Source organism: Delphinus delphis, chromosome 20 (genome assembly GCF_949987515.2).
Source record: "Delphinus delphis chromosome 20, mDelDel1.2, whole genome shotgun sequence".
NCBI classification, from domain to species: domain Eukaryota; kingdom Metazoa; phylum Chordata; class Mammalia; order Artiodactyla; family Delphinidae; genus Delphinus; species Delphinus delphis.
The window spans coordinates 6630887-6696477 of NC_082702.1; the positions used below are offsets into that span (position 1 = coordinate 6630887).

At 59.0% G+C, this 65591-nt stretch overlaps 3 protein-coding genes across 8 annotated transcripts; all 3 read left to right on the forward strand.

The window, feature by feature from the left end:
• The first annotated feature begins 2541 nt into the window (after positions 1 to 2541).
• LRRC4B (leucine rich repeat containing 4B) lies at positions 2542 to 41469 on the forward strand. 2 transcript variants are annotated; one of them, XM_059999730.1, is made up of 3 exons: positions 2542 to 2898; positions 18612 to 18943; positions 39483 to 41469. In XM_059999730.1, the coding sequence occupies exons 2-3, from the start codon at positions 18647 to 18649 to the stop codon at positions 41322 to 41324; spliced, it is 2139 nt and encodes a 712-aa protein (XP_059855713.1). In that variant the 5' UTR covers positions 2542 to 2898; positions 18612 to 18646; the 3' UTR covers positions 41325 to 41469. The 2 variants fall into 2 exon arrangements, with proteins under 2 accessions (XP_059855713.1, XP_059855712.1); XM_059999729.1 differs by lacking the exon at positions 2542 to 2898 and adding an exon at positions 16272 to 16463.
• Positions 41470 to 44967: 3498 nt separating this feature from the next.
• ASPDH (aspartate dehydrogenase domain containing) lies at positions 44968 to 47320 on the forward strand. 3 transcript variants are annotated; one of them, XM_059999792.1, is made up of 7 exons: positions 44968 to 45094; positions 45455 to 45599; positions 45858 to 45942; positions 46035 to 46184; positions 46267 to 46487; positions 46557 to 46711; positions 47125 to 47320. In XM_059999792.1, exons 1-7 carry the CDS (start codon positions 45040 to 45042, stop codon positions 47166 to 47168), a joined length of 855 nt encoding a protein of 284 aa, XP_059855775.1. In that variant the 5' UTR covers positions 44968 to 45039; the 3' UTR covers positions 47169 to 47320. The 3 variants fall into 3 exon arrangements, with proteins under 3 accessions (XP_059855775.1, XP_059855776.1, XP_059855774.1); XM_059999793.1 differs by lacking the exon at positions 46035 to 46184; XM_059999791.1 differs by lacking the exon at positions 44968 to 45094 and having other exon boundaries at positions 45166 to 45599.
• Positions 47321 to 47628: 308 nt separating this feature from the next.
• JOSD2 (Josephin domain containing 2) lies at positions 47629 to 51646 on the forward strand. Of its 3 annotated transcripts, none has more exons than XM_059999816.1 (5): positions 47629 to 47784; positions 48395 to 48554; positions 50038 to 50163; positions 51066 to 51260; positions 51363 to 51646. In XM_059999816.1, the coding sequence occupies exons 2-5, from the start codon at positions 48409 to 48411 to the stop codon at positions 51460 to 51462; spliced, it is 567 nt and encodes a 188-aa protein (XP_059855799.1). In that variant the 5' UTR covers positions 47629 to 47784; positions 48395 to 48408; the 3' UTR covers positions 51463 to 51646. The 3 variants fall into 3 exon arrangements, with proteins under 3 accessions (XP_059855799.1, XP_059855801.1, XP_059855800.1); XM_059999817.2 differs by having other exon boundaries at positions 47686 to 47784; positions 48392 to 48554; XM_059999818.1 differs by lacking the exon at positions 50038 to 50163.
• The last annotated feature ends 13945 nt before the right edge of the window (positions 51647 to 65591 follow it).

The following is a 65591-nucleotide window of genomic DNA, read 5'->3' on the forward strand; positions in this document are numbered from 1 at the left end:
GGGCAAAGTTTAGGGGACAGATGGTCACGTGGGGCTTGGTTTTGTGTTTGCGCTAATCCGGGTGTCTTCCTCCCCCTTTCTACTCTCCCTGTGTCTTGCCCTGCCTCTGCCACACCTGTCTCATTTCCTCTGTCAAACAGGCCAAGCCTGTTGCCTTCCCCCCGGGCCTCTGCTGTCCATACTTCTTCTGCCTGGGGGCTCTTCCCTGCACACCCAGGCAGCTGCCTCCTTCTCTCATTTAGATCTCTGCTCAAAAGCCACTTGCTGTGGGAGGCCTCCACCTCCCTGCCCGCCCCTGTCTGCGTTGTGCTCTTTTGTTTCTCTGAAATAGGTTCAGACCAGACCAGGAAGCCTCAGGAGTTGGTAAGATGTGGAAATTCTTCTCTGCTTCCCTGCTCTGGCCTCTCCGCAGCAAGCCTCTGGAAACTAAGGGGTTAACGCTGGGCACTGCAGGGGCCTCCAGGATCCTGCTCTGCCTGGGCCCAGCAGTGCTCACATCCCTGAAAGTCCAGCTGAGGCTGGTTGTAAGGAATCAGCTCATGAAGCACTGGGCATGGCATCCGAGTCTGATCCAGGCAAGCGCGTATGACATGCTGGCCGCTATTACTATTACCGTTTTACCAGCATTGCCACGGACCTTGGGCCTGCGCTATGCTGTGCTCTGGGGTGCACGTATTCACACCTCCAATCTCCTAAACCAGATTTCTGTAGCGCCAAGGTGGGGACCCAGCGCTCCACAACCCACCTGTTGCTCCCAGGCCCTGGTCGCTCTCTTCTTCCTCAGTGTCCCCTCTCTGTAGTTCTTACGTCTCTGCATGAACCAGCCCCCACCCACAGCTGCTTCTTAGGCACCCAAATGTGACCCACTTTCCCTCCCAGCCCCTCTTTCCCCAGACTGGCTTCCACTTCGCCCCATTTCTGCCCGTGGGGATGAAGGGGACACACTTGCCCCTCCCAGGGCTCTCAGAAGAAGGGCAGATTGGCACTTTACCTTTTCTCTCTCCTCCATATGCAAAGTTAGTAGCTGGACTTTTTGGGGGAACAAAGAAGAGGTGAGATTCCTGCCTGGGAGGAAATTCAGTGCACTGGAAATGGGCTGCCTCTTTTCAGCCCCCTTCTGAGTTTCTTTGCCCCCGAATTCCCCATGCCCCCCATCCCTGGTGGCTGAGCCTTTAGCGGTAGCAGACAGGGGAGTTGATGGGGCAGAGGGAGAGCAAGGTGACCTCTCCGAGACCCCTGCACCCAAGGTGCAATGCGGGCTTCACAGCTCTCTATGTATCCCAGCACCTGGAGGAGGTGAGAGAACTCCGTGGGGGGAGGCTGTAGACCCCGTCCTCTGCCCTCTCCCGCCCGCCTCCACCTGACAGGGCCGGGCCAGGGGCTCCTCGCCAGGGCCCAGCCTCTTCTCTAGCTCCTTCAAGACACCCCATCCAGAGCCTGGACTCTGCATTTGAATTCTGCTCTGGTTCCCCTGAGAGCTCAGCATCCTTATCTGGGAAATGGGTGCAAGGATCCTTCTGTCCGGCTGCTGAAAGGCGGGGCGGGGGTGGTGGTGATGAAGTGGGCACACAGTGAGGGTTCAAGACATTCCCTCCGTGCTCTCCCTCAGGCTCCTGCAGCCCACCTGTGCTCCACAGCTCTAGCTCCCAGGCTCCTTTCTCCCCTGGCCTGGATCTCCCCTCTCCCCCCACCCCCCTCTTGGTCTCCCTCCCTTCAGTCCTCTCATCTCTGTCCAGCTTTGTTTCTCCCCATCAGGCCAGCGCCTCCGCCCTGCTTCCTCCCTCTCCCCACATTCCCCCAAAGCCTCCCCGCCTTTCCTCCCGCCCTCTCCTACCTCTCCCCTCCCTCCTCCCTTCCCCCACTTCCCCGCTCCTGGGCCTTCTGCAGCCCCCTAAACATCTCTCTCCTTCCAGACCCTCTTTCCTGTCCTCTGCCTACTGCCTCCCTCTCCCCAGCTCGGCTTCCCCTCCATCCACCAGCTCTGGCCCTGCCTTCCCCTTCCCTCCGCATTCACCCCGCAAATATTTACCAAAGGTGTACTAGGAGTTTCTCCCCCCCGGCCTCCCATCCTGTCCGGGACGAGCTCGCCTCCCTCTCCCCTTCTTTCCACCCTTCCCCGCTCCTCCCTCGGTGCCTCCCTCTCCCGCTTCCCGCTCGGCCCTCCCCCCCGCTCTTTCCTTCCCTCTTTTCTCTTTCTCTCACTTTCTTCCCCTTCTTTCTCCCACCGCTTCACCCCTCCCCCACCCTCCCCCTCTCGTCCCTCCCCCTTTCCCTCCCTTCCCCATCCTCTCCCTTTGCCTCCCTCCCCTTCTTCCTCTCCTTCTCTCCTCTCCCCCCTCCGTTCCCTCCCGGGCAGCCTCCCCCCTCCCGGCGCCCTCCCTCCCCTCCCTCCCGCTCCCCCTCCATCATCAGTATTCCGCTCCCGTCTCTGCCGCTCTCGGCGGCTCTCGGTCGCTGCCGCACCGTCCGAGGCGGGGGCCGGGGCCGGGGCCGGGGCCTGGGGGGGTGGGGTGGGGGGAGAGCGGCGCCGGCGGCCCGACGAGGGAGGAAGGAAGGAAGGAAGGCTGGAAGGAAGGAAGCGAGGAAAGAAAGAAGGAAAGAAAGGAAGGCAAGAAGGAAGGCGGGCCGGCGGACGAGGGCGCCGGGCCGGGCGGCAGGCGGGCGGGCGAGCGAGGAGGCAGCGCGGCCCCCGAACCCCACCGCTGCCGCTGCGGAAGCCCCCTCCCCATCCAGGACCGGGGAGGGGGGAGAACGCGAGAGACCCGGGCCCGGACGCAGCCCCGCCCCCCGCGCCTCCCCGCAGCGGGCCTCGCACCCCAAATCCCTGTGCCTCATTGGGGGGGTCCTCCCCCCGCGGGCCGGGCATGCTGCCCCCCGGAAGGAGCCCCTTTCCTCGCTGTGAGTAGCCGCCGAAGGGCCCGGGCGGGGGCGGGAGGAGGAACCGCGGGGGGGGGGAGCATTCTCTAATTAGGGGACCGTGGTCTTAGGCCTCCTCGGGGCTGGGGGGCCGGCGGCAGAGGACAGTGGGCGGGGCCTGATGGAGAGCAGCAGGCGGTGGGGGAGGTAGTCGGGTGGGGGTCCTCCGGGCCAGGCTAGTTCTGTGTTGGGGGCGGGGGTCGCCGCTGCCTAGGGACGGGGTGGGGGGGGGAATGTGCGTCCGGCGGTCGTTGTGTATCCAGCTGTAGGGCTGAGGATGTAGGCTTGCGGGGCGGGGGGGGGAGGGGAGGTGGCTCGCTGGGTGTAGGTCTGGGCCCCTCTTTCTGGGGCGGGAGTTCGGGTTCTTCCCCCCCCCATTGCCCCTCCCACCTTCCACACCGCCGCTGCTTGGGGTGGGGGGGCACGCCAGTGATGGGGAGGGGGGGAGAGGCGGGCACGGGGTTTCCTTGGTGACCGCGCCTGGCAGGAGCGGTTGCCCTGGCAACCGGGGAGAACCGGGGAGTTTGGGAAGTGAGAATGGGAAAAACGGAGGGGGTGACTGGGGAACGAGACAACCCTCTCCCCAATCTTCAGCCCCTCTCCCTCTGGGGTCCCCCAACCCCCTACTGATGGGCAACCAAACCCCTTCCCCTCCCTCTTCCCAAGACCCCCTTCCTTGACCCCATTCTGCTTCGGGGCCTTCTATCCTTGGCACGTGTCTCTCTGGGACCACTACCTGCCTCCCACCGTCCTTAGCCCTCTCCTCTTGGGGACCTCCCCTCCCCCATTTGCTGCCCTCCCAAGCCTTCCCACCCTCATACCTACTCTTCTAGGACCTTCTAACTGCACCTCGTCTTCCCCTCAGGATCCCCTCATCCCCCATCTCTCCCCCTCTCCCCCCAGACATCCCCCCTTGACCCCCTCTCCAGGAGATCGCAACTTTGGCCTCTTTTTCCTCTAGCCCCCAGTCGCTACCTTGATTCCTCTCAGGACCCCTTATCACTTCCCCTCTCTGCTTAGGACCTTCACCTGGGCAGGGGCCGGGGGAGCTTCTCGCTAGCACCCCAGCCTCTTTCGCTACATCCTGCTCTGTCCGGGACCCCCTTCTGTGACCTCTCTTCACTTAGAGCCCCCCATCCCTGTCTCCTCACCTCATGGGATCCCCCACTCCCAGACCCCCCAGTCCTAGGGGCCTCCTGTCTGGAACCTCTCCTTCTCTTTCCCTCGGCTTTTTCCAACTCCCCATCAGTCCTGGGGAGCCCGTGACCCAGGCTCTGTCCAGGGTTCCGCCCACATTTCCAAGTCCCCACCTCCATGGGCTCTTCCTTCTCTCCGGCCAGGGGCCCAGCCAGTCTCTCTCCTGGACTCTGGGTCCTGATGCCCATGGTGCCCCCTCACCCACCCGGCCCGTCCTGTCTCTCTGCCACTCCCATCCTCCTCCCCCTCTCTCCCCGCCCCCACCCCTGCCGCTCCTCCGGAGCTCCGGCCCCTTCTCCCCGCCCTGCTCCTCGCAGCCTCAGGCCTTGCTTTCTGGAAGAGACTTTCTCAGGGTGAGGAAATCCCCTGGGGAGAGCCCAGATGGGAAAGGGGAGGGGGGAAGGGAGCCACAGGGCTGCCCCTCAGCCCCCTCCCCACGCCCTCCCCAGCTGGAAGCTGCAGTCGAGCCTCCGCAGCGCACCATTGCTATGCACCTCACATCCCAAGTCCCGGCCGCGCAGCCGCCAGACAGGAACTCGGGCTCCAGCGGCAGCTGGGGATAGCCAGAGTCGCTTCCCTCCCGGTCCAGGCAGCAGGCAGCATCCTCTCCCCGCTAGAACCTCCCCCCACCCCGCAGTGGCCAGGATCAATCCCTCCCTCTTCCTGTCTCCTTGCTGCTTCTAACGTGCACCTCCTTTCCCTCCCCACCTTCCTCCCGCTCTTCCCTGGGTCTCCTCTAACCCTGGCACTTGAGTGTTCAAACACACACTCAGAAAGGAGGGACAGAGAGCGAAGCAGCCAAGAGGTAAGAGGGAGACATCCAGACAAGGCAGGGAAGGGTGGGAGAGGGGGGACCCCACTCCCAAACAGACACACAGTTAGGGCGCACCACCAGGGAGCCAGACCTGCACGGAGTTACTCAATTCCAAAAGAAAGGAAAGTAGGGGAGGGAGGGGAACACACACCATCCTCACACACAGAGCAAGGGACCAGGCAAGGCAGAGACACAGGGAGCCGCAGACTCTGGAGCGTACGGGGAGAGACCCAGGGCGCAGGTGGGAAGGAGCCCGAGGGCACTCCAGCACCCGAGAGGTGCAGGGGGCGACCAGAGGCACATCGCCCAACTTGCCAGAGAGAGTCAGCCATCACTGGAGGGCAGGAGGCAGCGTCTGAGGAAGACACAGACGCATGTGCAGGCAGAGGTGCACACGTGCGTGGCGCACACGCACAAACACACACAGTCATTCACTCGCAGCCAGAGACCCAGATGTGGAATCAGAGAGACCCAGTTACAAACTTGGCTTCAGAACCCGGAGTCAGAGAGAAAGACCTGGACACACAGAGACACACGCAGTCCCTCATACACAGAGACACGGAGGGAGAGACAAAGGCAGCACCTCCTGGAGAGACGCCCTGTCAGGGAGGCCCTCACTCCTGGTCACCCTGTGACCTCACACTCACAGAGACTCAAAGAGGTGTCATGGGGACATCGAGAGGCACGGAGGAGGCCCCAGAGCTCTGGAGATGCAGCCCCGCGTGTCGCTGGTACATTCTCACATCCCAGCGCGAGGGGTCTCCGTGTGTGCTGGAGGGACCCCGGCAGCCGCCCTGCATCCCTCCCAGAGTCAGTCAGAGGGCTCCGGCAGAATTAAGACGTCAGGTATCAGAGGGCCTTTGACACGTCTCAGGAAAATGGAGCCAGGGCCCAGCACGCACGCATGCACCGGCGGCACCGAGGCCAGGTGGAGAGAGGCAGGTCTCCAGGCGAGGTGCTGTGGGGCATGGCCAGAGTGGGGGGGCGGGAGGGGAAGCGCTGAGTCCTCAGCCGCTTCCAGCACCCCGGCTCCTCTCCTCCCCCCACCCATGGCTCACCTGTCTCCTCTGATAGGACAGTGCACCCTCTCATTATCACACCCTCCGCATCCTTCTTCCCTTCCCCGACCTCTCCGGCTGGGCATCTGTCCTAAGGTGTCACCTGGACCTCGTGTCTCTATCTCTGCACCTCCATCTCCCACCTCTCTCCCCTCGGCTAACCCTTCACCCCGCCCCCCAGCCCAGTGCCTTCCGGTCTTCCCTCCTCTGTCTTCCCTTGCTTTCTTTTCCACTTCTTTCCAGCCGCACTCGCTCCCTGCACTTTCTTCTCCGTTTCTCTGTTGTCGCTCTCCCTCACCTCCAGCCATCTGTTTCTAGCCGCCCCTCTGTCTTCCTTCCTCTTCCTTTTCCCCTGCACTCGCCCTCCCCACAGCCCTGAGCACTTACTTACACTGGTGTCCTGTGGACGGCGAGCGTTATTTCCCCCTACTGCTTTCAAAGTGTTTAATGTGTTGCCAACTTTTTGAAAAAACTTAGCAATTTCACATGAAAACTCATTCACATCACAAGAAAAAAATGTGTAACTTCGCGTGGTGATTCGTAAGTAGACTTCTTGTGGTGATCGTTTTGCACACATTGAATTATTGTGTGATACACCTAAAGCTAATATAATGTTATATTCAATTCTATCTCAAAACTCCAGCTTCTCAGCTGCTTTTGCATAATTCTCCCCCTGGGGTAGCAGTGCCCTGTGCTCAGGTGCCCCAAGGGCCAACCCTCCCTACTCTGTTCTCACCTGCTTCATCCATCTTCCTTACCTTCCCAGCACTGGAGTCAGCTGAGTCTTCCACCTCTGCTATTTTCTCTTCTGTTCCTCTCCAAGTGGTTCTTCCCACCTCTCCCACCCCATCCCCCGTCACTCTCTCCACACTCCTACCATTGATTTTCTTCCAGAATCGGAGCCCCTTTGCCAGGGGCTCTCTCTGCCTGCCCTTCCTGCCCCATCATTCTTCGGGGCAGTTTTGCCCCAGCTCTGGGCCTCCCTGGAGCCAGGGCCTGCCTCCCTGCCACACCAAGGGCGGGAAGACTCTTAAGACCGCCAGGCTGCAGAGCACACACAAGGTCTGTTGCAGCCCATCCTTGGTTGGCTGACAGCCAGGGTGGGCCCCAGACCCCACCCTTGTCCCCCGTGGGTCAGATTGCAGCCCACAGGCAGGGGAGGGTTTCCCTGTGTGTTGAAGGGAGGGCAGGTACACAGTTGAAAGTTCACCTGGTCCCAGTGCAGGTCTCAGAGGACAAGAGGCTATGTTCCGGGGGACGAGGGGCTTCACCTGGTCTCATCTCCGGGTCAGGGTGCAGATGACAGGGGTCCCCTTTGTGCCATGACAGTGCTCAACCCCACCATCAGTTCCTCCACCATCACCCTTGTCGGGGTGTAGGGAGAATGTCTGTGTTTCCTCTCTGGCAGAGTGTAGGAAGTCTCATCCCTGAGTTTAGGAACCCTCCATCTTTGCTGGGGAGAAACCCCCTTTCCCTTCCCTTCCCAGTCCCTGAGAGTGGGGTGACTCTGCCGGAGAGGGGGTGGCAGGAGAGTAAAAAGCGTGCCAAGATGCCCCCTTGTTGCCTGGAAACCTACATGCAACTGTTGTCATGGCAGGTGGAGGGGAGGGGCTGCTTCTGAGGCCTGGGAGATGGGCTGGTAGGGCCCCTGCAGGCAGAGGTCCATCCCAGGGGGCGGCTGGGTCCTCAAGAGGGCTGCAGAGAGTGAGGACGCTGGGTCCTGGTGGGGGTGTTGAGAAGCCTGTGTATGACCCAGATGGCTAGCAGAGAGGGAGTGAGGTAGGGCTGGGGCAGCGACCCAGGCCACTCCCTTCCTGTCTCAGCTGTGTCCCCCTGAACCCCTCAGCCCACACTCCTGTCAGAGTGTTGAGCTTAGGCCCCAGAGCTCTTGTTCAAGTGCTGTGACAAAGGTCAGAAAACAGCGGCAGCCCCAGCTCTCCCAGAGGGGCAGCCCCAGGCGGTAAACGCGGAGATTTGCCGTCCACTTGCCTGGAACCCTCAAACCCAGGGCCGGAGATAATGATGACAAGAGCTGACATTCATTAGCGCTTACCCTGGGCCAGGCTCTGTGCTGGTGATTCCACGTGGATTTGTTCTGTTCTCTCCTCACAGGAGTCCTGGGAGGGAGGCACGATCATCATCCTTATTTGACAAAAGGGGGAACTGATGCGGGAGAGATGAGGTCCCTTACCCGAGATCACCAAGGTAGAAGTGGCAGAGCTGGGACTGCAAACCTGGGCACTGGCCACTCTGCAGATTGCCTCCCCGAGCTGAGATCACTGCTTTCCAAAGGGGGAAACAGAGAGGGCAGCATGCTGGCCCATCAGGCCCTCCGAGTGGAAATTAGGATCATTAATAATAACAATAATCAGATTGTTAAGAATAACAGATTCAGAAGATTAGAGTTTAAAAGAGATATCGGAGTTCTGGTAACTCACAGGCTCCTGGCCTCTCGATCTTGTTTATGCCCAGAGGGGAGAGGACATACCCAGGCCCATTCTCACGGCGGACTTTCCTTACCAGGGTGGGGGTGTCCAGTCCAGGTCCAGCTGGATCTGGGGGGAACAAAGATCCTTCAGGTGATTCTGTGGGTCCCCCCCCAGTGATAAATGGGTGTTTCTGATCCAGCCAGAAACACTGGATTAACATAAGGGGGGGTGGGGGTGGAGTAAAAAGGAGGAAAAGATTTGTTCTTCTGACCCAGTGAGAATAAGTGATAACTGATATTAATGATTTATTACTGATAACACTGTCATTGAGGTGCCCAGCACTGGACAGGTAATGACACCAAGCTAGGTGTCATTACCTTCACAGACAGAGCCTGGGGGGGTTGGAGGGGGACACAGTGAGAAAGCGGCGGGTCAGAGTGTAAACCCAGGCCTCCCTGACACCCTTGCTCTTTCCACCTGTCCATCCTTCCTAAAGTGACAGTGTGACACTATCCAGGAGGAGGAGAATAGACACAGTCATAGAAGAGTTGTATCGACCTTTCCATGAGCCAGACACTGTGCTCAGCAGCGCCGCAGATACGGGGACCACTGACTCCCCACCACCCGAGGAGGCCGATTAGCTCTTTTCCTCATTTTACAGATGAGCAAGCTGAGGCCACGAGAGGCGATGTCCCCCTTCCAAGGCCCCATGTCTGATACGAGTGACGATCGCGGTTCTAACCCCGGTCTGCAGCCCCTCCCAGCACACCTCTAGACGGGGTGGGGGAGGGGAGGGCTCCTTACTCATCTGGAAATGGACCGTGGGAGCGGATTGCACACCTAGGGGACCCTTGACCCCTTGCTCCAGGACCAGCATCCCTGGGAAATGTGGGATCTTGGCCTGGTCCTGGATCCACCAGATCAGAACCTGCACTTTCACAAAGCCCCCAGCTCGCCTGGCTGCGCGCCGATGTCTAAGGAACACTGATCCCATCCAAGGAGTTTTCAGCTCTTGGTTACTTTTAGTAGAACCCCCCCCCCTTTTTTAAAGAGTAGTAGTTCTGCACGCCCTGAGATGGAAAACAGATGGCAGCATTGCCCTTCCAGGGGACAGGGAGGGGAGCAGGGGGGCGGGAGGCCACAGTCAGGCTGGCTCACACTAGGGCCCTCCCCACCTGCAAACTCACCCCCATGCACCCCTGCGAAGCCTTGGCAATAACCGCTGTTTGGAAAACCTCCAGGACCAGGCTAGGTCCTAGCTCTCTTCCTGGGCGGATTCAGTTCAGCGGCGGTGTGAGGCCGCCCCACCTCCCAGAGTCACACAGTACAGGGGCCCTGGGTGTTCAGCTTCCTTCCATCTCTTGGTTCCTGCCCGGGTCCGGGCGGTCATGGGTACAACGAGGACTCAGGACCTCACCACGCCTCAGTATGCCCTTCCGTGAAGTGGAACTGCTGTAGTTCCTCCCCTGCGGGCCCAAGGCTGCCTCAGCAGAGGCCTGGCACAGAGCAGGCTTCATACGACAAAGGCAGAGCCAGCCTGGCTTGCGTGCCCTACTCTCAGTTGAGTTTGTTTCTCTCACTTTGATCTCCTTCCAAGTCCTTCCAGAATCCTGGGAGAGCCCTGCGAGGTTGTTGGGCAGAGCCTCCGAGCAGAGGAGCCCAAGCTCTGGGGACTCAGGACTGGTTCCAAGCGGGACGGAGGCTGAACCGGGAGGCACTGGGATGGTCATACCACGCTGTCCGATACAGGAACCACTACGGCCACAGCCATGTGTGGCCATCGACATTTAGATTAATTTAAAGAGGGACTTCCCTGGCGGTCCAGTGGTTAAGACTCTGAGCTTCCACCGCAGGGGCTACAGGTTCGATCCCTGGTCGGGGAACTTAAGAATCTGCGTGCTGCAGGGCACAGCCAAAAAAAAAAAAAATTCTCGATTAATTTAAAGTAAATCAGCAATTCAGCTCCTCACTCACACCACGTGGCAAGTGCTTGATGGCCACATATGCCGGCGGCCACCATACCCGACGGCGCGGATAGCACTTCAGTGGGGGACGGCGACCCGCTCAAACACTGAACCGGTTCCACACCGGCTGGCAAACAGCTGCTGTTCTCCCCCCACCCCCTGCCTCCCCAGCCCGGTGTCATATGCTACCTGTTATCAATTCCCATTTCTCAGACGAAGAAACGGGGACGGCGAGCTCTGGTTCCCAGCAGAAAATCGGCAGCTGCCTGGGACCGGAGCGGGTTTGCTTCTGTCCCCGCTCACCAGGCAGACTTCGCATCCCAGCTCACGTTTGCCAGGCACTTGCTGACCAGACCATCTTCTGGGCCCCCTTTCCCCAGCCCCGGGCAGCGCTGACTGTCACTGATGTCCTGTTTTAAAGGAGGAAATGGGAGCCCAGAGAGGGGGAGGGCCTGGCCCAAGGTAACACAGCCAGCGACCGATGGCAACCAGGCTGCGGGTCCCTCCACCCCCCGTAGCATCTGGGGTGCTGGCGTGAGCGGGTTCGCCACCTACAAGCAAAGACTGGACCTCTCCAATCTCCTCTCCCCAACCTTCTTCCCTGCCCTCTCCCCTTTCTTGGCTTTAAGAATGTGACCCCCAAATCCATAAGAAGAACCTGGCCCCTCCCTCTGCCTCATCTCCAAGTTCTGCCACTTTTTGCAAATTGTCAGTATCTTTTCATTCTTTTCCTCCTCGCCACCCCTGTGGCCCCGGCCCCAGACTCATCCTCTCTCCCTGGACCTTTGGCCCAGCTCCTGCCCGGCCTCAGTCTCTCCCAAGAGTCCACTCAGAGGGAACTTTCCAACCCAGAGCTGACCCTGCCCCTCTCCTGTCACAGCCTCCCACACTCAGCTCCCAGCACCCCCGCCTCTCAGTCCGCTGTGGAGCAGGACGTCTTTGTAACCGAGCTGGACTCTGCAGACCCCCGACCCCCATCTGCCTCTCTGGCCCCCAGGCCTTTACACACAGGGGTCCCTCTGCCTGACGCGCCCTTCACCCGCATGCCTCGCGCTGTTTTGCCATCACTTCCTCCCGCAGACGTTCCAGGGCCTCCACCCTGTGCTCACCCTCTCACTCAGCCTTTGTATGTCTCCCCTCCGGACCACTAACTCCCCAAAGACAAAGGCAGGTCTCCTCTGCCCCTGCGCCCCCGGCGCCGTCAGGGAATCCAGCGGTAGGGGGCGCTCGCTCGCTCCTTCATTCTGCGGGTATCGATGAGGTTCTGTAGGAGCCGGGCGCATCCTAGGCACCTGGGATGCAGCCAGACAGACAAACTCCCTGCCTGGGGAGCTCACCTTCTAGTGGGGAGACAGACAATGTGCAGGACCAGGCGTTATCCATCATACGATGTCGGGCCAGCTGATGAGAGGGTTGTGAAGGAAAGGAAGAGAAGTGTAAGGGACGGGCTGGGGGGCGGGGGGCAAAGAAACCCTCCCGGAGCGGGCACGGAACAGAGTCCAGAATGGAGACAGAGAGAGCAACGCAGACCCAAGGAGGACCGCTCCAGGCAGAGGGAACAGCAAGGGCAAAGGCCCTGAGGTGGAAACGTGCCTGGTGTGTGGGCGGAGACTCGGGGTGGTGGAGTCACCGGTAAATATTTGTTAAATGAACATATGAAAGACCAAATAAATGACCCGTCAGTGCTTCTCGGTCGGGAGTTGGGGGAAGACAGGAGAAGACAGCCCCCCTCACCAAGCAAGTCATCTCTCCCCAGCCCACCGCTGCCTCAGGAAGCTTGGGCAAGTCCTGAGCTGAGCCCCCAACTCTGTTTCCTCCGCAGCAGCTATGAGGGGCCTGAGCCACCCTTTTCCCAGGGTGATTCTATCTCAAAAGTTAGCGGACTGTCGATTCTCGGGGCTTTGGGGTTGCTTTTATTTTAAAAGCATTCAGGACACGGACAGGCTCAGAGGGACACACGTGTGAAGTTGTTTCATCCATCCCTGAAGCCTGTGCTGCCTGTACCCTGCCCCTCTTCCCCCCACCTTAACAGCTCCCGGCCATGCCCGTATGACAGACATCCAGGGAGAGAAGTGTTCATCTCTCCCTGGCTTTGATGTCTCTCCGCCCTCCTGGCTCCAGGCTCCACTTCCGCCCCAGTCCCTCACAGTTGGGAAGTTCTTCTTTAGATCTAACCTCCATCCCTCTTGCTGCGATGGCAGTCAATTTCCTATCTTTTCTCTCACCTCCTGAACTTCCCCCAGAAAAAACTGAGTACGCCTGACTGGAATGTTCCCTGCCTCTCTTTTCTCCTCACCCCGCCTCTACTGGGCCCCTGAGTCTCCGATCTGCCATCTGCCTGAATCCTCTCAGGCACGATGCCCGAGATCTCTCAGGACTTGGGGAGGACGGCGAAGCTGGCGGGGCCTCGGCCCGTCGCCTCGAGTGCCTGGCCCTCCGTGCCTCCGCCTTCCCCTGGATCTCGGCTCGCTTTCTAGCTTCCTCTGTTCCCCCTTAACGCCTCTCTCCCTCTCCCTTGCCACCTCCCAGGGCTCGCGTTGGTCTCTGTCTCTGTTTCTCTCTCGTGCTGTGTCTCTGCCCCTTTCTGCCTTTCACACCTCTTCTCTCTGGGGCCTCTTGCATCTCTGTGTCTGCTTCGGTCCCTTGCACCAGGTGGGGGTGGAGGACCCTCACGTTGAGGCTTCTCCCAGGGCCCTGGGGTGAGCGAGGCAGTGGGGTGACCTGGCCCAGGGCTGGGCCTTGGGTTCCAATCCCAGCTGCCCCGTATCCAGGCTGTGTGGCCATCGGCCAGTACCTTCAGCCCTCAGGATCTGCTTCTCCATCTGGAAAACGGACACAGGGACAAAGCCTTCTTCCTAGGGCCGCAGGAAGAAGCCAGCATCTGGAGACGAGGGCACGGCTAAGCATGGCCCTAGGCCCATAGCGAGTGCTCAACAGAGATTCCCGTCACTATCAGGGGCGGAGCATGGCCAATGAGGGTGGCAGAAGGCAGGTCACAGTTCAACAGGCCCCCAGGAGACCTCCAAGGGAACTGTCCCTGCTATCACGACAAGCTAGAGCATCTCTGGGGCCCCTCGGCTCTGGGGAGGCTGACCAGGGAGGGGCCGCTTCCCAGCGGCGTGTTTAGCCTTGAGCAAGCGACTTTGCCTCTCTGTGCCTCAGCTTCCCTGTCTGTGAAGTGGGGGTGAGAGCGGTCCCCTGTCAGGGCCGATGGGAGAACTACAGTTAATGCGAGTCAAACTCCCAGGACTCTGCCCTGTTGGTGCCGGGTGCACGGTGGACGTTACCATCACTGGTGGCAGGGTTCTTCAAGGAGTTGGTATGAGTCAGGCATGCGCACAGCCCCTGGCTTTGAGAACATGCTCAGAAGAAGAGGGTTAGCCAGCACCCCTATTAGCTGTGCTGGAGGGGGCTGTAACTGGGGCCAGGTGTCCCCTCGGCGCAAAGCCATATCCTGGAATGTAGCCCACACAGGTGGCATCTGAGGCGTGGCTCCCCTCAGGGCCTGCATTTAGTGGGGTGCACGCAGCTGCCCTGGGGACCTACGGTGTAGTACCTGGGACCCTGCCAGCCAGATGGCGGCATGCTGTGGGTGCAGAAATTGAGCCGAAGGCAGTGTGTTTGCAGCGGCGGCGTATGGAGGTGCTGAGTCTGCCAGGCTGGCCTCCTGGGATGGGAGGGGCCTCCTGGGATGGGAGGGGCCTCCTGGGATGGGAGGGGCCTCCTGGGATGGGAGGGGACCCTGGGGTCTGGACGTCTGTGGGATGAGCCCGAGATGTGCAGCTGGGTGAGCGTGTCCTGGGCTGGGTGTGCAGAGAGGGGCATGTGGCCAAGCAGGTGCGTCTGTGTGTGACTATAGGAGAGAAGGCGGGGAAACTGGGGGGGGATCTAAATGATGGCGCTGATAACTAATGCTTCCGATGTTCACTGAGCACCTACCCTGTGCCAGGGAACCAAACTGTGCACAAAACAGACGCGGTTCCTGCCCTCGGGGAGCTTACACTCAAGTGTGTGGGCTTCTAAGAGGTCAGAGGGTAACAAATGCGATATAGACAAAGCAGAGAAGGTTCTGGTGTGGGGTAGGGGTGCTGTGAGATGCAAGGAGGCCTCACTGAAAAGACCTGAAGGAGGACAGGGACGCCTGAGGATGAGCGGTCCAGGCAGAGGGAAGAGCACGTGCAAAGGCCCTGAGGCAGGACCGTGCGCGCCATTCCAGAAACAGCGAAGAGGCCAGTGTGGCCTGAGGTGGGTGGGTGAACGGGGTTAGGAGCAGCCCATCCTGGGGAGAGGGGTCTGCTAAACCTCGGTGAAGTCTCTGCCCTCACACCCCGTGAGACAGGGTGTGAGAACTGTTTAGTGGAGGAGGGGCAGGATCTGACTTGGATGCTGTCAGGACCCCTCCAGCTGCCTGTGAGAACCGTCTGGGAGGGAGAGCGAGAGTCAAAGTGGGGAGACAACTGAGGAGGCAACTGTGATCATCTAGGGGAGATGGTGGCGGGGATGAGAAGTGGTCAGATCTGCATTTTTTTGTAAAGAGAGAGCCATTTACTGAGCCAGTCCCCGAGTGGCCCCGTGAGATAGATACTATTATTATCCCTGTTGCACAGCATTTTTCTGCAGCTCAGAAAAATGAAGTCACTGGCCTAAGGTCACACAGCAAACCAACAGCAGATCCGGGACTGAAACCCAGGCCCCCTGGCACTTGGTCGATGTGCTCTGTTATCGCTGCTTGTCTTTGGGGGCCTGTGGATGTTGGGTTTGGAGGGTGGGGGTAGCGTTAGTCAGCATCTACACCGGTGTCCGCACACAGTAGGGACGCAGAAAATATTTGTTGGATGGATGGATGGATGGATGAAAACCGATGAACAGAATGAATGGAAGACGCTGCCCTGCCCATTTTGCAGAAGTGTATCGGGAGGCGGATAGCAGGATACGGCCGAGGTCCAGGGGAGAGGGCCGCATCTGGGGATGGGTTTCTTTGTGGCACGAACAGGGGTTGGCCCTCGGCTGAAGGACTGGGGTGACGGTGACATGGGCCCAGGTTCGCTGGTGTATCAGGGGTGGAGGTTAGAGTGCCTGGTTGTGCGGTGTGGTGGGGGGCTTTGGGGGGCCCCTAGGGTCCTGGGGGAGTGCCTGCCTGCAGAGGAGCCCGCACTAGGTTGTCTGCACTCGGGCTGGGGGGCAGGTGCACGAGGCGGGGTGGGTCAGCGCTGGCCCAGCCTGGTTATGCGGCCGATGAGGCTGTGCCAGGAGGCCAGGCCCCCCCACCCCCTTCCCTGGGCAGCCCAGCCTTCAACCTTCCTCCCCGACTTCCCCGCCCTTCCCCGGCTGCCCAGAACCAATGGGTTAATTAGATAACAGAGCCTTTGATTAACGGGGGAGGGGGAGGCCTCCAGCGCTGAGAAGGGGGGCTGGAGGAGGAGGGAGGAAAGGCGCCCTCCCCGCTCAGGAGGCGAGAAAGGAGGGAGGGGTGGGGAGGGAGGGAGCTGAGGCACAGCTTGGCTCTGCACTGCCGTGTGACTAGAAATTGTAATCGCGGAGAGAGAGAGACAGACAGAGCCCGGCCGAGGGAGACGGAGACGGACAGACGGACAGACAGACAGAGAATCCGACCGAGACGGGCTCCCCGACCTACCTGCGAGAGGGTGATGGGGACGGAGACAGAGTGAGGAGGAGATGGAGAAGGAGTGGGGGGCCTGGTGGTCCCAAGGCTGGCGAGACAGTGAAGGGGGCCTGAGGGGGGGTGGGGCGCAGAGGCAGAGGGGCAGGGAGAGAGCAGGGGGCTGAGGCCGGCGGAGGTGGGGGAGAGTGGAGGTAGAGGGTAAGAGACTGGAGGAGGCGAGCAGGGAGGGCGGGAGACAGTTGCTGCAGTGGCCTAGACGGGCCTGCGGGGGGCGGGGTGGGAAGGGCGACAGGCGAGGAGGGGGGGGCGCGGGGAGACCCCAAAAGCCCCTGCGCCCCCCCCAGCACAACCTCGACGGGAAGCCCTGGAGAACTGGGGAGGCAGAGCCCCCGGCGGCTGGAGGCATGTGGAGGGGGGGACCTGGGGCGCAGGGAGAGGCCCAGCGGAAGCCGAGCCACTGGGGTGAGTGTCGCTCTGTGTGGGGGGAGACAAGGATGGAGATGGCGGAGGGCGACGAGGGAGGGGAGGGAGGCCCAGGCTCTGCAGAAGCCATCCTGGGGGAGGGGGGGCAGTGGTGCGGGCTGGCAGCAAGCGAGATGGGGACCGAGGCGGAGGTAGAGACACAGCGGCGGCGGGTCTGGACCTGCGGTGGGCGCTGCGGGCTCCCACCGCCCGAGCGGCATCCCGATCTGGGGGTTCCCCAGCCTCGAAGACTGGCCCCCTTGGGCTGCGCCGGCGCTTGGCTCCGAGGGTGTGGGCTGGCTTATCACCAGTGTCTTGAGGTGGGAACAGGACGGGGACAGAGCCTAGCGCTCCTTGTCACTCAGGGATATGCAAAGACCCCACCGCCCTCACAGACCGCATAGATGGAGGCGCTCACAGCCCCCAGCCCTCCAGGCAGGAAACTGAGTCTGGAGTGTAGACACAGTACCAACCCTCCCCCTATCCCACCCCCATCTCTCTCTCTCTGTCTCTGTGTCTCCGTCTAGCTGTTGCTCTTCCCCTCACACATGCGTTCAGACACACAGACATGCGCACATGTCTTTTTATCTGAGTTAAAATGATGTTGGAAACCGCGGGAGGGAGCGTGTGTGTGTGTGCGCGTGCGTGTGCGGGGCGGTGGGGAGGCCCGGCGGCCCTGTGTCCGCGGGTCTGGGAGTGCGAGGGCGCGCCCCTGTCACCGCTGTTGCTGTGCGTGTTTGTGCAGACGGCTCCTCTGTCCCCCTGTTCGCCCCACTCGTGGGGAACTCTTGGGTCGGCCGTGTTGGAGCAGAGCTCGCGGGCGTGGGCGCGTTTGTGTGCGCTCCAGGCGGAGACGCTGCGTGGAAGGGTTAGGGTTGGGGAGCCCGAGGGGTAAAGCCAGGACCGCAAACCCCTTCTGTCGCTACCCAGCCAGCTCCGTGCTCCTCAGCGGCCTCATCTGTCAACTGGGCATCCTAACAGCTTCCTCCTGTGGCTCCCAGGAAGCTTAAACAAGCGTGTGCAGGTCTGGCGCAGAGAAGGGGCACACTCGCAATTCCGGAGCCATTATTATTGTTGTTTTCATTGTTACTGTCATGACTAGCCCATCCCCCTCTCCGTCTCTGGTCCTGTGGAAACGCGGGTGGGAGGACCTGACCCCCACGCTGCCCACTCCCGTCCCAGAGCTCAGGCTCAGGCTCTCCGGCCCCCCAGCCCCTTCTCCAGCACCACCCTGCGTGTAGCAGCCGCTGGCACGGACCCACCAGCTGCCATCGTGGCCTCGAGCACCTGCCACCCTCGACCTCCTCCTCCCCCGTTATCGTCTCCGGTGTCCTCCCTCCGCAGCTGCCTCACCTGCCCACACCCGGCCCCTCCCCCCTTGCCTTGTCTGGCACCTTCTCCTTCAAATCCCCCGTTTGAGTCGAACTCAGATCCCTCCAGCCGCTGCCGCCGCTGCCACTGCTTCAAGGCGCATGGACCGCGGGTGATGGCAGGGAGTCTGGCTTGCTGGGAAACTTGGCCTCTACAAACACTCCCTGAAGGGAGAAGTGATGGGGGGGGGGGCGTCCAGGAGGCTGGTCCCCTCCCAGAAGTGCATGCAGGTGGAGAGGGGACTCGGGGGCAGCTGCTGGGACGGGAGCCAGATCCTCATTGCGACTTCCCGGCGTGGCTTTTCACCTCTTCTCTGTCACTTACGTCTTGTCTGTCTTGTCTCTCACTCCATCTCGACCTATTTATGTCCCTTTTTGAAATCATGCAAAGAACCAAGTTTTTTATCTGGCCGACGTCTCCACTTGCCGGCCAAGCACCCCTGGGTGAGCCCTTCCTCTCCCCCAGACTCAGTTTTCTGTTCTGCGAAATGGGCATAAAGTCTTCCCAGCACAGAGAGGGTGAGATGAGTGTAGGGTGCACAGGGCCAGCCCTCCTCTCTGCCCGCCTCGTCCTGCCCTGCTGGGCCCTCATCATCAGGGGTGGCCTCTCCCTCCACAGGGCGTCTGCAGGAGTCTTGCCCCCTTGGGTCCTGAGCCTGGGCAGGGAGGTGATGGTGGTGGCAGCAGAGGCAGAGAGCGGCCTGGATGTCGGGGAGGAGCTGGGCCACTCGGGGGGTCCCCGTCCCTCACTGAGCCTCTCCCTCTCTCTCCCTGACAGCCCCCCGGCGCCCAGGCGGAGCATGAACATTGAGGATGGCGCGCGCCCGCGGCTCCCCGTGCCCCCCACTGCCGCCCAGTAGGATGTCCTGGCCCCATGGGGCCCTGCTCTTCCTCTGGCTCTTCTCCCCACCCCTGGGGGCCGGCGGGGGCGGCGTGGCCGTGACATCTGCCGCCGCAGGGGGCTCCCCGCCGGCCACCTCCTGCCCCGCGGCCTGCTCCTGCAGCAACCAGGCCAGCCGGGTGATCTGCACAAGGAGGGAGCTGGCCGAGGTCCCGGCCAGCATCCCCGTCAACACGCGGTACCTGAACCTGCAGGAGAACGGCATCCAGGTGAGCTGGGCTGGCAGCCCGGGGGGGTGGGGGAGGGGCCCGGGGGTGGCCAGTCCCACCTCCCTGAGCTGGCAGAGCCTCCTGGGCGTCCCCACCAGCTCTTCACGCCCGCACTCTGGGCACTTATGAGATGCTGTTTGCATCCTAGTCATTGAGCCGAGGCTGTCTGGGTTTTCTCGGCACAAGGCTCCCTGTGTCTGTACCAGCACACGGGGCCCCAGGGCAGGACCATCTGCCCTCCTCCCACAGCACGGCACAGGTGAGCCCTCAGCCTGGCCCCGGAGCCACAGGTCGTGCTGGGGGCGACCCTTCCCTGAGGCCCCTGTGCCACCTGCACCACCGCACCTGCCGCGTGGCGTTGGCCACACGTGATGCATGACTCTGCCCCTCAGTTTCTTCATCCGGAAAATGGCGATGATATGATCTCTGCCCCAAGGGGCTGGTGCGAGGGCTGATGGGTGTCACACTTGTCAAGGATTTAGAATCGCTCTGGCCCCGGGCGAGCGCTCATATGCTGTGTGGTACGGGGATCACATCCCCACTCGCCGGAGTCGGTGTGAGAGCCCTGTGCTCCCCAGTACCTGGCTGGCACTCGGACGGGGCAGCTGCCATCCGATAATAATTGTCATTAAGATGGGCCGTGGGCTGCCCTGGTGGCGCCGTGGTTGAGAGTCCGCCTGCCGATGCAGGGGACGCGGGTTCGTGCCCCGGTCCGGGAGGATCCCACATGCCGCGGAGCGGCTGGACCCGTGAGCCATGGCCAATGAGCCTGCGCGTCCGGAGCCTGTGCTCCACAACGGGAGAGGCCACAGCAGTGAGAGGCCCGCGTACCGCAAAAAAAAAAAAAAAAAAAAAAAAAAAAAGATGGGCCGTAAGTGATGCTTTGGGGGCAGAGCTGTGCTATTTTGAAGCAGGGTCTCCCCCGCTCTGCTTTATTGACGCTGGGGCTGGATCACCCTCAGTGGGGTAGGGGGGCGGGCATCCTGTGCACTGTAGGATGTGGGGCAGCTTCCCCGGCCACTAGAGGCCAGTAGCATCCCGCCCCCCAGTTCCAAATGTGTCTCCAGATGTTGCCAGATATTCCCTGGAGAGGGAGGGAATTTCCCCACCCCCACCCCCGGTTGAGAAACACTGGGTTTTTTTTTTTTTTTTGAGCCTGGGCCACCACAGTGCAAGCGCTAACCGCTGGACCACCAGGGAATTCCCCTGACCTCCATGTCTTTAAAGCTGCAGCCAGCAACCCCTCCTCCTGCAGCCAGCACCCCCTTCCCCCATCCAGTTCCGTCCCCCACGGCCCTCAGCATTTAACACAATGCCCGTTTACTTCTAGACAGAGGCCTGGAGTGTGAGATCAGGGAGGGCGCGTGTGGCTGTCAGTTTTACTCACTGATGTGTCCCGAGTGCCTAGACTACGGCCTCCCACGTGTAAGACAACCAAGAGACGCTGAACGGACCAAAGCGCTAAGGGGGAGGACGGAGATGCTGGGGCGCTTGGGGCCCGGAGAGGAAGATGGTGAGGGGAGGTTTGCCTGCGGGACCCCAGGACCCAAGAGAGGCGTATTCAGGCGGAGGGATCGTCTGAGCAGCCCCTCGGGGCTGGGAGGGGGACTGGTTATCACAGAAGAGGCTGGACTTCATTTCACAGAGTCCAGGGGGGCTCTGGAGGGCTTTAGGCAGAGGGCACCATCGGCCTTGTGTGGTAGCCCCTGGGAGGATGGGTTGAGTGTATGCTGTTAGGAGGTGGCGGAGCTGTGGCGCCGGTGTCGCTTGGTCGCTGTCACATGTCAGCCAGTGCCCTGCCCTGGACCGGGGTGGGGGCACCTAGTGCAGTGCCGGCCACTGAGCAGCTGTTGGTGGGACTGAATTGTTCAATGAGCCCCCCCAAAGAGAAAACGGCCCAGTTCCTCCAAAGGGATGCTGCTGGTGGTGTGAACTCAGCGGCTCCTCGTCGCAGACGCGATCCCTGATGCTCTAACCTCCCCCCTTCCGGCTCCCATTTCCCGGTTATCCCAGCCTGGCGTGCCATCCTGTTTATTGGTGGACCGCCTCTTCCCTTCTAGAATGTAAGCCACTCAGGGGCAGGGAAGGGCTTTGCCCAGAGCTGGTCCTAGCAGCATCTGTGGACTGTCACATGAATACACAAAGGATGCGTGGAGCACCAGCAACAAGGGGGCAGGTGTATGGTGAGAATGAAGGGAGGGTGTCGCCCCCTAAAGGGAGGCATGGACAGAGCAGCTGAGACTGCAGCTTGATGTGTGCGAGGCTGACTCAAACCACACGAGCAGAAAAGGTAGCCTCTAGGTGGAGGCAGCTGGTGAGGTGGGCCTGGAGCCCAGGGACGCAGTCCTGCAGGGGCAGGGGTGTGGTGATGTGACGCAACTCCAGCTTCAGTGGTCCTTGCCCCACGGCCACCCAGGAAGGGACAGCCTTGCCCTTGGCATTGACCCCCTAAGAGGTCCCCTCTCTGCCCCCACAGAGGGGGGCTCTGGTCCCCAGGCTGTCCAGGACAGTCAGATGGGGGCCCTGATCCCTTCCTCTTCCCCAGGGTCAGACCAGGATGTGCAGTGGGGGAGGGGAAGTTTAGCTCGGAGCCCTCTTCTCTCCTGGTTCTATGGGCTGGGATAGGAGAGGCCTGCATGGGGACAGGGGATTGACCAAATGCCTTTAAAACAGTGGTTCTCTGGGAATTCCCTGGTGGTCCAGTGGTTAGGACCCGGTGCTCTCACTGCCAGGGGCCCAGGTTCAATCCCTGGTCGGGGAAGTAAGATCCCGCAAGCTCCTCGGACCCGCCAAAAACAAAAAACAAAAAAGACACGGATATCAGGGTGGCCTCACGCAGAAGGTGACATCTGAACAAATGTTTGGAGGGGGTGACGGTGGGAGCCTTGTGGGGCATTCCAGGCAGGGGGCAGCAGGTGCAAAGGCCCTGGGGTAGAGCCTGCCTGTGTAGGAGGAAAAGCCACGAGCCTGGCGTGGCTGGAGCGGAGTGAACTATGGGGAGAGGGCGGGAGGTGAGGACAGAGATGGGACAAAGGGGCCTCGGGGTCACGGTGAGGACTTGGGCTCTTCTCTGCATGAGACAGGAGCCAGGGGAGGCTTTGAGCAGAGGACAGACGGGCTCTGACTTGGGTCTCTCTCTGGCCAAGGTGTGGGGACTGTAGGGGCAAGGGCGATGGCAGAGAGGCCTGTTCGGAGGCTGGTGCAGAGTTCACGAGAAAGAGAGACTGGTGGCCCCAGGTTGGCCCAGACTGGTTGCAGTGGAGGTGTGGGGAGCAGACAGATTCTGGGTCTGTTTTTTGGTGGTGTTTTTTGTTTGTTTGGTTGGTTGGTTGGTTTTTTGGCTGCGTTGGGTCTTTGTTGCTGTGCACGGGCTTTCTCTAGTTGCGACAAGGGGTGGCTACTCTTCATTGCGGTGAGCGGGCTTCTCTTGTGGAGCACGGGCTCTAAGCATGCGGGCTTCAGTAGTTGTGGCATGCAGGCTCAGTAGTTGTGGTGCATGGGCTTAGTTGCTCTGCAGCATGTAGGATCTTCCCTGACCATGGCTCGAATCTGTTTCTCCTGCACTGGCAGGCGGATTCTTAACCACTGCAACACGAGGGAAGACCCTGGGTCTGTTTTGAAGGTGGAGACCGCAGGATTTTCCAGCAAAGTGGATATGGGAAAAGGAGAGAGGATGACTCTGTAGGTCTGAGTGGACCCCTTGGTTGGACCTGTCTGCTCGTGTGTCTCTCACCCCATCTCCCAGGCTACTGGTCTCCAAACGATGTGACCCACATCCCTGTCAGAATATACATATATGAATTTTATTACTAAAGTCACGCAAATGTTAAAGGATGGGAAGCATGTCTTGAAATCCTAACGCTTTCGTTTCTCACCCCTGGGGGTTCTTGCAGCCCCCTGCTCTGGAGACCTCCGACCCCACCCCACCCCCAGACTGCACATTCCCTGAGGCCAGGGAATGTCCAGTCTGCAAAAGTGAACGATTCAAAATGTTCAGTGGAATCTTCCTCCCTCGGTGGACACCTCGCAGATGGCGGGAGGAGTGGGGCCGCCATTAGAGGGGTTTTACCAAATAATTTTTTTTTTTTTTTTTTTTTTGCGGTACACGGGCCTCTCACTGTTGCGGCCTCTCCCGTTGCGGGGCACAGGCTCCGGACGCGCAGGCTCAGCAGCCATGGCTCACGGGCCCAGCCGCTCCGCGGCATGTGGGATCCTCCCAGACCAGGGCACGAACCCGCATCCCCTGCATCGGCAGGCGGACTCTCAACCACCGCGCCACCAGGGAAGCCCACAAATAACTTTTTAATTATCCAGATAAGAAATGAAAACCTCAACCCTGGCCCCACTGCCTAGATACACATAACTACTGTTTACATTTTGTTTTAAAGCCTTCCTGGCTCTTTTCTGTGCCTATGTAAACGTGGTTTTAAATGATTTATCATAGAATGAATACAAACTAATTTAGAAAAACTAGAAAAGATACCTAAGTAAGAACACAGGGACAAAAGCCAAGTGTAATCCGACAACCACAGGTAACTCCCATTAACATTTGGTGTCTTTTTATTCAGAAACTCTGCAGGCACACCTCTGTGTGCACGACAGGGTTGGCTCTCTAAATGGATATTTTGGTTTTTTTTTAAAAAAAAAAAAAGAAAAAATGGAATCACCCCATTTCTTACTGGCTGGCAACTGGCTTTTGGCACCTAGGAGTTCAACCATGAATATCTTTCTCCCTGATTCTGATACTTGTCTATTACGTGGATTTTCATGACTGCATTGGATTCCGATGCGTGAGCGTCCAGTTAATTAACTAGTCCCATCTTATTTCCAGTGTTTTATTTTATTTTATAAATTTGTTTATTTATTTTTGGGTCTTCGTTGCTGCTCACGGGCTTTCTCTAGTTGCGGCGAGCGGGGGCTACTCTTCGTTGCGGTGCACGGGCTTCTCATTGCGGTGGCTTCTCTTGTTGAGGAGCACAGGCTCTAGGGGTATGGGTTTCAGTAGTTGTGTCACGCGGGCTCAGTAGTTGTGGCTCACGGGCTCGAGAGCGCAGGCGCACGTTGTGGCACACGGGCTTAGCTGCTCCGTGGCATGTGGGATCTTCCCGGACCAGGGCTCGAACCCGTGTCCCCTGCATTGGCAGGCGGATTCTTAACCACTGCGCCACCCAGTGTTTTCACTGATGTAAACAACACTGCAGTGAACATCCTCAGTTCTTGTTCTTTGTACTATTCTGGATGCTGCCCTTGGGGTAAATTCCTAGAAGAGGGATTGTGGAGTCGGAGGCTGTGACCCCCCAAGGTGCACATACACGAGGCCCAGCACCAAAGCTCTGTAGAGGTGGCCTGAGTTGTGGAGATTCGAGAGTCCCCCCATGTCCACGGTCACCTGCTTGTCATCTGGCTCCTGCCCAGATGGTCATTTCCATGAGGGCAGGGACTTCGCCCTGCTCCCTGTGTCGTCCGCAGCACCTAGACCAGAGTCTGGCGCACAGTAGGTGATCAGCAGTTATTTGAGAATGGAAGGCCAGCCCCAGGGGACCTGGCAGAGACCGGGGGAGCCTCCATGAGCGGGAGCAGGGGGTGAATCCTGCAGTGCCCGCCCTGAGAACTGGGGCAGCCCTGAGGTTCCCATCACCTGTTCCCACTCACCCCTGGCCTGTGGTCCAGCGAGGGCGAGGACCACGCAGGGAGCACGGGGACTCCAAGCAGACGTGGCCACGGGGACAGGGGCTGAGCCTACAGAGATGCCTTCTAGGCAAAGCCCTGGGGACTCGCCTTCCCTCTGCCCTGTAGCCCTGTTGCCACTCAAGCCGGGCACCTGCCACCACCGGGCGGGCCCAGGGACACCTTTGTTTCCCTGTGCACTTGGGTCCACATAGACGCTGTGCCGCTGGGCTGGCCTCAGCCAGCTCCCCCCTCCTCAGGCAGGCAGGGGTCCTCCCTGGGCCCCCTTCCTCGGTCACAGGTCACAGCCTCCTCTCCTTGCCCCTACTCTGCTCCCCTCGCCTCCCCCAGAGCCAACCACCCTCATGTGTTTACTCTGGATCTTTCTGCCTGTGTGAGTTCTTGCAAAATGCTTATTGTTGCTTTGTGTGCAGGTGTTTTTAATTTATGTAAATGAAGGTGCGTTCTAGATGGCTTTCTTTGTCCGCCGTTTTCACTTGGCCTGGGTTGTGAAGAGCCGTCCACGTCGCCCTGTGTGTGCGTGTGTGTACTCGGGTGCTTTACCTGCTGCAGAATTTCCTTGATGGGCGTCCCCCCCCCCCGCCCCACCCACCCCCAGGAAGCCTCGAGCTGCTCCTACCACAAAGCCTCCTTTAGGAACCCTTGGGGGGCTGCGGCATGATAATGTGTTTGGAATGTACACCGGGGGCACTGCTGGGTCAGAAGACAGGATGTACTTAACCTCACAAAGTATGCTGACCCGCCCAGGCCTTTAGGGGGCTGCCCTGGTCCCTCCAGGGGTCTACCACGAGGTCCTGTGGTCAAGGCCTGTGGAGTCACTTGACAAGGAAATAGGCTTCCATCCTAAGAAACAGATCAACCCATCCTGAGATCCTCAGAGGTGCCCAGAGAGTCGTGTTGAATGCTGGATGGCACTACCGTCAAAACGTAGAAGCCGTCTCAGTTCCTGACGACTGGGGCACCGGTTCAGTGAATCACTGCACATCCTTAGGACAGATTCTCATGCAGCGATTCAAAATGGAGTTTCGAAGACAATTGAAGGACACAGGGGAATGCTTAGAAGGTCATGCTGAGCTTTTCAAAGGATGCAAGGAGTATGTCCAATGTGTCTCTAAAATTTAATTTAAAACAAAATTCAGGGACCGCCCAGACCCTTTCACAGTGCCTTTTTTTTTTTTCCCTTGGCCGCGCCGCCAGGCTTGTGGGATCTTAGCTCCCGGACCAGGGATTGAACCCCGGGCCCAAGGCAGTGAACGCACCAAGTCTTGACCACTGGAACGCCAAGGAATTCCCTTAATTTCTTCTTTATGTTTTCTTTATTCCCTAAATTTTCTTCGGTGAGGGCATTTAATACTTTTTGTAATCAGGAAAAATTAAACGTAAAGATAACAAGTACAAAACGGTACACAAGCCGAAGAAAAAGGCCTACACTGGGATTTGCTCACCTTCCCCTGGAGGACGGAGGCGAAACTACAGTTTGTGGAGGATTTGCCCTGACTCGTTTGTTTCCTTGATGGTGGGATTGTTCCCACTTGACGGATGTGGAAACAGAGGCGCAGGTGGCTTGTTCACCTGCTTGTCCAAGGTCCTCCAGAGGGCAGTGAGCCCGGGGGCTTGCCCCGGGCCCCAGGAGCCACTGTGGAGAAGCAAGGCCCCGCCAGCCAGGGTTCCGCTTTAGGAAAGTCGATCTGTTGCAAAGAAGAACCCACCGTAGTGCGTGACCAAGGCAAACACCAGAAATGCTTTTCAGTTACATGCTAGTTTGCGATTTTCCGGGTGGCCGATCCCACCGGCATCAGGAAATACAGGGAGTTTTTGACCAGATGGACTTTTCCCAGCCAGAGCCCTTGAAGGAAGGGAATGGTGGACCGAGGGGTGCGGCATTGTCCTCTCCTGCAGGCCCGTGGGACACTCGGGTCACCTGCGCAGGAAGGAGCAGCCAGCCTCCGGGGCCACACCCAGGCCCCCCAGGACGGGATGCCTAATTCAACCTTTCCGGCTTCCATCCCGACTCTGGTTTCCTCCTTCCTTCCCCTGGAAGCACCCCTAGAACCCCGGATCATCCCGTCGCCCCCTCTGGCGCTCAGTTTCCACACCTGTCAAATGGGACTCCAGATGCCTTGTCTGTTTCTTCCTGACTTATTTTTATTATCACGTGTAAGACACACATAAGAACACGGACGGGAATGTCCAGCTCAAAAGGTCATCAGAAAGAGAAGGGCCACGTCAGTGCCACCAGGGCAAGAAATAGAAAATAAAGACCCCTGAAGACCCCTGTGCTCTCCCCTCATTTCCTCCCCCTTCTCCCCAGAGACAACCCTCCCCAGAGTCCTCCAGGCGCCCACACTCCTGCATGTCCGGCTTCCTCGGCTCAGCACAGCTGCTGAGACGCATCCTTGGTGTTTCCTGTGCTGTGGCTTTTCCCCTTTTCCTTTTGTATCCTTGGATCCCATTCTATCTGATGCAGATACCCCAATTCCTGTACGCATTCCTATTGATGGGCATTTAGATCGTCTCCAGTCTGGGGCTCTCACTCTGCCTGGTTTTAGATTTAGTTTCTTCGAGCCGGAGGAGATGTGGGTGGAGCCCCTCCCCCATTTATTCCGTGAGAGTGGCCTGCCTGCCTCGGGCTGGGGCAGGAGGCGGGGGTTGGCACCAAGGCTGTCTCAGACTTTGTTGGCGAGCGACTCAGGAAAGGGGGATACACGCTTCCTGCCTCACACCTCACGGGGCAAGTCTGATGCCAGAGAGCTGGTCCGCTTCTTTGAACATCAGACCCTGAGGTGTCCCCTCTGGTACCTACCTTGATGAAGGAAGTGTCCTTCAGGACACAGCCCCACTCCTCCCCCCTCCAGCCTCCTGCATCCCGGGCATCACACTGGCCCTTTCCACTCCCTCCTAGCTCAGCACCTTCACACATGGTGTTTCCTCTTTCTGGAATACTCTTCCAGTTTCCCAATCACCTAGGTAACACCAGCACTTAAGATTGTAAGGAACCATTGGGGTTTGAATCACAACTCCTCAAGAACATAATGGAACTCATCGGGGCCTCAGTTTTGTCATCAGTAAAATGGGGATAACAGTCCTTCCATCTTAGGGCCACCAAGAAATTCCATGTCTTTAACCTTTGGACCAGCATGTAATGAGAACCACTGCATGCCAGGTGGTCTTGGGGGCCCTGGGGACTCAGTGGTCTCAGCAGCTCAGATGAGGGAAGAGGGGCTGGCGAGCGGTCAGCTCCTGAGAGGTCCAGCTAGTGTTGATAGTGAGACCATCATCAGGGTCGGTCACTGTCATCTTTCTTGAGTCAGAGAAATGTCTTGGCCTCAGAGGCACCTTCTCTGAGCCCCCGTTCCAGTCAGGCCCACGGGTCCCTCTGATGCCCAAATCTGTTGGTCACACTTGTGGTCGCCGCTGGCCCCAGCACTCAGCACAGAGCCTGATGGACTGTAGGTCCCCAAATACAACTGTTAAGTTAATGCATCAGAGAATGGCTTGCCGTCTTGCCGAGCCATGTGGCCTCTGAACCTCACCACAGGCCCAGATCTCACCCCCACTTCTCAGTTGAGCAGACTGAGGGCCTCAGAGGCGGAAAGTGGAAGACGATTCATGCAGACCCAGCACTGCTCCAAGCCCTTCCCACGGCGACCCTGTGAGCAGGGCCTGTTCTTATCCCCACTGTACAAGATGAGGAAACTGAGGTGCAGGAGTAAGACTCTGGTGCAAGAAGCCACAGTCAGTGGAATTGGGACTTAGCCCAGGCAGGCAGGCTGCAAGACTGGATTTCTTCAGCACCATTCCTTTGATCTGTATTTCTGTTTTTGTGCCAGTACCATACTGTTTTGATTACTATAGCTTTGTAGTATAGTCTGAAGTCAGGGAGTCTGATTCCTCCAGCTCCGATTTTCTTTCTCAGGGTCACTTTGGGTATTCAGGGTCATTTGTGTTCCATACGAATTTTTAAATTTTTTGTTCTAGTTCTGTGAAAAATGCCATTGGTAATTTGATAGGAATTGCATCGAATCTGTAGATTGCCTTGGGTTCTTCAGTGCCATTCCTGATGCTTCCTAATTCGTAGCTACTGGGCTCTCCACCCTGGCAAACTGATGACAGAACTGTAATCGAGTCCTGACTCCATCTCCGGAGTCCCTGCTCTGGCCTGACCTTGCCCATCAGGACACTCCCCCAAGCTTCCTCCCGGCCACCTGGCCACAGTCTGTTCCCCAACCCTCAGCCAGAGTCATCACGTCATTCCTGGGCTTTAAAATGGCCCATGTTCCCCCAAGGGAAGACCCTTCTTAAACTGGGTGTCCCAGCCGCACCTTACTCAGGGACGCCCCCTGCTGGGCTCAGACACCCTTCCCTCCCTTCGAAAAACACGCTGTCCCTGAATAGATAAAAGTCACTTTCTGTGCTTGCCCACACCGGGCACAGGCGTGATCCTCAAGATGCCACCATGAAGTCTCCACCTGGAAACAGGCTCCGACTGAGAGGAGGCTGAGACTCACGCGTCCCTCTCCCTACACTGCCTGTCCCTCCCGTGTCTGACCGGCCCTGGCTGGTCCATCACCCAATTCACATACCTGATTCATTTATTAAGCACCTACTGTGTGCCAGGCACTGCTGTAAGCACAGTGAGCAGGACAGATTCACGTCCCTGCCCTGGTGAAGCTGGGAGGAAACAGAGACAGTGCAGGAGGTGCACAGCACAATGCCAGTGGTTTTTTGTTTGTTTGTTTTGTTATTTAGTTATTTATTTTGGGCTGCGTTGCGTCTTCGTTGCTGCGCGTGGGCTTTCTCTAGTTGCAGTGAGCAGGGGCTACTCTTTGTTGAGGTGCGCGGGCTTCTCATTGTGGTGGCTTCTCTTTTTGCGGAGCCCAGGCTCTAAGCGTGGAGGCTTCAGTAGTTGTGGCACGCGGGCTTAGTTGCTCCGCAGCATGTGGGATCTTCCCAGACCAGTGCTCGAACCCGTGTCCCCTGCATTGGCAGGCAGGTTCTTAACCGTGGCGCCACCAGGGAAGTCCCAATGCTGGTGTTCTGGGCTGTGCCACACGGCATGTGGGATCTTAGTTCCCCGACCAGGGATCAAACCCGTGCCCCCTGCAGTGGAAGCGTGGAGCCCTAACCACTGGACCGCCAGGGAATTCCAATGCCAGTGTGTTTTAAATGGAGATGAGCTGAGTGAAACAGTCAAGGAGGAGAGGGAGGTGCAAGTGGGGGAGGGGCGTGCCTTGAGCCTGAGCCTAACCCCACTCCCCCCACCCACCATCTGAGGCAAAGCTGGGGTGCACTAGCGGCTGGCACCCCCCTCTGGTGTAGAGCTCGCCCCTGCATTGTCTGCACGCAGGTTTACATACTCATCTGGGCTCCTGGGTTGGGGGTTGAGGGCAACTTCTCCCCAGTTCTAGGAGGCAGATCTTATAAGCCCCGCTGTACAGGTGGGGAAGTGGCCCCAGGGGGTCTGAAATTTGCTCCAAGTCATAGAAGCAGTAAAGGGCAGAGTCTGGATCAGGACCCCGGCTGTCTGACCCCAGAGCTTTAACCACCAGGCCGCAGGGCTCAACCTGCAATGACAGCCGGGCAGGGCTGGGGGCCGGGGATGAGACAGGTCTGTCTGAGCACAGTGGTCATTTGGGCAGCTGAGGACCCGTGGGGATCAGGCTCTCTCCTCTCTCGCTCTGGCCAGAGCCCTTCCTGCCTGCCTCCTGTAGCTGAGGTTGGCCGGCCCATGGTGGAGGCCGAGGCTGGTTCCATCTGCCCTCGCCCAGGATGGCCGCTGGGGGTGGGACATGGAGCCTCTAGGATGCCCCCCACCCCTGTTAGAAGGGTTGCCTGACATGGCCTGGAACCTCCTAGCAGGGACAAGTTTAGGATTTGTTTTTGGCGGTGGGGGGGGTAACGGAGAGGGTGCTGCATTCTGAGTGGCCACCCTGCCCCTGAGCTGGGCTGTGTTGTCGTGGTACATGCTTGTTCTCTCTTAGTCCTCAGGGCCCCTGTCCCCACGTTACAGAGGAGACTGAGGCCCCAGGAGGCCGAGTCTAGGCCTGGGGCAGGGCAGGGGGGCTCAGTGAGCAAAGGCGGGGGCCTACACGGGCCCCCATGCTTGGCCGGCTCTGGCCACATCCTGGCGGTCAGGGAAATCCCTACTGAAAAGCGATGCACGAGTCCCTGATCTCAGAGAAGGAAGAAATACGAGGAGTTGGCATAAAAACAGCCGGTATGGGGGAAAAAAAAAAAAAGGCTTTTAAATTATGAACGTAAAATAATTAACAAGATAAAAAAAAACCAACAGTAAGCTTACTAAACTTTTGTTATCGGTTCATTACATTCAAAACCCATATAAGCAATTTATCTTAATAGCGTTAAGATGAACAATTTACCTCATCATTTTCCAACCACAGTTAAATTTTTAATAAGGGATTTCTTGACAGTTTATTTTCTTAAAAATCCCAACAGAACACAACAGGGTTTTTTCTAGAATTAGTAGTGTTTACCTACCACCACCAAAGTGGAAAGTCCCCTAAATAATAGGCCAAGTTACAGGATGGAAAGAGAGGGGAGAAGCCCCCGTCAGGTCGGGAGGTGGTCACTGATGGGACCATGTTCCGGTGCCTGACTGGTGTCTGCATCCTTGGCAATCAGCACAGCGCCGGGCGCACAGGTTGGGGAGGGCTTAGCAAACGTGGGCTGAAGGAGGGAGGGGACTTGGTGACTTGGGTAGTTAGGACCCCAGGCCCAGCTCCTCTGCCACATCACAGGATGTCAGCGTCCCATCAGGCCAAAGATGTCGGGCTGGGAGGGCAGGGGGATTTGCCTGCTTCGAGAACCAGTCCCCACCTTGTCTATCCCACTCTGTGTCAGTGAGTAGGCCCTGGGCGTCAAAGAGGATTTGAGATCCTCTGGCCTCAGGGGTTTCAAATTGTGCTGTGAAGGGGCCACAGGCCTGCCTCTCCCCCTGCAACCAGGGCAGCTCCCCAGATCCAGATCCCTTTATACCATTACCACTTGAATGATCATTTGCATAATAGTATGTTTACTGTTTCTCCTCCCCTCTCAAGGTCAGGCTCTGGGAACTTGGCTATGGCCGTCTTGTCCATGCAGGACCCCCAGAACCGGCATGATGCTTGACCCATAGCAGGCACTCAAAGAATATCTGTCAAATGAGCAAATCACCACGTGGGTGATGTTTGAATAATGAACGGGCTCCACAGCTCAAAAACACACCAAAACCCACACACAGCCCAACCCTCTTGGTTTAGGTGGGTGCGCATGGGGGAGACCTGGTGTTTAGATTCAGGAGAAGCCGACTTTGAGTCCTAGTTCTGCTACTTTGGAGCTGTGAGACTGAGGGCAAATGACTTTACCTCAGTGAACCTCCATTCCCTCGGCTGTAAACCATAAAATATGAAGAAGGAAGGCAGGGACGTGTGGTTGATAATCTCCATGTGACAGGATTTCCACAAGGATTCAAGGAGATCATGACCTCAGAGTGTTTAGCACAGGGTCCAGTGAATACTAGGCACTTAACACATACTGGATCCCCCCTTTTGCCTTATTAGAAACCCGCCCTGCATGGCACTTTGTCAGAGTCAGAGATGGGATCAGCCTTGTATTGTTTGGAAGAAGAGGAGAGGAGTTGCTTGGCTTTGCTCTTTAGGTATGCATGCTAAATCTTAAGGCTAACCACTAAAAGGAGAGAAAATACATAAATCCTAAGATAGTAAATGGGGGAAATAGAATAAGAAACTCGATCTTTGCAAAAGGTCATAGGAAAAGGGAATGAATAGGCTGCAAAAAAAAAAAAAATCAGGACAAATAGAAAGCATGAAAAAACATAGGAAGAATAATTCCAAATAGATTAGTCATTACAATAAATGTAAACAGACTAAACTTCCTGTCAAAAGACAGAGATTTTCAGACTGAATTAAAAACAAAATCCAGGGCTTCCCTGGTGGCGCAGTGGTTGAGAGTCCACCTGCCGATGCAGGGGACACGGGTTCGTGCCCCAGTCTGGGAAGATCCCACATGCCACGGAGCGGCTGGGCCCGTGAGCCATGGCCACTGAGCCTGTGCATCCGGAGCCTGTGCTCCACAACGGGAGAGGCCACAGCAGTGAGAGGCCCGTGTACCACAAAAAAAAAAAATCCAAGAGACATACCTAAAACATAAAGACAGAAAGGATGAAAGCAAAAATGATGGCAAACACTAACCTAAAGAAAGCTGGTGTGTCTTTAATAATATCAGGCACATGGACTTTAAGGCAAAAAGAAGAATAAGTTGGAAACAGTACCAAAAACAGAACACTGGTGCTCTTTCATCTCCCAAGTTCTGTCACTGAGGATTTCAACATTTTGGGTGCTGTCACCCAGGCCGAAAGCCGTGCAGGCACATTGACTCACACAGTGGGTACTCTCCAAATATAAGCCTTGTTCATTCTGAAGTCCGCCATGAACTAGGCCTTGACCTGAGTGCAGGGAATGCAGAAATGACTCAGATGGAGTCTCTACTCATGAAGACTCGCAGCCTAGACAAGGAGACAGATGCATTGAACCAGTGTGAGAAGGGTCTGATAAGAGGATGCCTGTGATGTGTCGGTGAACAGGAGGCCAAAGAGAGCCTCCGGCAGAAAGCGATTGGAACATCCCAGAGAACTAGGGGGAAGATGGCATTCCAGGCAGAGGGCACAGCCTGTGCAAAGGCAGAGAGGCTAAGCAGAGCCTGGGGAGCGCATAGAACCCCAGACATCTCCCTGTGGCTGGAGTAGAGGAGAGGCCAGTGGGGCAGGTCCTGCAGAGCCTCTGACACCAGGCTGAGGGTCATAGGGAGCCATGGGAGGGCTGTGAGCAGGGATCTGGTAGGGTCTGAACTGCATCTTAGACAATTCTGACAGCTGATGTAGAGGAAAGAGGCTGGGGAAGAAACTGGAAGCCCAGAGGCAGGACAGTTGTTAATGATCATTATCAGCTGCATCAACAATTTAAAAATATGTATTATTGCCTGCTTGCCATGTCCCAAGCATTCATTATCTTGTCCAAGCCTCACAATAACCCTGCAGGACCTGCGAGGAAAGTGGGCTCAGAGACGTTAGGACACTCAGCCAGGTTCACACAGCTGGTCAACAGCAAAGGCGAGATTCAGACCCAGCCCTGACTCCACCCCCCACCCACTAGGCTACTCCCCAGTCACCCTGCAGAGAGGAGGAGGGAGAAAAGACTGGAATCCTGTTAAAAATAAAGGGACTCACTATTTTAAGCAATCCTACAGCACATCCTCAATAAAACCAGACTTCCCTTCTCAGCAACACCCCCGTCCTGCTTATTCCCAAGTGCATCATTCAAGTGGCTGGCGGGGGGACCCCACCCGCTGTGGGAGTGCCCCTGCATCTCCCTTCACACACCCCCTTCTCATCGCAACTGGGACAAAGCACGTGGAGCAGCCGCAGCCTCGGGCTCTGCCAGGACGCACCTTATGGCCATGGTGTGGTTTCAGTTGCTTTGTCCAGAGGATCAGGGAGACCTGGGCTGGACTCCCAGCTGCAGGCTTCCCACTTCCCCCGGGGAAGGTGAGCAGCCCTGCTGAGTCGCTTGACCTCACTGAGCCTCAGCTCCTGATCTCTGAAACGGGGCACGATGCTGGCCTGTGTGCTGCCCTGGTTCAAACCCCTCATCGAGTAACCTCGCTGAGTGGTTCCTTCTGTGAAAGTGAGCCTGGCATTCATCACTGTAGCCCAGATGCCACCTGCAAGTGCCAAGCCTTGTGCTGAGCGAATCTCACCGATTACCTCGCATCCTCGAAACAGCGCTGCAGGGCTGACATTACAACGCCCTTCCACAGAGAATGGTCCTCCTCCATTTGCCCCTTCAGAACTCCTTTATCCCCGTTCAATAAATAAGCGATGGGCTTCCCTGGCGGCGCGGTGGTTGAGAGTCCGCCTGCCGATGCAGGGGACACGGGTTCGTGCCCCGGTCCGGGAAGATCCCACAGGCCGCGGAGCGGCTGGGCCCGTGAGCCATGGCCGCTGAGCCTGCGCGTCCGGAGCCTGTGCTCCGCAACGGGAGAGGCCACAACAGTGAGAGGCCCGCGTACCACAAACAAAAAATAAATAAATAAGCATGGATGGATGAGTGTGAGACATTTGGGCTGGGTCCAAGGGAGTGAGCAGGGGTTTTCGAGGTGGATGAAAAGAGAAGGGAATTCTGAGCAGAGGAAAGAGTGTATGCAAAGGCGGAGTGCCTGTGAGATAGCGCCAAGTAGTTGATACTGGCTGAAATGTAGCCAGAGTGAGGGCTGCAAGTGAGGGGAGCCTACAGGCCAGGCCAAGCGGGCCTTCCAAGGCAGGCTGAATTTCCTTGGAGGGCACTGGGGAGCCACGGAGGGCTCTAGAGGAAAGCAGAGGCAGGGCCAGCTCTGGGTGTGGCAAGGCCCTGGAGATGAACTTGAGGGGAGAGACTGGAGGCCAGGCAGTTTGAGGCCTGAGCTGGACCGTGGGGACAGAGAAGATGAGACATTCAAAAGGATTAGAACCGGCAGGCTTGCTGGCTGACCAACCCTAACAAGGGGAGGCCGTGGACGATGCAGGGGGCTCTAGGCTGCAGGCCCGCTTTCGACTGGGAAGGCAGGCTGGAGGGGCCGCGCTGAGAACAGGGACCCCGGGAGGAGCGGGGGCAGAGTGGGGCATGCAGATGGGTTTGCTGGGAACTGGGGAGCCCCCGGAACTACATGTGACTCAGACCAGGCAAGGGGGCGACTCCAACACCTGGGCCAGCAATCCCTTTGTTCTCAATTTGTCCGTCCAAACCCTCAAGTCTGACCTTCAGACTTCATTCTCTCCCTAGCGATTAGTAATGCCTGGATCATTACTTCATTCTCTCCCTAGCGATTAGTAATGCCTGGATCCTCTTATTATTATTACCACTATTATTATTATTAGAAACAGCAACTAGAGGCCTGCTTGGTGCTTTGCCAGCGTTTCCCGGGGCAGTGATGAAAGGCAGCCTGTGAGAAGGGTTCTCGGGTTATTATATTTGGGAAACTCAAGAGTCGAGCAAAGCAAAGGGGCCTGTTTGATCAGGAAAGCTTTTCGTTGTGCTGTTTAGAACCTCACGGGATGGACAGGCAGCAAGAGAACACGGTGGGAGGCGAGGGGTGGGAGGCGAGGGGCTGGGCTCTTCCCGGGGTCCCTCAGAAGAGGAAACCAAGGCTCCAGCGGCCCACGCAGCAGAGCTGCGGCTCCAGGGCCCGAGGGCTGTCAGGCCAAGGCTCTCCGGCGCCCCCTTCTTCTCACCGCACACAGGCACGGCCGCATGGGCCACACCGCCGGCAGGCTGCAGAGACCCCAGGCCAGCCCTCGTGATCCTCGTCCAGTTCTAAAGATTAGCCCGTGTTCGCTGCCAGAAATGAGAGGAGGCGGAAGCATGTTAAGGAAAATAAAAAACTGACCTTGTCAGGGCTTCCCTGGTGGCGCAGTGGTTGAGAGTCCGCCTGCCGATGCAGGGGACGCGTGTTCGTGCCCCAGTCCGGGAAGATCCCACATGCCGCGGAGCGGCTGGGCCCGTGAGCCATGGCCGCTGAGCCTGCGCGTGCGGAGCCTGTGCTCCACCGCGGGAGAGGCCACAACAGTGAGAGGCCCGCATATTGCAAAAAAACAAAAACAAACAACAACAACAAAAAACTGACCTTGGCAATTCCATCTCAACCTCAGAAAGGAGGTGTAGCCCCGGGGAGGGATTCTAGGTGGCCACGGAAGTCAGGTTTTAGAAGCATACCCATGATATGGGAAAACGCTCACAATATACTGTTATTGAGGGGAAATGCAGGACCTGCTGCCGAGGGCGTGGACTGTGAAACACACATCGGACCCCCGAAGACTTAGTGTGAAAAGAGAGTAAAATATCTCATTTGTAAGTTTCCCTCTTGGTTACATGTTGAAATCATAGTATTTTGGACCTATTGGGCTAATCAATTATTAAAATTGGTTTCATCTGTCTTGGTTTTTTTTTTTAATGTAGCCTCTAGGAAATTTAAAATTAAACAGGTAGCTGGTGTCGTATTTCTGTTGGATCGCGCTGGCAGAAATGGTGGCTGTTATTGTCTTATGATGATAACTGTACCAGGAATATTATTTTCCTTATGCTGGGTGCCTCCCAGGTAGAGTCTTTTCTTAAAGTTTTTACAGTGTTTTTCTACTTAAAAATAATTTTGGGGACTTCCCTGGCGGTCCAGTGGTTAAAGCTCTGCACTTCCACTTCAGGGGCACGGGTTCGACCCCTGGTCAGGGAACTAGGATCCCACATACCGCGCAGCACGGCCAAAAAAAAAAAAGTAATTTTTGTTCATTAAAGAAAAAAATAACTTGAGTTAAAATTGCCCAGAATCCTCATCCGCTGGAGTTCACCACTAAGAAGTGGTTAGGGCATTTCCTTGCAGTCTTTTCTCGGTGCATAGACGCAGATACCTAATTCCTCAGCTGCTTTTTTTAGTTCTACAAAGTGACAGGCACACAGTATGCTACCTAGAGTTCACCATTATCCCCTTAATATTATAATGCAAGTGTTTCCATGGCGTTAACTAGGCTTCAGAAACGCTATCTGATGGCTGCATGGTCTTCTGTGCCTCAGTGTACCTGGCTCAGTGATCAGTGGGGAGAATCTGGTAAGATTCTGCCTTCCATGCCCAGCCCAACACTGCCCCTTCTGTGGTGCATCAGCCTCAGCCCTGAGAGGTGGCAGCCAAGTTCAGGGATTAAGAGGCACGACTCTGGAGCCAGACAAGCTCGGTCCAATCCCAGATCTGCCATCCCCTCCTGTGCATCCCTGGGCAAGTCACTGCACCTCTCTGTGCCTCCATCTCCTCCCGCTTAGATGGAGATAATTCTTAATCCCTCATGTGAAACCCTTGAGGCTCGGTGAGTTTGGGCCCCTGATATTAGAAAGGTATTAATATACTGCATAGATTTTTACAGCACCCCCAGTTGATCTTACACCCCTTATCAAATCTGGGTGTGTTTCTAGCGTGGAATCTTTGAATAGTCACGTGAGTGGGATCAATAAAAGCTTTAAACAGCTTCACAGGAGTTCTGACCAGGTTTGGTGCCAAAGTTATGAGAAATGTGGTTCTCAGAGCTCTGTGGATTTCAGAGTTGTGTGTATTGAAGAAGCACCTATCTCACAGGGCAGTTTGGAGGATTGAGTTGTCAGCTCTAAAGCACTTAGAACAGCGTCTGGCACCCAGGAAGTGCCCGATGCATCTTAGCTGCTGGTATAACTATTTTGAATCTTTTTTTTTTTTTTTGGCCATGCCACACGGCTTGTGGGATTTTAGTTCCCCAACCAGGGATCGAACCCAGGCCCTCCACAGGGAGTGCGCAGAGTCCTAACTACTGGACGGCCAGGGAGTTCCCTATTTTTAATCTTTTTGATTGAGGTGTAATTTACATAGAATAAAATGCCTCTCATGTGATGGGTACAGTTTGGGGAGTTTGGTTTTCTTTTTAATATTTATTTATTTGGCCCCATCAGGTCTTAGTTGCGGCATGCGGGCTCTTCGTCGCGGCACGCGGGCTTCTCTCTAGCTGTAATGCGCCGCGGGCTTAGTTGGCGCGCGGGCTTATTTGCCCCACGGCATGTGGGATCTTATTTCCCCTACCAGCGATCGAATCCACATCCCCTGCATTGGAAGGTGGATTCTTAACCACTGGGCCGCCAGGGAAGTCCCCAGTCTGGGGAGTTTTGACAGTTACACTCACCCTTGTAGGCACCACCCCAACTAGGGACATTCCTATCGGCCCGGAAAGTTCTCTCGTGCCCCTTCCCAGACTGGCCTCCCCCTGCCCCAACACACACACACACACACACACACACACACACACACACGCGCGCGCGCGCGCGCTTGTGGAATGGACAGGGTCCTACGGCATGTGCTCCTTGGCATCTGCCTGCTTTTGCTCAACCTGACGCCCATGAGATCCATCCAAGTCATTGTGTGGAAAGTTCATTCTTCGTCATTGCTGAGCCATAGTGTTCCATCCTACAGACACAGAGCGTGGGCCCTTCACCTGCTGCCGGACGCTGGGTCATTTCCGGCTTAGGCTGTAATGAACACAGATGCTGCAAGCACCCGTCACAGGCCTTTGGATGGATATCTGCTGTCATTTCTCTTGGGGAAATACTCGGGCATAGAATGGCCGGGTCCTGTGTAACTAACTCTCTGTTTAGCTTTATAAGAAACCATCAAACTGCTTTCCACAGTGAGCTCATGGTCTTACAGCAAAGGTGGAGAGACGGGGAGGCTCGGCACCCTCACCAGCACTCAAAACTCTGTGATCCAGACACAGAGAACAGACGCGTGGTTGCCAAGGGGGAGGGGGGAGGGGGGAGGGTTGGAGTGGGAGTTTGGGATTAGCAGATGCAAAGTATTATATATAGAATGGATAAACAACAAGGTCTTACCGTAGAGCACAGAGAACTATATTCAATATCCTGTGATAAACCATCATGGAAAAGAATGTGAAAAAGAATGTGTATATATATTCTTTTTCATATATGGATATGTACATATATTTTCATATATGTACAACTGAATCACTTTGCTTTACATGAGAAATGAACATTAAATCAACTATACTTTAGGGACTCCCCTGGCGGTCCAGTGGTTAGGAGTCCGTGCTTCCACCGCAGGGGATTCGGGTTCGATCCCTGGTTGGGGAACTAAGATCCTGCAAACCACAGGGCGCAGCCGATAAGTAAATAAATGCATACACTATACTTTAAGAAAATAAAAATTTTAAAAACCCTCTGTGGTCGACTCCGTTAGTCTCAGTATCACTGATGGTGTCGCCCCTTCCCGACCCCAGGTGATCCGGACGGACACATTCAAACACCTGCGGCACCTGGAGATTCTGCAGCTGAGTAAGAACCTGGTGCGCAAGATCGAGGTGGGCGCCTTCAACGGGCTGCCCAGCCTCAACACCCTGGAGCTGTTCGACAACCGGCTGACGACAGTGCCCACGCAGGCCTTCGAGTACCTGTCCAAACTGCGGGAGCTCTGGCTGCGGAACAACCCCATCGAGAGCATCCCGTCGTACGCCTTCAACCGCGTGCCCTCGCTGCGCCGCCTCGACCTGGGCGAGCTCAAGCGGCTGGAGTACATCTCCGAGGCAGCCTTCGAGGGCCTGGTGAACCTGCGCTACCTCAACCTGGGCATGTGCAACCTCAAGGACATCCCCAACCTGACGGCCCTGGTGCGCCTGGAGGAGCTGGAGCTGTCGGGCAACCGGCTGGACCTGATCCGCCCGGGCTCCTTCCAGGGCCTGACCAGCCTGCGCAAGCTGTGGCTGATGCACGCCCAGGTGGCCACCATCGAGCGCAACGCCTTCGACGACCTCAAGTCGCTGGAGGAGCTCAACCTGTCCCACAACAACCTGATGTCGCTGCCCCACGACCTCTTCACGCCCCTGCACCGCCTCGAGCGCGTCCACCTGAACCACAACCCCTGGCACTGCAACTGCGACGTGCTCTGGCTGAGCTGGTGGCTCAAGGAGACGGTGCCCAGCAACACGACGTGCTGCGCGCGCTGCCACGCGCCCGCCGGCCTCAAGGGGCGCTACATCGGCGAGCTGGACCAGTCGCACTTCACCTGCTACGCGCCCGTCATCGTGGAGCCGCCCACGGACCTCAACGTCACCGAGGGCATGGCCGCCGAGCTCAAGTGCCGCACGGGCACGTCCATGACCTCCGTCAACTGGCTGACGCCCAACGGCACCCTCATGACCCACGGCTCCTACCGCGTGCGCATCTCTGTCTTGCACGACGGCACGCTCAACTTCACCAACGTCACCGTGCAGGACACGGGCCAGTACACCTGCATGGTGACGAACTCGGCCGGCAACACCACCGCCTCGGCCACGCTCAACGTCTCGGCCGTGGACCCCGTGGCGGCTGGAGGCGCCGGGGGCGGCGGGGGCGGCCCCGGGGTCGGGGGCGGCGGCGGGGGCAGCGGCGGCTACACCTACTTCACCACGGTGACGGTGGAGACCCTGGAAACGCAGCCCGGGGAGGAGGCCCTGCAGCCGCGGGGGACCGAGAAGGAGCCGCCGGGGCCCACGACGGACGGCGTTTGGGGCGGGGGCCGGCCGGGGGAGGCGGCCGGCCCGGCCTCGTCGTCCACCACGGCGCCCGCCCCGCGCTCCTCGCGCCCCACGGAGAAGGCGTTCACGGTGCCCATAACGGACGTGACGGAGAACGCCCTCAAGGACCTGGACGACGTCATGAAGACCACCAAGATCATCATCGGCTGCTTCGTGGCCATCACGTTCATGGCCGCCGTGATGCTCGTGGCCTTCTACAAGCTGCGCAAGCAGCACCAGCTCCACAAGCACCACGGGCCCACGCGCACAGTGGAGATCATCAACGTGGAGGACGAGCTGCCCGCCGCCTCCGCCGTGTCCGTGGCCGCCGCCGCCGCTGTGGCCGGCGGGGGCGGCGTGGGCGGGGACAGCCACCTGGCCCTGCCCGCCCTGGAGCGCGACCACATCAACCACCACCACTACGTGGCGGCCGCCTTCAAGGCGCACTACAGCAGCAACCCCAGTGGCGGGAGCTGCGGGGGCAAGGGTCCGCCCGGCCTCAACTCCATCCACGAACCTCTGCTCTTCAAGAGCGGTTCCAAGGAGAACGTGCAAGAGACGCAGATCTGAAGCCTCCGGCCTGCCGGGCAGGGGGGCACCCCCGGGGCGGGGGCCGGACCGGGACCCTGCCCCCAGCCCCAGCCCCGCACAGGGGAGGTCGGGGCAGGCAGCTCGGAGCCCCACCCGCGTCCGCACCCCAGGGCATCTTGCCCCAGCGAGGACAGTGCGGGGCTCCGGGAATGGAACCCCCGGGGTTCCGGCCTCGCCCCCCTCCCCGGTCGCGGGAGGGGACGCAGGACGGGAGTGGCCGGAACCCTCCGCTTTTCCTCCTCGCTCTCCCGACCAACTTCTCCCGGCCCTCCGCCTTCCGGGGGAGAGAGGAGCTTTTTTCAGGGGTGTCCTCTCCCCTCACGCCCAACAGCCCTCCTTTTACGATTCAGTTTTTGCAGTTTGACGCCTGTCCCCACCCCACCCCCAGCCCCGCCCTCTAAACTGAAGAGACAGCCACGTGGTCAGAGCCTCCCGAGCCCCTGGCCCTGCCCTGGGGGAGTCCATTCCCGGCCCCTGGTCCCCATTGGCCGGGGGCGGGGCGGCCTCAGCCCGCCCCCCACCGTTGCCCCCAGCCCTCTCCTGCCCCACAGACTCTTTTGATACTGAAGGGAGGTTTGCGTCAACGACTACCTGCTCTGTAATTACTTTAAAAAAAAAAAAACACGGAAAAAGTAAAAAAAAAAAAAAAAAAATTTTTTTTTTTTTTGGTTATGAAAGCATGGAGGAGAGAGAAAAGAAAGGGAACATGGGTGGGCAGTAGAACGAGAAGATGGAAAACTCCAGGCCCCATCTGGAAGGTCAGTGGGAGAGCCGGCACCTCTGAGTGGTCTTAGGCCCCTACCCTTTCACCTCCGAGGCCCTAGAGAGCGGCTTGGTCGCCCAGCACGCCTGGCATTAGTGTTTATTCTGCCTGCACCCCTTTTGAGGCATGTACTAGGGTCCTCTCCCCCAACCTCCCACCTCACAGCAGAAACCTAGGGGGCCTGGGGCTTCCCTGGTAGCACGGTGGTTGAGGGTCCGCCTGCCGATGCAGGGGACGCGGGTTCGTGCCCCGGTCCGGGAAGATCCCACATGCCGCGGAGCGGCTGGGCCCGCGAGCCATGGCCGCTGGGCCTGCGCATCCGAAGCCTGTGCTCCGCAGCGGGAGAGGCCACAGCAGTGAGAGGCCGCATACCGCAAAAAAATAAAAGAAAGAAAAAAGAGAAGAAACCTAGGGGGCCTATCTCCTGGGGCTGCCCTTACAAGGTACCACAGACTGGGTGGCTCAGAACGACAGAAATTTAGTGTCTCAGTTCTAGAGTCCAAGGTCAAGGTGTGGGCAGGGCCGCGCTCCCTCTAGAACCTGTAGGGGAGGGTCCTTCTCTGCCTCTTCCAGCTTCTGGTCGCCTCAGATGTACCTTGACTGGTGGCAGTGTCACCCCAGTCTCCACAGGGCATTCTCCCTTGTCTCCACAGCACCTTCCCTCTGTGCATGTGTGTCTCTGTGTCCAAATTTCCCCTCTTTATAAGTCATATTGGATTGGGAACCACCCTACTCCAGTACCACCTCATCCTGGTCATCTGCAAAGACCCTATTTCCAAATAAGGTCACATTCACAGGTCGTGGAGGTGAGCACGCAATTCATCCCATCTCAGAGCCAAACCAGAGGGGTCCCATTCAAGACACTGCCGCGCGGAGAAAGCGGGTCACGTCGAAGGGGGGGGCGAGGAGTGAGCTGGGGGAGGGGTGCGCCAGCTGGGGCCAGCGGAGCAGGAGGGGCTGCACTTTTGTCTTGTTAACTCAGCAGCAGGAGGCAGAGCCCAGGCCCAGGAAGTGGAGGGGGGGCTACGCTGCAGCTCAGGAGGGCAGCTCACACGCAGAGCCCTCGGAGAGACAAAAGCCAGCGAGTGGGAGCAAATGCCAGCAAATGCCAGCGATCGGCTAGGCCACGGGGCAGGTGCTGGTACGGCTGGGGCAGCCCAAGGTACCAGCGTTGCCGCCTCCAGAGGGCCAGGTCCCCGCCCCAGGGCCGCCGCTTCGTGCTGTCTAGACAGACAGAGGCCAGTGGAAGCAGGATGAGGCACTGCTCTGGGCAGACACAGCTGCGGGCACACAGGGCTGGGCCCCCGGGAGCAGCTCTCTTCTCAGCCCCATCCTCCCCTCGGCCCAGACTGGCCCGCGTACAGGCAGGCCTGGCGCATGCGCAGGACGGCCAGGCCCTTTGGAGTCCACGACTGAAGGTGGAGCGGGCAGGAAGCCCCCACGACCCCACCGGGGCCCTGTGTCCTCTGAGAGGGCCTGGACCGGGTCCATGCGCCTGGCCCTGCGCCTCCTCCCTGCCTGTTTCTGCCCCACAGCATCTTATCTCCCCCCACCGCCCCCATCTGGAGCTCTTAAAGCAAATTCTTGCCTTATCACCCGTGGCAGCTGCCTCTGCAGCGACGTGTCTGGGGTCCCTGGCCCTATCTGTCTGGCTTGTCTGCTTGGGACTCTCCTCTAGTGCGACGCCTGGCTCCCCCTCGCTCCTGCTTTCATGCTCTCTTTCTCTCTCGTCCTCTTTCAGGGCCCCCAGATCCTGGTTGCCATGGTATCACTGCAGCGAGTACCAGGTGGTGGTGGGGGGCAGGGAGCCGACACTGCCGCAGTCTCCGCCATTTCCGATGCCAGGCACCCGCGAGGCACCGTGGCTGGGGCTCATTGGGGGGGCACTCGGCGCCTCCACAGGCCTCGCAGGCTTCTCCTTGGCCATGGGAGGTGGGGAGAGCGGAGGGATGGGCATGGGAGTGAGAATATAAGGGGGCGAAAGAGGGGTGGCTGGTGGCATCGTGGCCGGGGGAGGGGAGGATAAAAGGTGAGAAGTCAAGGTGAACAGAAGGATGATCAGGCTGGAGGGAGGGAGGTTCGAGGAGGGGCCGGGGGAAGGGACCCCTCCATGGGAGCTGGTGGGGTTGGGGGCCCACTGAGGCTAGGATGAGCCGAACTCCAGCTCCTGCAGTCTTGTGGGGAGAGGGTCATGACCAGGCCAGGCCTCCCTCGGACCTTGGGGGAAATGAGGGCCTGGCTGGAGACAGAATGGCAGCCAGCCCAGAGGAGTCAGGGGCGGCAGCTGGAGGGATGGAGATGCGGGAAAAGGTGGAGAGACAGCGATGGGAGTGAGAGAGATCTGAGATGGAGACAGAACCAAGGGAGGAAAACACTGGAAGAGGAATGCTGACAAACACGGGTGCCAAGGCACGGGGGGGGGGGGGGCGGGGGGGGAGCGGCCGCAGGGTGGGGACTGGAAACACAGGAGCAAGGGGACAGACAGAGCCCAGAGTCCCCCGTCACCATCTCCTCTCTCTTGCTCCCAACCCTCTCTACCCCAACCCAAGCAGGATGCAGTTTCCATGGCAACCTGGCCGGCCAGAAAGGGGGGCAGGGGACTGCAGAGGAAATTTTCCACATCAGCAGGAAGAGGATGTGATGCAGAGAAGGAATGGGCTGAATACATGGGGGGGGGGTGCCGCACAGGGCCCTGGAACCCCAAAACATCTCGCCCACTGCCTCCTGGGATTCTCATCCTGCCCCCAGGTGGCACCCCCCACACCCCCACCTCTGGGCCATAGCGGGGGAGGGGGAGGGTTCCAGAGAAGCTCAAGGGTCAAATGTCCAAAGTTCAGCCGCTGCCCAAACCTCGTGTGTGGGGTGAGGTGGGGGGATGGGAGGCAGCAAGAAGCTGCGGAGCTCAGACCGCAGGCCGCCAAATCCGCGGGCATGGCTCTCAACACGGTCCCGAGGAAGGTGGGGGTACTGGGCTACGGCCGCCTCGGTGAGTCCTTGACTGTCTGGGGCTTCTTCCCCAGGCCCCTTTCTAGAGCCCCAGAAGCCCCTGTCCTCCACAAACATACTTTTCTTCTGTGTCTTTATCTGTGGCTCGGCTGCCTCTGGCTGACTAAGTGTCTTCCACTCCTCACCGCGGGGCTCCAGCCCCCTCAGGATCTCCGTCCTCCCCTCTCCGAGTCTCTGCCCCCCACCTAAGTTTTTGTGTCCCCCGACTCTGGGTCAATGTACTCCCTCCCTCACCTCTGTCATTCCCTCTCCGGGCCTCTGTCCCCCTCTCTCCAGGTCTCTGTCCCCCTCTCTCTGGGTCTCTGTGCCCCTCTCTCTGAGTCTCTTTCCCTCTCCCCAGGACAGTCCCTGGTCTCCCACTTGCTGACTCAGGGACCAGAACTGGGCCTAGAACTTGTTTTTGTCTGGAATCGTGACCCAGGACGAATGGCGGGGAGTGTGCCCCCTACCCTTCAGCTCCAGAACCTTGCTGCCCTCGGGGAGAGGTCAGTGACCTCGCTGTGAGAGAATGGGACTCTCTGAAGCTCCTGTTCTGGCCTCCCTTAGGTGCTGTGTGCTCTCACGTGATTCCCTTACCCTCTCTGGACCTTGGTTCGCCCAAATGTGAAATAGGACAAGCCTCTGTCTTATTTCCCTTCCCAGGCCAGGGCGAAGAGTGACAGGCCTCCATAGACTCTGGGAATCTGGGGAGGGGAGGTCTGATACCTCTTCAAGGTCCTCGCTGCCTCTCTCCCCTCTCCCAGGCACCCTGACCTTGTGGTGGAAGTGGCCCATCCCAAAATAATCCACGAATCTGGGGCAGAAATCCTGCGCTATGCCAATCTCCTGGTGAGCTCTGTGTCTTCTGCCTTGGCATCACCCCGCCCTAAAGTGGGATCCATCTCTTGCCCTCAGCCCCTCCCTACCTTCATCTGCCCCAGGTGGGATCCCCCTCAGCCCTGGCTGACCAGGCCACAGAGCGGCAGCTCCTGGAGGCCTCGCATTGCTGGGGCCACGCTGTGTTCGTGGCCCGGGGGGCCCTCTGGGGCACTGAGGACATCGCCAGATTGGACGAAGCCGGGGGCCTCCAGGTGAGGGCCTGCTGGGCTCCCTGGGAACCGGAGGGGGCCAACAGAGACCCCCAGTCCCCCCGACTCTGGCTCTCACTTCCAGAGCCTCCGTGTCACCATGGCCACACACCCTGATGGCTTCCGGCTTGAGGGACCCCTGGCTACGGCGCACAGCACTGGGCCTCGCACTGTGCTCTATGAAGGCCCTGTCCGCGGGCTCTGCCCCCTTGCCCCCCGAAACTCCAACACCATGGCTGCTGCTGCCCTGGCCGCCCCCAGCCTGGGCTTCGACCGTGTGATCGGGGTGCTTGTGGCCGATTTCAGGTGAGCGAAGCTGAGCGGGGGTCTGGGCTGGGGCCAGGCCAGCCGGACTGACCACCCTGCTTGCCCCAGCCTCAAGGACATGCATGTGGTGGATGTGGAGCTGAGCGGACCCCCGGGCCCCAAAGGCCGAAGCTTTGCTGTGCACACCCACAGAGAGAACCCCAGCGAGCCAGGCGCTGTCACCGGTTCTGCCACCATCACCACCTTCTGGCGCAGCCTCCTGGGTGCGGCCACGCTCCTCCCCGGCGCTCCTCTCCCCAAGCCCTGGGCTCTTGTGCTCTGCAGAGCTTGGGTCTCAGGCTCTCTGAGTCTGCAGTTCTGATTCTGTCTCTATCGATTCATCTTTATTCCTGAGTCTCCTTAACCTTCTACTACACGACGCTGAATCTTTATAGATCTCTATCTCTGTCCAAGTCTCCTCTCTCTGAGCCTCTGTGTCCCCCTCTCTCTGGGCCTCTAGCATGTGAGTCTCTGTCTACCCCCTAGGTCTCCGTTCCTCTATCTCTGGAATTTGGTCCCTCTCTCTGGGTCTCAGTCCCTCCCTCTAGGTCTCCACCTTGGTCTGTCCCTTCTTCCAAGTGTCTGTCACTCCTTATCTCTCTGTCTCAGCCTTTCATTCCCCGTATCTCCTCCGCAGGCTGCTGCCACCTGCCCTCCAAGCCGGGGATCCATCTCTGCTAAGAAGCCTCCTCCTTCCCAAGAGGACATCCTCATCTCATTATTTACCTCCCACCGCCACCGTCCCGCTGCTGCCTCAGTATCCCCAGACCTCCCTCCTGTCTCAGTAAATATTGGAGACGCTTCTCCCTGCATAGTCTGGTGTCTGATCACTTGTTTCCCTTCTGTGACGCCACGCTTTGTCTTCACACTAGGCATGATGTCATCACAGGGAGCGGGCATACAGAGTAGCAACACCCCTGGAAGCTATCGCGAGAGCCTAGTCACTACATTTCCCATAATCCTTCGAGTAGCAGGGGGCGTGGAAGTGTGCGAAGGAGAGGGTCGCCTCAGGGCACATTTCCGGGACTCACCGCGGGGGCCGACGGAAGTTGTAGTCCCGCGTTCTCGGGGGCGACAGCGAACTTCCGGGCCACGCCGCCCGGGCGTTCCGTGCGGAGCAAGAGCTCTCGCGAGGGTCGCCGGGAGTCGTAGTCCGGATCGCGGGGGCCGCCGGGAGCTGTAGTTCGTCCCTCCTGCCCAGTCACCGCGGTGCTGCCCGCCCTGTTCTCGGAGGCCAGAGCTGCCGGCCAGGGGGATGCGGGAGCCCCCGGTTCGGGGGAACAGAGAGGCAGGCGGGGTGAGGGTCGTTGCCAGGCAACGGGCTAGCGCCACGGTTGGGGTACGGGTCGGGGAGAGGGCTCTGTTACTCAGTGTCCGGGGAGGGGGCCCTGTTGCCAGGTGACAGGAGGAGAGAACTCTGTTGGTTAGTGACAGGGGAGGGGAGTCTTCTGTTGCTAGGCGACCAGAAGAGACCCTGTTACCTAGAGACAGGGGAGGAGCCTTCCTCTATTGCTTCCTCTAAGTAACCTGAGGAGAGACTGGTTACCTAGTTGGGGGGGGGGGGTCCTCTGCTGCTGGGTAACCAGAGAGGAAGCCTGTTACCTAGGGACAGGGGAGGGGGGTTCTCTGTTGCTAGGTGACCACCATAGGGGACCCTTTCACTTAGGGATGTGGCGGGGGTGGTCCTCTGTTGCTAAGTGAGCAGAAGAGAGAGCTTTTTTCCTAGAAATAGGGGATGGAGGTACTCTGTTGCCAGGAGAGCGCCAGGAAAGCAGTCAGTGGCCCGGTGGCCGCTCAGGCTGCCTGAGCCCCCACTCAATGACGGTGCCCCCAGGGCCTGCTGGCAGGTTCGGCTTCCTGATCCCAGGCCCCTGAGTACCTTTTCCCCCACCCTCACCCCCAAGCAGGAGCCGAGGACGGCATGTCCCAGGCCCCAGGAGCTCAGCCAAGCCCGCCCTCCGTTTACCACGAACGGCAACGCCTGGAGCTCTGTGCCGTCCACGCCCTCAACAACGTCCTGCAGCAGCAGCTCTTCAGCCAGGAGGCTGCCGATGAGATCTGCAAGAGGTGACCATCACCCACCCCAACCCCTGGAGAAGCAGGGCTCACAGAGGTGGGGCAACCCACCTGGGTCTCAGAGCAAGGCAGGGGCAGAGCCCCGGGGCTTTCTGCTGCCCCATCCCCTGCCTGGGCTGGACTCTGGGACTCAGAGATTGAGAGTGCCTCCTGCGCCTGTTCACCCCTCTCTCCTCAGCCCCAGAACAGGCCACATCCTTTTATGTGGGCCCTCATCCCCCACTCTCCTCTGGCCTCCCAGCTTCCGGTTTATCTCGTTTAGTCCAGGCTACATAGAGCTCCCGCGATGACCCTGCCCCTCCCCTGCTCTCAGTGGCCCCATGGCTCCCCAGCACCCCTGGCAGAAGTCCCAAGCTCTGCAGTCTGATAACCAAGACCCTGTGTGCTGTGATCCCCACCCGTCTCTGTCGCTTCATATCTCACTGCTCCCCTCCAAGCAAACTCCTCTCCAGTCCCCGAAGGAGCCCTGCCACGGTGCCTCTGGGCCTTTGCACAGGCTGTTCTTTCTGCCAGGCACAGCTTTCTCCTCTCGGCAGCCTGGAATGTTCCTCCTCACTACTCAAGATTTCAAACATCACTCCTTTGTTATCTCTCTGCCAGATGCCCTCCTCTCTGTCCCCACAGCTCTGGCCCCATCATCTCCTAGACCCTTTGTCCCCATCTCTTGCTCACAGCCCTCCCGTGCCCGTGCCCCTGCCCCGGCATCCTCAGGCAAAGTCCCAGCCCCTCAGACTGGTTATTTTAGAATGTATTCATCTCCTCTGTCGTTCAAAACAGGGATCAATCAACTCTTCCATGGCAAGGCCATGCTGGAGACCCAGAGATGAGTCCGCTATGAGCCCTGCGCTGAGGGAAGCCAGGGAAACAGATACACAGAAAAAGAATACACAACTTTCCCCTCTCCGACCCCTCCCCCTGCCCTGCCCACCAAAGGCCCAGAGACAGAACAAAGGTGCCATTGTCCAGAGGAGGCAGAGCCCAGAGAGACAAGTGGTGGTGGGGTGGGCCTCCTGGGCTTGGGGACAGCTGGACGAAAGGCTGGGGGTAGCAGCACAGGAGATGTGGTTGGGGACAGGTGGCTGCAACGGGTGGGATGGGCCTGAAGCCAGGAGGCCAGCAGGGGACAGGTCTGCAAGGCCAGGCTGGAGGGCTGGGGCTCTCTCCTGGGGTGACGGGGGTGCCAGGAAGGGCTGGGAGCAGGGGCAGGGCCGAGGCAATGCTGGGTGTAGAAAGAGCCCCCAGGAGGGGGAGGATTGGAAGCTGGGGCAGGGACAGGGCACACATCCTTAAGGCCAGGGCAGAGAGGGCACGGGGACAGGAGCAGGGCTTGGGGCTGAGTCACGGGGATTGAAGAGAGGGAAGAGTCCCAAGGCTGGGTGACTCACGGACCCTGGGACTCTTTGGCTTTGTGGGGGAGGGGGAGGCCTTTCCAGGGAACCCCCAACTCAGGAGGCCCTGACCACCTCCCAACCAGGTTGGCCCCAGACTCCCGGCTGAACCCCCATCGCAGCCTCCTGGGCACCGGCAACTATGACGTCAACGTGATCATGGCCGCCCTGCAGGGGCAGGGCCTGGCCGCCGTGTGGTGGGATAGAAGGAGGTGCGACCGAAAGCACTGTGTCCTGTGTGCTGAGCTTGGCACAGTGGGTGCGGTGTGATGGTGGTCAGTGTGGGACAAAGCAGGAGGAGGGGATGGGTGGAAGGTTTGCATGGGTGGGTCATGGACGGCTGGCAGGTCGATGGTCAGTGGGATAGGTTGATGGTAGCTGGGTGAGTAAATGCATGGTGAGCGGGCGGCTGGATGTGCTGGGGAGGTGGTTGGGTGATGGGATGATGTGAATGGTTGGGTGGCTGAGTGGTTGAGTGAATAAAGGATGAACAGCTGGTAGGCAGTGGTTACCAGATAGGCGGTCGGGTAGACGAACGGATCAATGGATGGATGCGTGGATGGAAAGGATGAATGAAGAGTTGGGTGGACGGTGGAGAAGCCGCTGGGCTGCTGGCTGGCTGCTGGTTGATTGAATCAGTGGGTGGATGATGACGGGGTGAAGCGTTGATGGGCTGGATGGTGGGTGATTGTTAGATGGCTGGGAGGCCTGGATGGGTGAGTGGGTGGGCAGGTGCTGTATAATGGATGGATAATGGGTAGAATCAGCAGTAGATGCGTCAGGAGCGGATGGGGAGTGGGGTGGGTGGTGGAGTTGTTGGGCGCTTGGATGGATGGAGGTAGGTGCATAAGGGACGGGTAATGGATGGACAGGCAGATGGTGGATGGTGAAGGGGGAGTTGCCGGGTGGGGGGTGGCTGACTGGGAGGTCTGGGTGGGGAGGGGGAGCAGGTGAGTAGAAGGAAGCAAGGGGTGGGTCGGTGGAAGAGAGTCCCTGGGTGGGTCGCGCAGCCACCGCTGCCACCAGCCTGGGCCCCCCACACCCGGTAACGCCGGGCTGGCGGGCGCCTGCGGAGGCCGGGCCCTGACCGTGGCATCCCTGCCCCGCCATGCAGGCCCCTGTCCCAGCTGGCGCTGCCCCGGGTGCTGGGGCTGATCCTGAACCTGCCCTCGCCCGTGTCCCTGGGGCTGCTCTCCCTGCCGCTGCGCCGGCGGCACTGGGTGGCCCTGCGCCAGGTGGACGGCGTCTACTACAACCTGGACTCCAAGCTGCGGGCGCCCGAGGTCCTGGGCAACGAGGATGGTGTCAGGTGAGGAGAGGGGGTGACTCCAGGGCTGGGCGCCAGACGCCCCTCCCCGGGGGGCACCCCCAGGCACCCCCCAGGCCTCAGTCTCCCTGTTTCTCTGCCCAGGGCCTTCCTGGCAGCCGCGCTGGCTCAGGGCCTGTGCGAGGTGCTGCTGGTGGTGACCAAGGAGGTGGAGGAGAAGGGCTCCTGGCTGCGGACAGACTGACCCCGAGGAGGAGGGGACCACGGCCGCCCGCGGGCGTGGCCCCCGCGCATCCACATCCAGTTCCCAGCGCCGGGGGAAGGGCCAGGCCCCGCACCTCCTGGACCCAGCGGAGGTCCCAGCCCCTTCCTCGCAACGCCCCCGCCACATGCCACTGCTGCCTCAATAAACCAGATGGATGATTTGCTCTCAGCCTGGCCTGAGTCTCACTGGGGGCCCCTTTCCTTCAGTTACGCTGGTTTATCAGAGAGACCCAGGCAGGCCTGGCCAGGATCCGAGCTCTCTGCCACCTCCCGGCTTGGTCACTCATCTCTCGGGCCTCAGTTTCCCCATGGGGGTGGGCCCAGGGGAAAACAATGCAAATGCCTGCCCTCTCGAGGCACCTGGGAGAGACCAGGAGTGAACAGAGAGACGCAGCCCAGGGTGTTTAGGGAGATAAGCCCCAAGGAGAAGGAGAGGGTTTACTTCTTGACTCCCAACTCATCTACCAACTGCAGTCATGGCCCCAAAAGATGTCCAGATCCTCATCCCCGGAACCTGCGAATATGTTCAGATGCGTGGCAAAGGGGAACGGGAACGAAGGTTGCTAATCCGCTGACCTTAAAATCGGGAAATTATCCTGCATTGTCTGAGTCGGCCCGATGTAATCCCGAGGGCCCTTAAACGTGAAGCGAGCACGGGACTTCCCTGGTGGTCCAGTGGCTAAGACTCCACTCCTCCACGGCAGGGGGCATGGGTTCAATCCCTGGTCAATACCACATGCACGGCGGTGCAGCCAAAAAAAAAGTGAAGGAGGTAGGAGAGGAGAATCTCAGACATGACTAAGGAAGCAGCATCAAAGAGATGCTACACGGAGGGGGGCGCTTTGAGACAAGAGGGGTCATGGGCCAGGAAACGCAGGCAGCCTCTAGGAGGTGAAATACACAAGGAAACGGATTCTCCCCCAGGCCCCCAGAAGGAACTAGCCCTGCCCACACCTTGACTCTAACCCGGTGAGACTCATTTTGGACTTCCGACCTCCAGAAATGTAAGAGAATCAATGTGTGTTGTTATAAGCCACTACGTTTGCTAGAGTAGCCAGGGAAAGGAACACCAGGAAAAGGAACACAGCGTAGAATTCCTCAGGGCAGTGGAAGGTGTTGCTGAGGAGGTGTTTGAGCAAAGACTGGAAGAAGGGGAGGGAGAGAGGCAGGCACGGAGAGGTCTGCAGGAGAAGCATTCCAGGCAGAGAACAGGCAGTGCAAAGGTCCTGAGGCATGCTGGTGTGGCTGGAACTGAGGGAGCGAGGGAGAGAAAGGGAGGAGAGGTGACGGAGGGGGAAGATGGTGGCCAGTGGGACTTGAGCAGAGGAAGGACAGACTCCCACTGGGTGTCCTCCCCACAGTCTCCCCTGAGCAGCCCCCATCCTGTCCTGTACCCTTCCCCCAGGGCCCCCTGTCCCTCCAGGTCTGGCCTGTGCAGCTGGATGCTTGCCCTCCTCAGCTCTCGGGCTGGGAGGAAGACACAAGGGGATGGATGTAAAGACCCCCAGTCCCAGTGGTGGGGTGTTTTAACAGGGGTCCCATGGGACAAGGTGGGGGGCCACAGGAAGATGAGGGGTCCTGGGGGAGCTGGCTGAGGGGCGTTCTCCAGGGAGCCAGTGGGAAGGGAGGGAGGGCCCATTCCAGAATTAGAAACAGCCCAGATTGAGACCTGGAATGTTGAGGGAGATGATTTCTCCAGTAGCTATTTGAGGAGGTGATAAAGAGATAAGGGTGGATCCTGGCAGGTCCACAGCCCACAGGGCCTCCAAGAGCAGCTGAGGGGCTGGACCTGGTCCAGGGCAATGGGTAGGGCTGTGAGCAGGGGGGCAGGTCGGTCCTGAGTGCGGAAAGACCCTCTGGGGCCACGTGGGGGAAGGCTGGAGGCTGGGAGGCCCAGGAGGAGGCTGAGGGTCCCAGTGGGAGACACGTGGGGGAAGGCTGGAGGCTGGGAGGCCCGGGAGGAGGCTGAGGGTCCCAGTGGGAGAGGACGAGACAGGGCCTGAGTTCAGGACCCTGGGGGCAGAGTGGAGGTGACAAGAGGATCAGGGCAGGCTCTGGGGGTGGGAGACGGGCAGGGAAGGAGGACCCGGTGTCTGGCCCTGGGGGACAGATGGGACCGAGGGAGGAGGAGTGGTTGTGGGGGACATGCTGAGCTCAGGGGGGTGTAAGGAGTGTGACAGGCCGGGTGACATCAGGGGAGGAGGACCAGGGTCAGGGACCCAGGAGATGGTTTTAGGGGTCATGGGCCTAAAACTGTGAGGGAGGAACATGGGCAAAAGAGGGGGCCCCCACTAGGTGGCGGGCAGATATGGGGGACCTGGAGGCACAGGCAGGGCCCCGCTGGGGGCGTCTCCCCGGGCCCGCCTCAGGCTGTGCTCCACCCAGACAGTAAATTCTGAGAGGGACACAGGAAAGAAGGCGGGAGCAGGCGCCGGCAGGACACGCTGACCAGTGGTGATGGGGGCACTGGTTCCCAAGACCTCAGAGGTCAAAGGGCAACTTGTAAAGTAAAAAGTCAAGCAGCACGTGAGGGGAAACTGCTGGGGTCCCGGGACACTCCAGCTCAGGGGTGCCCCCAACACCCGCCTAGTCTCTGACTCCCTCTGTCCCTCCCTTTGGGTCCCTCTCTTGGGCTCTCTTTCTGGGTGTTTCTGTCTCTCCGTGTCGCTCTCAGCTTCTGGGGCCCCCTCCTGCCCCCTGTGCCTGTCGCCTGTCCCATCTGGTCCCAGACAGCCTGGCGGGGCTCCCTGAGTGTTTCTATTCCTGGGCCTGAGTGACCTCCCCAGGTGCCTTCTCAGTGGCGGCCTAATATGGTCAGAGCGGGAGCCCAGAGGGCAAGGGTGGGACCTGGGCAGGGGGCGTGGGGGTCCCTGCAGCCTCCCTCCTCCTGCTCCCAGCTCCCCCCCAGGCGCTAACGCCTCCTGCTCTGCAGGCTGGGCCAGCGCATGGATTGAGCGCTTACTGTTTGCCCCTTATGGTGGGTGCAGACGGGCCCATGCAGCCTTGAAAGCCCCCACCTGCTGGGGCCACCCCACTTCGCACAAGCCTGAGTCAGGCTGTCCCTTGTCCCAGGGTGCCCAGCCAGGCTGGTCCCAGAGCATCGGTTGGCGGGGGCTCCTGGGGATCCCCAGTTTCCCTTTGGGGGCGCCCCACGCAGGCCCCCAGGGGCGTCTCTGTGACGGCGTGGTTGCAGGAGGGAAGGAGGGGGTCCGGTCACGCGGAAGGTGCAGGGGGAGGTGACAGCTGTCCCGTGCCCCCGGGTGCTGACAGCTGAGGCCCAATTTAGCTCTTGGACGGAGCCCGGGGCTAGCCAGATAAGGCAGTGAGGGGTGCAGCCCCGCCCCCAGGGCACCCCTTAAATCACCCGGTCGGGCCCTGGGGGGTGGCTGCCAGCGATGCCAGGTGAGAGGGGCCGCGCTCCTTCCTGACTCCCCGCGTCCCGCCTGCACAGCGCTGCCCCTCTCTCTCCGACTTTCCTGTGTCTCTCTCTCTCTCTCTCTCTCTCTCTCTCTTCCTCTCGTCTCTCCATCTGTCTTTCTGTCTCTTCCGATCTCCGACCCTCCCGCTCTCCATTTCTCCCCATCCTGTTCCTAACTCCGCCTCTGTCCTTCTTTCTGTCTCTCTTGCCCCATCCTCTCTCTTGTCTCTGTCTTCCCATGTCTATCTAATCTCTCTTCATCTCTTTCTGTGTATCTCTCCTCTTTCCATTTCTTTGTCTGTCTCTGTCTCCCCATCTCTGACCCTTCCGCCCGTCACTCTCCCTTCTTCCGTGTGTGTGTGTGTGTGTGTGTGTGTGTGTGTGTGTGTCTGTCTGTCTGTCTGTCTCTCTCCTCACTTCTCTCTTGGTCTCTCTCAGTCGCTCCCTGTCTCTGTCTCTCTGCCTCTCCCAGACTTTCTCTCCCCGTCTCTCTCTGGCCCTACCTCTCCATCGCCCAGGATGGAGGCCGCCTGGGGCCTCTGCTGCGGTTTCTGCTGAATAAAGCTGTTTCTGTCCTCACCTCTCCGCTCCTCTCGCCTCTTTTCCTTTCTTACCCCTCTGCCTCTGAGCTCAGCACCCCCGCCCTGAACCCGGGTGGGTGGAGGTCGGGAACCCGGGGCTGGGGTCGGGGTCGGGGTTCCTCCCTCCCAGAGACTGCAAGAAACAGAGGCTGAGAGACAGATGGAGGAGATAGGGAGAAAAACCGAGAGATGGATGCAGAGAGAGACCCAGAGACAGCAAGAGACAGGGACTCAGAGACAGAAAGACAGACGGGAATGGGGGCCACAGACTCAGAGATGGGAGAGCCAGCGGGACAGCAAGACCTAGATACGCAGAGAAACACAGAGAGTGAGACAGGGCGACATCTCCATCTCAGAGACAGGGAGATGCAGAGACACGGAGAGAGACTGGGAGATCGAGAGACAGAGGTTAGACGGTGCCCCGCATCCCCCCAGACACTGCAGACTGGGCTGGGCAGCCCCCTCCCCCTCCCGCCAGGCGGTGCCAGGCCCCAGACAACGGGCCCTTGTCCTGACAGGGCCTTGACTCTGTCCGGCAGCTGGGGGCTGGGCTGGCTGGGCCCCGGTGTTGGGGGGGAGGGGCGGCCACCAGAAGCCTGGCCTTGGCCTCCACCCTCAGACTCTCCCTCCTCCCTCGACCTCCTCCTTCCAGCCTCCCTCTGGGGTCTCCGCGCACTCCCAGCCTGCTTTCTGCTCTGCCGGGGAAGGGGACAGGCATTTACGGAGCACCTGCTGGATGTACCTGAAATGCCTCCGGCCCCTCCCGACACCCTCTTGTCTCCCCTGTCCCTTCCTCTGTGCCCTCTGCTTGTTCTTCCTGGGCTTCTGGCTCTCTTCCTTGGAAAAGATGGGCATTTATTAAGTTCCTAGTGTTTGCCAGGCAATTTCCATACACTGTCTCTGCACCTTATACTCTTTTTGCTCTCCTGTCCCTTCCACCCTGTTTCCTTTCCCTTCTTCCTGATCTGCCTGGTCTCTCCTGCAAGGAAATGGGCATTTATTGAGCACCTACTGTGTGCTAGGGAATTTACAAACCCTGTCTCCTCTCTTATTATATACACCCTTTTCTCCCCTAATTCTTTTCTTCCTTCTCTATTCATTTCCTCTCCTTTCTGACTCTGTTCCCTCCTAGGGGAGGGAATGAACATATATTGAGGACCTACTGTGTGCCAGGCAGTTTGCACACCATCTCACCCTTCCTCACACCGTCTTCCTTCCCTGTCTCTCCTCTGTCCTCTCCTTGTCTTTCTGGGCTCTCTGCTCTCTGCCAAGGCAAGGAACACACATTTATTGAGTACCTATGGTATACCAAGCAATTGCTTGTGCTTCCTCTGTTCTCCTCTCGCCCGCTCATCTCCACTGACCCGTGGTTTCTGCTGTCCTCGGCTTCTTTCCGCTCTCTGCCAGGAGAGGAACTGGGCGTTTATAGAGCACCTATCGTGTGCCTGGTAATTTCCTTCCACTCCCCCTCCCTCCCCCTCGATTCTCCGTGTTCCTTCATCTCTGACTTATTTTCTGCTGTCTCCCCTTTCTTGGGGGAAGAAAACAAGCAATTATGGAGCACCTATTGTATGCCAGGCAATTTACACCCCACCTCATCTTCTCTTGCCTCTTTCTCCCTGCCCCGCTCATTCTGCCAGCTTCTCCCTTCCTGTGTTTTCTGGGCCTTCCTCGGGGAAGGGAACAAGCATTAACTGAGCACCTCTATGTGCCCCATGATTTGCCGGAACTGCCTCCTCTGACATCACCTCCTCCCTTCTGCTCCATCCTATTGCCTCCTCGGCCAACCTTCCTCTCACCAGTGTCTTCTTCTTCCTCTTGTTTGCCTTCTCTTCCAAGGAAGACAGTGTGCATTCACTGAGCACCTCCTGTGTGCCTCACCCACACACTCGCATGGTCTCTTCCTCATTTCCTCTCTTCTCCCTGGTTCCTGCTCTCCTCCAGCTTCTCCCCTTCCTCTCTGCCCTGTCAGCTCTCTCCTGCGGGAGGAACTAGGCATGTACTGAGCGCCTGCTGTGTGCTACTCCTATCAGCTGTCTGTCTGTCCCGGCTTGCCCCATAGGCCCTGCGCTCCCTTCTCTCTCCCTCTCTGCTTGCTTTCCTCCTCCTGGCTGCCTCCTCTGCTCGCTGCTAGGAAAGGGGACAGGCATTTATTAAGTGCCTATTGTATGCCCACTGCTTTACCTACACTGTCTCCTTCCAGCACAGCTTCTCCTGTTCGTTCTCTCTGCTGGCGTTTCCCCTCCCCGCTCCTTTTCTTCCTGTCTTCTTTCTCCCGGGAAGAGAACCAACACTGAAGAGCACCAACCGTACTCCTAGCTATTTCCACCCCTGGCCCTCCCTCCTTTGGCTGTCTTTCCTCCCGTTTCTCCTCTGTGGTGGTTTCTTCACTTCCTTTCTGACTTGGCTCCTCTCTCCTGACGAAGGGAATGAATGGGCATTGATTGAGCACCAGCTGTGTGCCAGGCTCTTCACAAGCCCAGCGTCCCCTCCTCACACTCTCTCCCTCTCCCTTTCCCTTCCTCTCTACCGCCTCTTCTCTCCCTTCCTGCTCTCCGCGTGCTCCACCAGGAAAGGGTAGGGGCACTGATTAAGCACCAACTGCGTGCTGGGCAGCTCACACACGCTGCTGCCTCTCCTTAGACCCTGTGTTCTCCCCTGCCCCCTCCTCTTCCTTCTCTGCAGCGGAAGCTCTCAATTTTTCCAGAAGGAAGGGATGTAGGCAGCGATCTCAGCCACCACGGCTGTGGAAGGGGCCCGTCATCTTCACCTCATGGTGCTGGGCACCGCGAGCTGATGACCGACTGGGGCTCCATTTGGATTTCCTCACTGGGGAAAAGAAAATGTGGATCACAATAGCCACTCCCTAGGGCGGGGGAGGGAGGGGTGACTGAAGGAGACCAGGAGAGAAAGGAGGCTAGACAGTGCTAGAACACGCCCACGGGAGGGAGGAGGGGCGCTCATCCTGCTCTGGTCGTTGAGTCCTGACTTGTCGCCCTCGTGGCCCCCTCCCTCACCTCCCTGCGCGCTCTGCTCCGCCCCCGCCCCCGAGAAGCAGCTGAGGAAACTGAGGCTCAGGCGGGGGGGGGGGGGAGAATCGCCCGCCACTCGGCCCCCTCTCTCCCCCATTCTCTGGATCTCCCTCCGATTCCCAATCTCTCTCTCTCACTAGCTCTTTCTCCCCTCCCTCTCATTTTCTGGACCTCGCTCTCTCCGCACCTCTCGCTCCATCTTTTCTCTCTTTCTCTCCTGCCCCTGTCTCTCACACGCTTCCTCTGCCTCTGCCCCATCAGTTTCTCTTGACACACGCATCGTCCTGCCGGAAAGGACTTCCCTCACACTGTGTTGCCGTTTGCTTCGCGCACACCTCGATCAGGTCCTTTTCATTCTTTCTTCCTGCAGCCGCTCCTCCTCTTCCCCCTCCTCCTCCCCCTCCTCCTCCCCCTTCTGATCTGTCTCGACCTTCTGTCCATTTGTCCGTCTCTCCACAGCCACCCGCTCACAGGTTTCCTTCCTCTCACCCTTGTTTTTCACCCTGATCCTCAGTTTCTTCCTCTTTAATTCACGCACCCCACGCTCCTCCCCCACCCCACTTCTCTTCCTTAAACCGCGCTCCTATCCGTCCTTTACACCTTCCTCCGCCGCAGCCCCAGCTCGACTCCCCTGCACTGCCACTCTCAGCCTTTCTGGAAGCCCTTCTGCTTTTCCTTCTGCCTCTGCCCCGCCCCCCGCTCCTGGCTCCCACCCCGTCCATCCTCCTACCCCCGATGGGATGGGGTGCGGAGTCCCCAGACCTGGGCTTCCCGCTCTGGGCTCTCGGGTTAGCCCTCCGCTCCCCCTTCCTCGGCTGCTGCGGTGTCTCCTCTCTCTACCCTCGTCCCCTTCGCCTCGTCCCCTTCGCCTCGGCTGCTGCGGTGTCTCCTCTCTCTACCCTCGTCCCCTTCGCCTCGTCCCCTTCGCCTCGTCCCTATGCCTCACGTTTACCTCTCACACCAGCCTCTCCTGCTCCTCCCATCTCCCCCACAGGGGCTCCTATTTCCTTCCCTTCCTAGCCTCGCTCTCACTCAGTTTTCCTTGTATCTTCTTTCCATTGGCTTTTTACTCCCGACTCTCTCCTCCGCCGTCTACCCCCCTCCCCGCCTCTCTCCCGGCGCTGCCCTTCCTACCACCCTGTCCTTGTGCCCTCCCTTCCCTGGCGTGAGGGGCCAACCGCCCCCTCAGCCCTCACCGCATGCCTCGTCTCCGTCTCTCATGGTCTCTTTCTCCCACACCTGCTGCCATACACCTGGGGTTTGCAGCGTCTCCCCTCCCCGCTCTCCCTGCCCCTGTCCCCCGTCCCTGTCCCGTCCTTGCTCGACTCCCACAGCTGGGGAGGCCCGTGCGGTAACCAACGGGGGCGGGACGGCTGCGTCCCCGCGCTGGTGGTATTTTTATCCTGTCTCGGAACAGACGGTCCTGTGATTAATGTTTCACAGCTTACGGAATTCATTTCATGTTCTGCCAGGTCCTGGGACCATCAGCTGCACGTTTCTGCCGCCTGCAGCTCATCGTTAACTGGGACACGGGGACACTGTCCCGTGACCTGGCGCGCTATCACTCGAGAGGGGCAAACCTTCCCTTCCCTCCTCTCTGCCTCCCTCAGTTTCTCCCTCTCTCCCCGCTTCTCCTTTCTGAGCCCCACTCCTTCTCTCCCCCTTCTCCTTGCTGAGCCCCACTCCTTCTCTCCCCCTTCTCCTTTCTGAGCCCCACTCCTTCTCTCCCCGCTTCTCCTTTCTGAGCCCCACTCCTTCTCTCCCCCCTTCTCCTTTCTGAGCCCCACTCCTTCTCTCCCCCTTCTCCTTGCTGAGCCCCATTCCTTCTCTCCCCCTTCTCCTTGCTGAGCCCCACTCCTTCTCTCCCCCCTTCTCCTTGCTGAGCCCCACTCCTTCTCTCCCCCTTCTCCTTGCTGAGCCCCACTCCTTCTCTCCCCCTTCTCCTTGCTGAGCCCCACTCCTTCTCTCCCCCCTTCTCCTTTCTGAGCCCCACTCCTTCTCTCCCCCCTTCTCCTGAGCCCCACTCCTTCTCTCCCCCTTCTCCTTGCTGAGCCCCACTCCTTCTCTCCCCCCTTCTCCTTTCTGAGGCCCACTCCTTCTCTCCCCCTTCTCCTTGCTGAGCCCCACTCCTTCTCTCCCCCTTCTCCTTGCTGAGCCCCATTCCTTCTCTCCCCCTTCTCCTTGCTGAGCCCCACTCCTTCTCTCCCCCTTCTCCTTGCTGAGCCCCACTCCTTCTCTCCCCCCTTCTCCTGAGCCCCACTCCTTCTCTCCCCCTTCTCCTTGCTGAGCCCCACTCCTTCTCTCCCCCCTTCTCCTTTCTGAGGCCCACTCCTTCTCTCCCCCTTCTCCTTGCTGAGCCCCACTCCTTCTCTCCCCCTTCTCCTTGCTGAGCCCCACTCCTTCTCTCCCCCTTCTCCTTGCTGAGCCCCACTCCTTCTCTCCCCCTTCTCCTTGCTGAGCCCCACTCCTTCTCTCCCCCCTTCTCCTTGCTGAGCCCCACTCCTTCTCTCCCCCTTCTCCTTGCTGAGCCCCACTCCTTCTCTCCCCCTTCTCCTTTCTGAGCCCCACTCCTCTCCCCCTTCTCCTTGCTGAGCCCCACTCCTTCTCTCCCCCTTCTCCTTTCTGAGCCCCACTCCTTCTCTCCCCCCTTCTCCTTGCTGAGCCCCACTCCTTCTCTCCCCCTTCTCCTTGCTGAGCCCCACTCCTTCTCTCCCCCTTCTCCTTGCTGAGCCCCACTCCTTCTCTCCCCCTTCTCCTTGCTGAGCCCCACTCCTCTCCCCCTTCTCCTTGCTGAGCCCCACTCCTTCTCTCCCCCTTCTCCTTGCTGAGCCCCACTCCTTCTCTCCCCCTTCTCCTTGCTGAGCCCCACTCCTTCTCTCCCCCCTTCTCCTGAGCCCCACTCCTTCTCTCCCCCTTCTCCTTGCTGAGCCCCACTCCTTCTCTCCCCCCTTCTCCTTTCTGAGGCCCACTCCTTCTCTCCCCCTTCTCCTTGCTGAGCCCCACTCCTTCTCTCCCCCTTCTCCTTGCTGAGCCCCATTCCTTCTCTCCCCCTTCTCCTTGCTGAGCCCCACTCCTTCTCTCCCCCTTCTCCTTGCTGAGCCCCACTCCTTCTCTCCCCCCTTCTCCTTGCTGAGCCCCACTCCTTCTCTCCCCCTTCTCCTTGCTGAGCCCCACTCCTTCTCTCCCCCTTCTCCTTTCTGAGCCCCACTCCTCTCCCCCTTCTCCTTGCTGAGCCCCACTCCTTCTCTCCCCCTTCTCCTTGCTGAGCCCCACTCCTTCTCTCCCCCCTTCTCCTTGCTGAGCCCCACTCCTTCTCTCCCCCTTCTCCTTGCTGAGCCCCACTCCTTCTCTCCCCCTTCTCCTTGCTGAGCCCCACTCCTTCTCTCCCCCTTCTCCTTTCTGAGCCCCACTCCTCTCCCCCTTCTCCTTGCTGAGCCCCACTCCTTCTCTCCCCCTTCTCCTTGCTGAGCCCCACTCCTTCTCTCCCCCTTCTCCTTGCTGAGCCCCACTCCTTCTCTCCCCCTTCTCCTTGCTGAGCCCCACTCCTTCTCTCCCCCTTCTCCTTGCTGAGCCCCACTCCTTCTCTCCCCCTTCTCCTTGCTGAGCCCCACTCCTTCTCTCCCCCTTCTCCTTGCTGAGCCCCACTCCTTCTCTCCCCCTTCTCCTTGCTGAGCCCCACTCCTTCTCTCCCCCCTTCTCCTTGCTGAGCCCCACTCCTTCTCTCCCCCTTCTCCTTTCTGAGCCCCACTCCTTCTCTCCCCCTTCTCCTTGCTGAGCCCCACTCCTTCTCTCCCCCTTCTCCTTGCTGAGCCCCACTCCTTCTCTCCCCCTTCTCCTTTCTGAGCCCCACTCCTTCTCTCCCCCTTCTCCTTGCTGAGCCCCACTCCTTCTCTCCCCCTTCTCCTTGCTGAGCCCCACTCCTTCTCTCCCCCTTCTCCTTGCTGAGCCCCACTCCTTCTCTCCCCCTTCTCCTTGCTGAGCCCCACTCCTTCTCTCCCCCTTCTCCTTGCTGAGCCCCACTCCTTCTCTCCCCCTTCTCCTTGCTGAGCCCCACTCCTTCTCTCCCCCTTCTCCTTGCTGAGCCCCACTCCTTCTCTCCCCCTTCTCCTTGCTGAGCCCCACTCCTTCTCTCCCCCTTCTCCTTGCTGAGCCCCACTCCTTCTCTCCCCCCTTCTCCTTGCTGAGCCCCACTCCTTCTCTCCCCCTTCTCCTTTCTGAGCCCCACTCCTTCTCTCCCCCTTCTCCTTGCTGAGCCCCACTCCTTCTCTCCCCCTTTTCCTTTCTGAGCCCCACTCCTTCTCTCCCCCTTCTCCTTGCTGAGCCCCACTCCTTCTCTCCCCCCTTCTCCTTTCTCAGCCCCTCTCCTTCTCTCCCCCCTTCTCCTTTCTGAGCCCCACTCCTCTCCCCCTTCTCCTTTCTGAGCCCCACTCCTTCTCTCCCCCTTCTCCTTTCTGAGCCCCACTTCTTCTCTCCCCCTTCTCCTTGCTGAGCCCCACTCCTCTCCCCCTTCTCCTTTCTGAGCCCCACTCCTTCTCTCCCCCTTCTCCTTGCTGAGCCCCACTCCTTCTCTCCCTCTTTATTCACCCGGCTCTTTCCTGTCACACCTTTGGCTTTGTTCTGTTTTCCCTGCTGTCACTCTCTTCTCTCCCTCAGTCACCAAATGCCCTCGGGATGGCCGCCCAGGTGTCGAGGAGGGAGACTGTCCTCCGTGGGCCTGGCTGGGGTCTGAAGAGCCACCGCCCACCCCTCCCGGCGCCTCCTGGCCTCGCGCTGCAGCCTAGTCTCGCCTTACTTTCCACTTTTCTCATTTCCTCCGTGTTCCCCGTCCGTTCTTGCCACCACGTGCCTCCCCGCTGGCCTCCCTCCATCCTCTCCTCATCCTGGACCTCCCCCTCCCTCCGCCCCTCCCCTTGGCCTCCAAGAGTGTGTGTGTGTGACACTGGCGGGACGCCTCTCTCTCCCTTTCCCTCCTCTCTCCCCCCTCCCTCCATCCTTTTCTCTCTCCTTTCCTCCTCTCCCACTCTCTCTGCCTCTCTCTCCGTGCCGTCTCTCACACCCGTTCTCTCTCTTACACACATATATACACACACTCATTCTCTTCTCATCTTCTTTTTACCGTATCCCCTCCATCCTTTTCTCTCTTCCTCGGTCTCTCCTCCCCTCCCTCTCGGGTCTCCCTGAATCTCTCCCTCTTTCCCCCCCACCCCGGCTCTCTGGGAACCTCCCCAGGGCTCACACCCCTTCTCTCTCCGCTTGCTTGTCTCCCGGCTCGTCCCCTCCCTCTCGGGTCTCTCTCTGGAGCGGTTCTCTCCCCCCTTCGCCCCATCTCTTCTCTCCTCCAGCCCCCCTCTTTTCTTTCTCCCGCTCCTGTGTCTCTGCCCTTGGCTTTCTCTCCTCTCCTGTCTCCCTTCTACTTTCTCTATCTTGCTTCTCCTCTGCCTCTTTCCTTTTTTCCACTTGCTCCCTTCATCCTCCCCGCTCCAGTTCACCCCTTTTCTCTCTTTCAAAACCACTTGCCTCTTCCTCTCCTGCTTCCCCTACTCTGGTCTCAACGCACCCTCCCCCCTCTCCTGCTCCCCCCGCTCTGGTCTCAATGCCCCCTCCCCCCTCTCCGGCTTCCCCCCCCCCCCCGCTCTGGTCTCAATGCCCCTCCCCCTCCTGCTTCCCCCCCTCTGGTCTCAATGCCCCCTCCCCCCTCTGGTCTCAATGCCCCTCCCCTCTCTCCTGCTTCCCCCCCCTCTGGTCTCAATGCCCCTCTCCCCTCTTCCCTCCATTTCCTCTTCTGTCTGCTCATCCTCCCGCTCCTCCCCTCTGTGCTCCTGGCGGCCCCGCCTCTTCTCTCCCCTCCCTCTGTTCCTTTCCTCTTTCTTTCCTTCTTTCTTCCTCCTCCTTTCTCTCTCTGACCCTCTCCCTTCCCGTCCCCTCCCCATCCCTCCCCAGCTCTCTTCCCACCTCTTTTCCTTGTTTCTCCCTCTCTGCCCCTCCTCTGGGGGCCTCCCTGTCTCTGCTCCTCCCACTTCTCTGCCTGTCCTCCCCTCTGAGTGGCCCCCTCTCCCCTCCTCACATCCGTCTCTTCTCTCTCCTCTCCTCGCTGAATCTCTCCTTCCCCTCATCCCTCCTCTTTCTCACTCTACAGTTTCTCTTTCTCTAGCCCCTCGCACCTTCTTTCAGTCTCTCTCCTCCTTTCCTTTGTCTCCTCTCCCAATCTGTCTTCTCATCTCCTCTCTCTGTCTCCGGAGGCCCCTGCCCTGCCCTGCCCAGCGCCCCCTCCCCCGCGTGTCCTCGCCCTGAGGGCTCCAGGGGCTCCTCTCTCCCTTTCCCTCTCCTGCCCTTGGGGCTCTGAGGTTTCCAAGTTCTGAGCAGATGGCAAAGCCAACCCAGGGAGCCCAGGGCCGGGCTGTCAGGCCAGAGTCCCCGAGGTGGAAGGGCCTTTGTGACACCCATTTTCTCTCTCTTTCTGTCTGCCCCGGGCTCTGGACACTGCCTGGAGGGATCAAGTCTGCCCCAGGTGCAGGGAGGACGGGAACGAGGCCGGGCTCAGAGGCAGGGAGCAAGCTGCCTAAAGACGCACAGCAAGTAAGTGGCAGGGCCAGGACAGGGTGGGCCGCCCTGCAGCTGGCTGGGATCTGCTCCTTCTTGACTCTCCGGCCTGAGCTTGCTGGGAAGCGGGCTGCCGCCTCTGCTCCGTTCCCCTGCCCAACCCTCCACCATGTTCTCTTCCTCAGGCAGCGTGAAGCACAGCAGCCGCTGGGAGGACCTCACACGACCCCACTTCACAGATGAGAAAACAGGTGCCTGGTGTTCCTGAGGACCAGCATCTGCTCAGACAGAGACTTCATGGGAACCCCAACCTTCCCAAAGGATCGGCAGTGCCCCCTCTAGGGTCCTCCTCTCCGCTGAGACGGACCACATGGGTCAGCATGATGCCTGACCTCCCCCAGTACCGCCCAAGAGGCATTCTCAGACTCGGTGTGATCGTCCATCACCACCTACTGGCAAAGGACAAAACTGCAACCAGCTCTAATAAACACTGGGAATGACCCCGACAAAAGAGGACAGTGCCAGGGGGTGGCAGAGG

Bases quoted from the DNA above. Each gene is read 5' to 3' on its own strand.
- LRRC4B (XM_059999730.1), top strand. From the start codon at position 18,647: ATGGCGCGCGCCCGCGGCTCCCCGTGCCCCCCACTGCCGCCCAGTAGG. The intron at 18,944-39,482 runs GTGAGCTGGGCT...TCCCGACCCCAG, and splicing joins TGCAGGAGAACGGCATCCAG to GTGATCCGGACGGACACATT.
- ASPDH (XM_059999791.1), top strand. From the start codon at position 45,331: ATGTACTCCCTCCCTCACCTCTGTCATTCCCTCTCCGGGCCTCTGTCC. The intron at 45,943-46,034 runs GTGAGCTCTGTG...CATCTGCCCCAG, and splicing joins TGCGCTATGCCAATCTCCTG to GTGGGATCCCCCTCAGCCCT. The intron at 46,185-46,266 runs GTGAGGGCCTGC...TCTCACTTCCAG, and splicing joins ACGAAGCCGGGGGCCTCCAG to AGCCTCCGTGTCACCATGGC.
- JOSD2 (XM_059999816.1), top strand. From the start codon at position 48,409: ATGTCCCAGGCCCCAGGAGCTCAGCCAAGCCCGCCCTCCGTTTACCAC. The intron at 50,164-51,065 runs GTGCGACCGAAA...CCCGCCATGCAG, and splicing joins GTGTGGTGGGATAGAAGGAG to GCCCCTGTCCCAGCTGGCGC. The intron at 51,261-51,362 runs GTGAGGAGAGGG...TTCTCTGCCCAG, and splicing joins GGCAACGAGGATGGTGTCAG to GGCCTTCCTGGCAGCCGCGC.